The following is a 72,089-nucleotide window of genomic DNA, read 5'->3' as shown; positions in this document are numbered from 1 at the left end:
TTTGGTGAGTGCTGTGAAGTATGTAAACCTGGTGATTCACAGACCTGTACCCCTGGGGATAAAAATATATGTTTATAAAAAATAAAAAATTATATTAAAAAAAAAAGGGATGGGAAGAAACATCAATGGAGAACAATATAGTATATGGGCAAACTGACAAAAAGCTCAATTTGAAGTCATAGAAACTTCATTAAAACCACCTATTTGACCATCACTGTAGATAAAAGTATTTCTTTTTATTTATAAAGATCTGTCAAATTTCCCCAACAAAACAATACTTATAAATAAAATGTTCAAATCCATGAATTTCAAGATGAAGTTTAGACAGACAAGTTGGATTCTTCTTAGGCCTGTAATTTGTCAAGTCATACTTAAAGTGTTTTATACGGACTAAAATTTACCATTGATAATTCTCAAAATATGAAATCTCATATTCGAGTTAAATTCTCTTTCCTTAATATAGATAGGAATTAAATATTGTTTTATTGAATATGCCAATTAACTGAATTTCATGTTATCTATTATCATTTAAAAAAATGCAGTCTGTCTTAATCCTGACACTACCTATAATATAATTTATTCTTTATGAAGTTTCTGTTTCTTTTCTTGACACAAGGGTATTATCACTATTAACTACTATAATATGATTCTATACACCAAAGATGTGTAGAAAATTGGTATGAATCTATAACACAAAAATCCTATCCCATCTGGAAAATATTGCTTTTTAGGAAAACAAACCACTGCCATCATCAATTTCTCTTTGAATTTCGTAAACAGCTAAGCTGGTGTTGGGGATGAAAAAGCTAGGTATTGGGGATGAACAAAATAGAAGACATAATCTTTGCTTTTAATAAGTGTATTATCTAGTACAGGTGATAGATTGAAGAACTCACAGGGCCATACAATTTCATTCCCTTCTACTCAGTTCACAGGAGTAGTCAGCTTACTTGACAGTGTTGATCTACTCCTCAGTTCCCACTCCCTTCTAACCTATAGTAGAATGGCTTTTACCTCCATCACTCCTTTGAAGCTGTTCTCATCTGTTAGACCACCCTGTTGCTAAATCCAGTAGATTCTTTCCATTTCTCACCCTTGGTATGGCTACTATTAACCACTTGCTCTCCTTGGAATCCTCTGGAATTCTAGGCTTCAATGGTACCATGTTCATCTTTCTTTCTCAATGGTGACTGTGTCCTCATCCTCTGAGCTTCATTCCCTACATTCATTAATTTTTGTGCTACCTATACTAATTTATGTCTTCTTATTCTCTTACACATTCTTTTGTTTGTTTGTTTGTTTGTTTTATTTTTAATTTTTTTATTAACATATAATGTATTATTAACCCCAGGGGTACAAGTGTGTGAATGGCCAATTTACACACTTCACAGCACTCACCATAGCACATACCTTCCCTAGTGTCCATAACCCAACCACCCTCTCCCTACCCCCCCCTCCCCTCAGCAACCCTCAGTTTGCTTTGTGAGATTAGGAGTCTCTTATGGTTTGTCTCCCTCCCAATCCCATCTTGTGATTTACATTTCCACTTCTATACTAATGAATCCCAAATAAATATTTCTAGTCTAAATCTTTCTGAATTACAGACACAGACCTCTACCTGCTTTGTCCCACAGATACCTCAAACTAAACATCTCAGAATAAAGTCTAAACCCTTTAAAATGGCTTATTCTTGCTTCTAACTTTAATTCTCTAATATATCATATTTTCTCTCATCTGTGGGCATTTGCTAATGCCAGTACTCAAACCTTTCCTGACCCATTTTATCTGACCTAATCTGTCCATCAAATTTTAATTCCTCCACAAGCCTTAGCTTGGATTCAAAAGCATGAATTTGGGACCCTCATAGGTACTCCCATCACATGTATCATAATGCTCCGAACCCTTCATTAGACTGTGGCATTGTGAGAGTATGTCCATATTGCTCTGCATTGTCTCCAGCACCTGGCACAGTGGCTGCTACGTGGGAGCTGTCCTGCCATATGGCTACGGGCTAAGCCTCCAAAGCAAATGGCCTGGCTTCAAGTCCTGAATCTGCCATGTATTACCTATGTAACTTTATCTTTTTTTAATTCTACTTATTTATTTGAGAGAGAAAGAGCATGAGCAGAGGTGCAGGGAGGGACAGAGGGAGAGGGAGAAGCTGACTCCACACTAAGCAAGGAGCCCAGTGCAGGGCTTACTACCAGGACCCTGGGATCATGACCTGAGCTGAAGGCAGATGCCTAACTGACTGAGCCTACCCAGGTGCCCCTTACCTATGTAACTTTAGACAAGCTATTAAATGTCTTTGTGCCCAGATCATGGGTATAATACTTTGTTTCATGGAATTATTGTGAGAATTAAATTAGTTTACAAATCTTTATAAAGTGTACAAAATAAGTGCCAAACACATAAGAAGTGCTAAATAAATATTAGCTACTATTTTCAGTTGAAAATTATTTGTATTGTGTTCTTGCTGTCCCTATTTATCAACAAATTCACCATAAACGACTTTAATCTAATGCTGAGCATTGGCCTAGGAAGACCCTGCAGTCTAACCAGAACATATCATTAACTATAGCAGCCACTGTGCAATGAACTCTGGGTGAGAAGGAGTGGATCTTACAGCCTCTTTCATGTCGTCTCTGCCTAGACTCTTCTATTTCCTACAAGGAAAGACCTGACTGGTTAGAGCCCATACCTGACTGGACTACATTTGCTCTAATAGGGCTCACAACCATTGCATAAGACTGGCTGGCGAAATATGATGGGCTCCGGATTTGCAACATCTACTCTTTTAAACTGCCTTCCTCAAACTGAAGAGTTGGAGGGGAAAAAAGAGATCTCACTTAGACTTTGACTATAAGCCATGCAGTCCAACATAGCCTTGGACTAGAATTCTCCTTTTGGGAATCAGGTGCCCGCACAGCAATTATAGTTCTTTGATTCATATTCTGCATCTCTTTTTCATTTATTACACAAAGTGACTTGGGAACCCGACAGGGCAAGATTCTAGCATTCCCATGGCCTTGACTGAGCACCATCATAAAAATTGAAAACTGACAGTTCTAACACATGCCAGTGTCCACCAGAGGCATCAGACAGGGGATGGTTGATTACCTGGAGCTGGGTCCTGTCCAAGAAATAGAGAGTACAAATGTGAGTAACTCAGCCCTCCTTTCAAAGTGTGTGGGCAATCTGTTAAGGAGGGGGTGGATATGTGTTATACACCATAGAAGTGTCTTAATAGGGATATATGCATACACAGGTAGGTGTGAGGGAGTGGTCAGCTGTCTCCTTGAGAAAGTCAGGAACAGTTTCAAAGGAGGAGGAGTTCAGAGTTTTTGACATTTAGAAAAGGAGGCAAATGCTCTCAAAGGAAGCAGGTGCAAAGCCACAGAAAGGTTACGCAGCAGGATAGATTTGAAGAAATAGAAGTAATTCCATCTGTCTTTGGGGTAGAAGCAGTGAGGGGATTGGTTATCAGTGACACTGGAGAAGTAGGCAAGAGCCATGTAGATCACGGAGGATTGCATCTGCTTGGACTTGATGCCATTATGGATGAAGATGCCTGCAGAGAGTTTAAAGTAGCTGTTTTCGGCTTAGTACAGTCCTTTGGAGGCAACGTGGTCTGAGGACAGAAGTGCACTCTTCCCAGCATGAGATCTGTTTCCAGAGTATGAGTTGAACATTGAAAGTATAGGGCTGAAATTTCTTTAGAGGGAAGATAAAGGTATTAATTCATGTTGCCATAGCCAAGAGCAATAACTTAAAGACAGAGTACTCTAAACACAATTCTAATTTGATTGCCCCCTAAAAATGAAACGAACCTAACTAGCAAAACAGAGACAATTTCAAACCGTTAAAATTAGAAATGAGCTCATGTTTAAGTTCAATTTTATAGTCTTTTTTATGTGGGTTTCAGAAAATCTAGTAGATTCAATAAAATAAAATATCCCAGACACCTGGTATAATCAAAGCAAGTGAACCAAGCGGTAAAAATATCTCTGATTTGAGGCTATGTTTGATGTCTAGCCAGAGAGACTACAGATTCTGTGACTCTGGAGTCTGAAATAAATATATTGGCTAGAGTGTGGACAGAACAGAAATACATTAATTATTTCTTATGGGTCAGAAAGTCACTACCCTGTTTTATAAGGACTAAGAAGGCCAGCAGTTTTTTTCACTTGCTCCTTAAATAGTTCAGCCCTATGAATCCTCCTCCATTTATCCAGGGAAATATCCAGAGGAAAACTAGTTCGTTAGAGGAGAGCCCCCAAATGCTCTCCCATTTCCTCTTCATTCTCTAGGATAAACTCATCTACCATATAAATTGTCTTTTGCTTGTTGGCCATGTCTAAAAGAGGTTTCTTGCTGTTTTCCATGCTAGTTCCTTGTAAATGATTCTTAATTGCAAAATCTTCATTCCCTGTCACTTAAAATGTCACCTGTCACTTACATACCACAAGGGTGTTAGATTCTAGTAAGGGGTATGGTTAGTGGATAAAACTTTTTTGAGATAGTATTTTTAAAAGATTAAGTTCATTAAGAACTGATATTTCCTTCCCAGTGCAGGAGGATGGGTGACAAGAACTGCAGAACAGCCGTTACTGTAAGGTGTTTATAACTTACAACTTTTACCCACTGTGATTCTGCCTCAAATACGCAGTTTCCATAGCAACTACCGTATCATCTGATCCTACAGATATTTTAAAGATGCAGATAATTTTTTTAAGAAAATGGATCAGGATCTCAAGGTAAATTTATTCCCTAAATCCACTTTGTTCCCAGTGACATCAGCGAGAGTCTATTTTTGACAGAAAAAGTGCTAAAGCTAGTATGTCTGTGTATATTCTATTTAATGACTTTACAGGTCATTGAGATTAATATTCAAGTGTAAGTAAGAATTTTTACTTTTTCATATTTAATAGCTTAATTGAGATATAGCTAAAATAGGGCAAACTGCAAATAGTTAAAGAACAAAGTCTGTTAAGTCTTATAGATGAAAACATTGTGGAACCATCACATCTAGGTTGTGAACATATCCATCGCCCTTCAAGTTTCCTAGTGTCCTCTGTGATCCTTCACTCCCCTCTGCCCGCTGCCTCACCATCCCAGGGAACCACTGCTCTGCTTTATTGTCAATTAGTTTATGTTTTCTAGAAATTTTAGTAAAGGAGATCATATAATATGGACTATTTATTGTCTTTGATGCTCAGCCTAATTACTTTTAGATTCATCCATGTTTTAGCTTGCATCAATAGTTCATTTGTTCCCTCTTATTGCTGAGTAGTACTCCTTTGCATGTATAGACTATGATTTCTTTATCCATTCACCAGCTGATGGACATTTGCATTGTTTCTAGTTTGGACTATTACTTTTTGGAAAAGTGGTCATGAAGATTCATGGTTAACTTTTGTATGAGCATATACTTCCGTTCCTCTTGAAATAAAATGTCTGAACCATAAAATATGCCATGTTAATTTTTAAGAAACTGTTGATTTTTTTTCTAAAGAATTTGTTCCATTTTACATTCCCACCAGTAGTGATGAGAATTCCAATTGTTATCATTGCTAATGCTTAGTATAAGAAACTGTTTTTCATTCTGCAATCATTCCATTCAAATAGGCTGTGCTGGCATATGATTTTCATATTAATTTGTACTTCCCTAGTGACTAATGATGTTGAATATATTTCCATGTGTTTATTTGCCATAAAAATATCTTCTTTGATAAATCATCTGTTTAAATATTTTGCCCATTTTTAAAAACTGGGTTATTTTCTTATTGAATTTTGAAAATTCTTTACATAGAATAGAAGCAAGTCCTTTGTTATATGTAAGATTTGTAATTATTTTGTTCCAGTCTGTTGCTTGTCCTTTCATTCTGTTAATGGTTTCTTTAAAAAGCAGAAATTTTTATCTTTTATTTTTTTGAAAGCATATATTTTTAATTTTGATGAAATTCAAACAATCGCTTCTTCTTATATAGATAGTCCTTTTGCTGTTGTGTCCAAGAAATCTTTGCCAAACTCTTTGCCAAAATTTTGCCAAAAGTTCAAAAATCCTCTGTATTTCCTACGGTTTTAATAGTGTTAGGACTTATATTTAGATCTGTGATAAAGTTTGAGCTAATTTTTCTGCTTAGTGCTATAAGTTATTCTCCAAATTCTGCATTAATAGAATTTCACAAATTTTTTATGGTGCATTTTCATTCAGTTCAAAACATTTCCAAATTCCCTTTTTGATTTCCTCTTTGTATCTAGAAGCTCTGACATGAAGTAAACATTGAGAATTGCTTTCTGGATGAATTGTCTTTTTTTTTTTTTTTTTTCCGTTATGAGATGATCTTCTTTATCCCTGATAATGTTCTTTACTCTGGAATCTTATCTGATATTAATACAGCCACTACAGGTCTCTTTTGATTAGTGTTAATATGGTATACCTTTCTCAACCCTTACTTCTTTTTTATTATTATGTTATGTTAGTAACCATACAGTGATGAATGGTATTCATTGTTTGCATATAACACCCAGTGTTCATTGCAATACATGCCCTCCTTAATACCCATCACCAGGCTACCACCCATCTTCCCACCCTGTGGAACCCTCAGTTTGTTTCCTGGAGTCCATAGTCTCTCATGGTTCTTCTCTTCCTGATTTCCACCCCTCTTCATTTTCCCTTCCTTCTTCTAATGTCCTCCTTGCTATGCCTTAGTTCCACAAATAAGTGAAACTGTATGATAATTGTCTTTCTCAGCTTGACTTATCTCACTTAGCATAATCCCCTCCAGTTCCATCCATGTCAATGCAAATAGTGGGTCAACCCTTACTTTGTAATATGGTTTTGTCTTTATATGTAAAGTAAGCTTCTTGGGGCACCTGGATGACTCAGAGGGTTAAGCCTCTGTCTGCGGCTCAGGTCATGGACTCAGGGTCCTGGGACTGAGTCCCACATCGGACTCTCTGCTCAGCAGGCAGCCTGCTACCCACCTCCCTCTGTCTGCCTCTCTGCTTACTTGTGATCTCTTTGTCAATTAAATAAATAAAGTCTTTAAAAAAATAAAAAGAAAATAAAGTAAGATTCTTGTAGAAAAGTGAGTTTCATACAGGTAAGCTCTTGCTTTTACATTCACTCTAACAGTCTTTGTCTTTCAATTGGTATAGGTTTTGTTTTATTATGTTAGCCACTGTACAGTACATCATTAGTTTTTTCTTACTTTTCTGTGGCTGCATCATAATTTATTACCAGAAATTTGGCAGGTTTAAACAACACCCATTTATTATCTCCCAGGTCTGTAGGTCAGAAGTCCAGGTAGACTCAGGTAGGTTCTCTGCTTAGGCTCAAGAGACCAAAACCCAGGGGTTGGCCATGTTGGGTTTTTATCTAGAGGCTTGTTGGGTTTTTATCTAGAGGCTCTATCGAATAATTTGCTTCCAGCTCATGTAAGTTGTCAGAATTCAATTGATTTTGATTGTAGAACTAAGATTCCATTCCCTGCTGGCTATCAGCCAAGGGATCCTTTCAGCTACCAGAAGCTGCCCAAGGTCCTTATCATATGACACCCCCAATCTTCAAGTCTCCAATGGTACACTGAATTTTTCTATTGCTTTGAATCTCTCTCTGAATTCTAGTGCTCCCAACAGAAAAATCTGTCTGCTTTTATTTTGTTGCTGTTTTGTTTTAATTTTTATTTTTTCAGTGTTCCAAGATTCATTCATTGTTTGTGCACCACACCCAGTGCTCCATGCTTTTAAAAAGTTCAGTAATTAGATTGGACCTACCTACATAATTTCCTTTGCCCTATAATTTAATCCAACCACCAGCTTGATATGTCACCATATTCAGTCTCCATTATTAGGGAAGGAAATACTGTGGGGACCTTTTAGGATTTTGCTTACCACAAACATTAATATCATCATTGACATAGTCAGGTTTAAATCTATGATTTTGTAATTTGTTTTCTTCTTGTTCCACTTGTTCTTTTTTTCCTTTTCTTTCTTCTGGATTAAGTTTATTATTATTCCCTTTTATCTCTTTTATTAGATCTTCAGCTATAATTCTTGTCCTATTAGTTTAATTTTTGCTTTAGGGTTCATCACAGAAATTTTTTATTTATCAGAAGCTGCCTTCAAGTGATATTTTACTACTTCATAGAATGGTATAATAATATGATAATAATACACTTTCATTTCTTCTCTCCTAGTCATGTATTATTGTTACCATCCATTGTACCTGTATATTTTATATAAACTTGCACTACAGGTCTACTATTTTGTTTAAATAGTTAATGATCATTTAATAGTTTTTAAATAATAATAAAATAACTTGCATATTGATCCACAGGGTTAACATTTCCAGGAGTTTTCATATTCCATTGCCATTCATATTTTCACGTGGTATTATTTTCCTTCTAAGAGATTACCTTTACCATTTCTTACAGTGTGGCTCTGCTGGGCAATGCATTCTTACCCATTTTATAGATCTGAAAAACTTATCACTTTCATTTTTGACATACATTTTCAGTGTGTGTAGAATTCCAGGATTTTTTTTCTTCCCCTCCTTCCAATACTCTAAAGACACTGCCCCACTCTCTTTTGTTTAGTTTGTTCTCAACAAAAAAAATCAGTTAACACTCTTATCTCTTTCTCCTCTGTATGTAATGTGTCTTTTTTCTCTGGCTACTTTTAAGATTTTATTTCCATCTCTTGTTTCGAGTAACTTGACTCTGATATATTTTTCTGTAGTTTTCTTCATGTTTCCTATGCTTGGGGTTCACTGAACTCCTTAATATTCTGTGTTTAGTAACATTGTGTGTTTACTATACTTCAATTTTTAAAAATGTTAAAACCCTGTGTGTTTATAATTTCCATCAAATTTGGAAATTCTTAGGTATCATTTCTTTGAACATATTTCCCCCTACACATTCCTTCATGGTATCTAATCACATGTGTTTTAGACTGTGTGCGTTTAGCCCAGAGCTCTCATGTCTTTTCCTTCAGTGTGTTTAATTTGGAAAGCTTCAGTTACTATGTCTTCAAGTTTACTAATATTTTCTTCTACAATGCCTAATCTATCATTAATTTCATCCAGTTAATTTTTATCAAACACTGAAGTTTGATTTTATGATTTTTTATGATTCATACAAATACATATATTCATCCATGTGTTTACTTAGCCTGTTAAATCTTACCAATTGTTTCCTGAACATGTAGAATACAGTTATAGTAACTGTTTCAAGGTTCTTATTTGCTAATTCTAACATCTGTGTTAGTTCTGGGTTGATTTCAATTGATTGATTTTTCTCCTCATTATGGGTTGTATTTTCTTGCTTCTTTGCATGCCTGTAATTTTTTATTGGATGCCAGACGTCGTGAATTTTGCCTTGTTGAGAGCTGAGTATTTTTGCATTTCTATAAATACCTTGAGTTTTATTTCTGGTATGCAGTTAAGTTACTTGGAAACATTTTCATCCTTGCTTTGAAGATTTGTTAGGTGGGATCAGAGCAGTGTTTAGTCTAGGGCTCATTATTTCCCATTGCTGAAGCATGACCCTTCTGAGTACTCTATACAGTGTCCTGTAAATTATCCATTTTTCCAGTCTGGCTAGTGGCAACAGTCATCATTCCCGGCCCTGTGTGGGCTTTCCCTATTTTTCTTTCTAACCATTTCATTGGGTTGCTCTGCCAGTCCTGGTTAGTTTCTTCACATGCATGTGCTGATCAGTACTTAGCTGCATACTAAAGGAGAACCCAGTGCAGATTTCAAGAATGCCCTTGCTGTGTAGCTCTCCCCTCATGGTCCTCAGCACTATAGCCACCTTGGTCTCATTAAAGTGTCCGTTTCATCTCCTCAACTAAGGGATTCTATTGGGTTCAGTCTCGGCTCCCTCTTCCTGTGCCAGAGCTGGGAAACACTCTTATGACCATCATAGAGTCACCTGGTTTGTTTCCTGTCTCTCAGGATTCACTATCCTGAATGTTAGAAGCCTAACATCCAATATCTTGAAAAACATTTTTTTCCCAAAAGATTTTTATAGGCAGGAGAGGAAACCCAGTCCCTTACTTAATTTTGTTTCAGAGTAGTTATCTAAACATACATTTTAAGATTCGAATAACATTAATTCTTCAACATATGAAAAGCATATGTGATTCTAGAGATATAGTTCAACTGAAGTAACTAAGGAATACTGATATCATAGGAACCGCCTTAGCTATGATGATAAGAATTTGAGCTTGTTCAACTCAAGTGTAACAACATTTATACATTGTCTAATCTAGAAAGATGAATATCATTCAGAACTGAGATTGTGCTGAATTTGATATTTACCACAGATGCAAAAAATAGTGAATTACAAAATTTTGCTCTTCACATTTTCAAGGGAAGCTAGATCTTGCCAAATTACCTGAAAATTGAATCCATCCAGATAGAAAAGTTTTTCTGTAGTCACCACAAAGATCCGAGCACATAAGCCCATTATACTCAGTCACTGATATTCATCATAATAGGGATGAAATTCCACAGATCTATCCAATTGATAAGTAAAGAAATTATAAAAATAAAACTTGTCATTTTTCAATACCAGGGAATATAGCACTGTTTGTGCACATTTTATATTGGTTTATGGACATTTGGATTTTTTCCAGAGGTTGGTTATTATTAAAAAATGGTGCAATGAACACTTCTGTCTATGTTCCCTGGTACATATACATGGACACATATCCCTTTAGGGTACATATTTAGGAGTAGAATTCCTGAGTCATGTGGCAAGTATTTCTTAGATTAACTAGATTACGCCAAACATGCTTTACCAATTTATACTTCATCAGCACTGAATAAGGACTACTTTCAGTTCATATCTATACCTACATTTAGTGTTTTTCTATTCTTAGATTTTTTTCCTTCTAAGAAGCCAGAGAACAATAATAAAGATTATGTTCATTCTTTCTTCCATACATTTTCTCATTAGATCTAGTTTTTTCTTACTTTGGGGATTCAACTATGAAGGCAATATTATCCTCACTTTTGCTAAAGGTATTACAGACTAAGGGATATAGAATTAGTGTAAAATATAAAAGATTCAATTTTGTCCTAAAATGGAGGTTCAAACTAAGATCACACTATTTGTAACCATACCCTAGAATGACAAATAATTATCAAAAACGTTCAGTTGGCTGATGAGGAATTTTTAGTTAGCTCAAGGTTTACAGTATGATTAGGTAAAATATATGTATTTGGAGTGTGTGTGTGTGTCTATAGCTATAAGGAGACAGAGAAAGAGAGACATTTTTTAATGACAGATAAGGAAGGCAGTAAGTCCAACTTCTTGAAAGTTTCCTTCAGAGACACAAGTCTAGAATTTATGAGAGGGATCAGAAAACTTTTATGGTAAAAGACCAAACAGTAAATAGTCTAGGCTTTGTGGACCATAAATTTTCTGTTGCAACTACTCAGCTCTGCCCTTGTAATATAAAAGTAGCACAGACAATATGTAAACAAGTGAATGCAACTGTGTTTCAAACAATCTTTATTTTTAAGAACAAGCTATAAACCTGATTTTGTCCAAAAGCCATAGTTTGTGAATTCCTGATCTAAGGGATGAACACTTGGAGTCAAATGATCTATAGAAACACTGTTAGTCTAAGTTAGTATCAGTTATTTTACAGGTTAGTGTAAATGAAGACTAAAAAATAGATTATAATAGAGAGGATAGAGAGGAAGGAGAAAACACAAAAAAGATGCCTGAGGGCACGGGAAAATACTACCTCCATCACAGTTTTACTTGGGCCACGACTAGCACCTAGGATTCAGTGAAATTTTGCATTTCCAAAGGCAATTATTGTGTCATATGACATATGATACATGTGACAGCAATATGCATTTAGTGAATGAAAGCACTCTCTGGAACCAAGAGTAACTTTACCTTTTAAAAGACCAACACATTTCATTTTACTAATGAAAGAAGGTAGAGATAAGTTTAATGAGAACCACAGGTCAAAGTGCTCACTAAAATTTTATTCCCAAAGAAATAAATATGTAGGGTTTTTTCTGTTTTGTTTTGTTTTGTTTTGCATTTACCAGCTAAGAATTTCTTAGCCCTTTCATCTTAGAAAATATAAAATATTGTGCCAGAGCATTATATATGAATGCTGTTTAAAGTTAGTACTTCAGAAAAGAAAATTATCTTTTAGTTTACTGAAACCTACTCAATCAAATATACCATTAGTGTCCCAGTGAAAGAGACTATAGAAACTTTTTTGTCTATAATATTCCTAGTCAATAATTAGCACAATAGAAAATCTATTTCATAATATTTAAAATAATGAGAGCTAAAGCTAATTAAAAACCTATTATGCATCTGTAAAGAATTAGTCATAGCAACCCTACCAGGTAGAAAATATAATTACCACCCTATTTTACAGATTAAAAAAAAAAACTAACAAAACACAGAGAAGTTGAGTAACTTCCCCAGAGGCACACAGCTAGTAAGTATTGAGGCTATAATTAAAACAAAAGCAATCTTCTCTCAGACTCTCTGTTTAAACAGTATGCTGCTCTTCCTCTTACTCAGGATTATACAATTTATACCATTTTTTCTCAAGTAGTATATATTCAGGACCAGACTGTACTTAGTATTTATTTTTTTTGGAACTTTTTTTTAATTAATTTTTTATTTTTTATAGTCAGACTGTACTTAGTATTTAAAAGTAAGCATTGCTTAAATTTACCTTTTTGTTTAGATTTGAAATTTCACGTGAATTTTTTTTTTAGTAGTTGACACACAATGTTACATTAGTTTCAGGTGCCCAACACAGTGATTCAAGAAGTTTATACATTATGCTATGTTCACCACAAGTGTTAGCTATCATCTGTCACCATACAGTGCTATTATAATACCACTGACTATATTCCCTACGCTGTACCTTTTATTCCCATGACTTACTCATTCCATAACTAGACACTTTACCTTTTTTTTTTTTTTTAATTTATTTTTTATTTTCAGCATAACAGTATTCATTATTTTTCACCCCACCCAGTGCTCCATGCAATTCGTGCCCTTTATAATACCCACCACCTAGTACCCCAAACTCCCTTTTAAGAGACCAACGCTTAATAGAGATTTGATGGTTTAAAGTAATAAAAAGGGAAATTCCCTTCTGTGTTTGTTACTAATAGTATGTTACCAAAGAAAAGACACTCTCCTCTTATCTAGAATAACTTTGTTATGGACTAAATGTTTTTGTGCCCCCCAAATTCACACGTTGAAATCCTAACCCTCATTGTAATGGAATTAAGAGGTGGGGCTTTGGGAAGTGATTGGGCCATGGAAATGGAGCCTTCAAGAATAGGATTCCTGCCCTTATAAAGAGAGCACTTTTTTTTTTCTTTTCAATGTTCCAGAATTCATTATTTATGCACCACACTCAGTGCTCCATGCAATGCATGCCCTCCGTAATACCCCAACCCCCACCTCTCTCTCCTCCAAAATCCTCAGTTTACCTCACCTGCCGTGTGAGGACACAAGAAGACAACTGTCTATTAACCAGGAAGTGGGTTCTCCCCAGACACTGAATCTGCAGGTACTATGATTTTAGACTTCTTAGCCTTCAGAACCATGAGAAATAAATGTTTAACCATGAGAAATAAATGTTTAAGTCACACAGTCTACAGTTTTTGTCACAGGAGCAGACAGACTAAGACAAACTTACTTGTAGATTTTTCCAAACTCTGTTCCAAACTTTGTCCTCATCCTCCAGGCAAATTGGTCATGCTTTCTAAGTACCTTGTTCCTACTGCTAATATGGTACCGATCATGTTTGGTGGCAATAATTTGCTTTTATATTTGTCTTTTTCACTGGGCTGTGGACTCCTCGGGAACAGAAAGTATGTCCCGCTTCTCTTCGCGTCTCCAGAATCTTCACGGGGTCTGCTATGGAAGGCACTGAAATGTTTGATGAATGGTTGAACGAACACATGAATCAATGCATTCCAAGTGACGCTTCCATGATTATAACTCCCCCAAAGAAGAGATGAGCCAATATCCAGCAATTCTAAAAACAAAACAAAATCTTTTGAAAAGACTCTTTCTTAATTGAACACATCTGTTTCACTTATTGCAGGAGTGTACACGTAAGCACGATTGGAGAAGTTTGCTGTCCAATAAAGATGAGGCTCTGCAACTTAGAAGTCATGCTAATAAATGCTAGCTGTCCCTGTGTGCGTACACTATTGTTTTCTCTTTTCAGAGAATCTTCCATGGGGACACAGCTATAGTCCATTTACCTCCTCTCAAGTTTTAGTAATATTGTTAAAGAATCTGTTATAAGAAATTGCAGAGAACACTTAGGGGAATTGCTAATAATTCTGCAGTATTTCTGCTTAAACATCTTAAGGGCTAGGCTACAGAGGACCACTGCTTTTTCATTTGTTTGGGTTTTTTGTTTTAGTTTTTGTTTTTGCTTTTTTGCTGTTGTTTTGCACGAAACAATATGAATATCACCACGGTTGTTCTTCCAAAAGCAGTGTCGAAAGAAATTGGATTTTCAAAGCTTTCATCTTGCCGGATTAAATTGTAATAAGTTTAAAATGTAAAAAGTGGTATTTCAACTTAACACGGGATAGGCTTTTTAAAACCCTACAGTAGAGGGGGAAATTGCAAAGTAATTATTTATTCTTCTGCTTTGTCTTTCATGACATGAAATCCTTTGCTGAATTATGCTACTTAGAAGGTTCAGGGTTGCTTTTTATGTGATGGCATGTATACTTTTTTTGTTTGTTTTTGTTACAATGCAGGATTATTGCTTTTCAAAGGGTGGTGTCACAAGAGGATGCTGTAAAAATCCAACGATGCTGCCAGTAATTAGGCAGCTGGGTGGCCTAGACATCCTCTCCATTCCACCGCTGTTTCCCTGCCAGTTTTCCCTGTTCTCTCTTCTGGAGAAAAGGAGGGAAAAAACCAACAAAACAAAACAAAAAACAACTTTTTTTTTCTTTACATAGTTCTTATAGGCAGAATGAATAAGCCTTTTCTTCACTTGCCAGACTCTTCTACACAACATCAGCTTCCATATTTATGATTTGTGATCCTTGTTTTGATTTACAACCAGTGGTCAAAAACATGTTTAATGAATGATCAGGACTATAATGCTTAATGTGTTAAGGGAATTCTCACAAATACATGGGCTTCCCACCTGTACATATGTTGTCCACATGGATTAGTACTGTGTCCATTTTTTAAACCAAAACAGTTTTCAAGTATGTATCACTGATAACCAAGAGAATACATACCTACCTAGCACTGGTAATAAATGAGTGTCAGCCCAAGGGACACAGAACTCTGTCTGTCTTAATCTCTGGGGTCTCAGTCTATCTCAGTCTCTAATGTCTCTCCTTTTATTCCAATATGTGGTCATAAGAAATGAACATAAATGTGTGTGTGTGCGTATGTTTTGATTTGTCTTACTAGGGTCTGTGAGGAAATCTGTATGCTATGTGTGATGGTGCTTAATAGGCATTCCATAACAGTTTCCTGAACTGAATTATGAGCATTTGGATTTCCTTTTCAAAACTTTTTGAGGCTGCCTAGAGTGGGCTGAATAGTGGCCCTCAAAAAGATGTATCAACATCCTAATCCTTAGAACCTGTGAATATGGCCCTTATGGTAAGAATGAATATTACCGTATATGGTAAAAGATGTGATCGAGTGAAAGATCTTGGTGGAAGAGTTTATCTTGGATTACACCATAGTCCCTAATGCAGTCACCATGACCTTATAGAAGGGAGGTCCAAGGCATACACACAAAGGAGAAAGGAGAAAAATTGAACACAGAGGCAGAGTTTGGAGTGATGTAGCCACAAACTAAGGAATGCCAAGGAATGCCAGATAACCCTCAGAAACTAAAAGAAACAAAAAACCAGTTCTCCCCCAGAGTCTCTGATATGGGGGGTGAGGGGATGCAACCCAGCCAACACCCTGACTTCAGACTTCTAATCTCCAGAATTGTGATACATTTCTGTTGTGTTAAACTGCCCAAATTGTGTTAATTTCTTCACAGCAGGACTAGAAAACTAATATACTAGCTAACATTGTGAATCAGAAGGCAGGGGCTGGGGATGCAGGAAAAAAAAGACTTGACCTGTGAGGAAGGGCAGGAAAGCTCCAAAAGTGAGGTAGAAACTGTAGGAAAACACTTTGACCCAGACATTGCTCCACACATAGGAACACAGCAAACCAAGTGGGTTCTAGGCAAGCGCTGATATTTGAGGTGACCCAAAATAGTGCTGTGGGACCTACAGCAGTAATTCAGATAGAAGAAAAACAAAGGAAGTCAAGTGGGCATCAGTATGAGCTGTGATTGATTATAACTTTTAATAGGAAGAAACAATCACTGACAACTCGGTTTCCCAGGTTGTGAAATACCACCCCCCCTATCAGGTAGGTTTCTTTTTTTTTTTTTTTTTTTTTTTTTCATTTTCCACATGAGAAAATAAAATTCAACAGAGATAAAATAACTAAATTGTCTAAGATCATAGAGATAATAAGTGGCAAAAACAGGATTCAAACTGAAGTTTGTGGGACTCCTAGGAATAGGCTTTCCACTCTTGTGCTCTAAGTTCCCACTCTGCTTTACTACCCTGGTCAGGAGTATTATAACAGCAACAGGATCCAGGCCCAGTTACCAGCATGTTGGCAGGCACTGGACAGTGCCAAGACCCTGTTCCATTCTGGACAAACCTCCAGACCAATGAAAGAGGGAGGGTAATGAAGCAGAAGAGAAATGAGTTTGGGGTTCAATGTAATTTACATTCAGGTTCAGGTTTGACCATGGTTGGCTATCTGATCTCTATCCAACTTCTTTATAATATAACAGTACCTATTTCACAGAACCAATCCATAATAGGATATATGTAAACAAAATGCCAAATTCAATACCTATGGAGAAAAATGGCTTCCTATTACATGACAGGATTTGAAGGAAATTGAACAAAATGACAGGCATAGTTACTGGCGACTATAAATTATAACACAGTCCTATGCTTCATTTTTTGAAGTAAACACTGAGTTAAATTAAAAGCATAGAAAATGAGAGGTGGTTTGTATATTAGTTCACACGGGCTGCTATGGCAAAAATACCATAAGCTGGGTGGCTTACAAATAACAGAAATTTATTTCTCACAATTCCGGAGACTGAGAAGTCCAAGATCATGTTCTGGCTAATTCTGTCTGGTAAGAGCTTCCTGGTTCACAACCAGTTTTCCTGGGTCCTCACATAGCAGATGGGGAAGAGAGTTTGCTTGAGTCCCTTTTATAAGAGTACTAATCTCATTCTTCATCCTCAGGACCTAATCCCTCCCAAATTTCTTACCTTCTAGTACCATGACCTTTAGGGTTACACTTCAACATACGAACTTTGTGGGAACACAAACTTTAAAACCATAGCAGCTCGGTTTGATGAAATGGTCATGTGATTAAAAATCCAATTCCCTAAAATCCCAGGGTTTCCTGTCTACACAATTAACTAAATGGTTTTGAGAATTACTTGGGTTTCATCCAAACAAAAGCATGTTATTCATTGCAAATATAGATAACTATAAAAAGGCTGACCTGTATTTTGACATTCAACATATACTGGGCTACATGTGATGTAACTCTGATTGGCCTTCCTCATCAAAACTTTTGGGATGCAAATTTAGACTCATCCTCTTGGGGTGTATCAGTCTTCCAGGTAGAATTTCTTACTCACGAACACACAGTATTCACATTTCAAAGGAATTATTTAATAATTTTTTTAAAAAATATATTAAGTATAAAGCATTTTGTGTTTCTCAAATTTTTTTCAATTGAATATTGAAAACAGTTGATTTGAAATAGTTTATTTGAGATTGGGGAAGGGATAGCTATGTGGTCTTTTTTAATTTTCTAAAGTAAGAAAGTAAATGGAAGCGAATGGAATACTGTTATCATAAAAATGAATAGATCCTTCGAATAGAACTTTTTGATGGATCACTCAAAAACTTAAACAAAAACTTTATAAAATCCTCCATGTGGCTTTAAATGATCATTTAATGTAAAGAAAAAAAAAAAAAGACACCCTGAAAGTTTATGAGCTGTTCATGCTTCAGAAGTAAAGATAATACCATTGACCCACCACCAGTAAGACATGTTCTTTGGGTGATTTTTGTTTTAATATTGACATTGTTTTCTGACAAATGTGAATTCCCTCTCCTGTTTCCTTTACAACCAGCAGCACACATTTACAAATGGCTGACTTTGGTTATTGAGGCCATCAGAAGCAGAGAGCTAGAAAAAAGCATACTTGCACTCACTCATGTGAGATCAAATCAATGACCTTCACCTCATTAGCACATTTTCCAACCAATGGATAAAGCTACAGTGAACTTCCTCTGGGAGGAGTTGTCAAAGCTGACTCTTACATGAAGGCCTCAAAAATCCTTTCTAAAGAACAAAATGAGAACAAATAATAATCCAGTCCTTAAAATCTGACTTTTAGATCTACAGTCACTGGTTGATCCAAGTTAGTGAAGGATGGTGATAACCTCATCTTTTATATTTGAATGTCTCATGGATATCAGATTTTTAGGGGCATGAAAGGCTCAGCTTTGTAGTGATTTCTTGGGAAGAGGCAAAATACTGTGTGGCCAGAGAGAAAGTGTAATGATAGGGATAAGAATTACTTATTTATATACCAGAAGATACATCTGTAATTATTGTAAGTGATTATAGGATCTATCTTATAGTCTATACATGGTGAAAGTCATAGTTAGCCCATGCAAAGAGTTTTGGAAATAACTCATAAATAAAACTGCACCTTGGCATCGAGTAGGTTCCACCCAAAGGTACAGCATAAGCTTGATTAAATTAATATGACTCAGTAGGACCAGCCGTGAGAGCCTGAAAATATCCCATTTGTTCTAAAAACACAAGACTGAAATGTAACAACAGCTTTTCCAAATTTATTGTCTATCTCTTTGTCTTTGTACCAGAAGCAAATAATTTTTTTAAGTTCTAATTGGCGGTTCTGCAAAGATTCCACAGTGCACCCACACTAATTGCATCACCTGCAGAACTCTCAGTTGGACTCCATTTCCAACCTGTACAGTCAAGAAGTCTGACAGGAAAATGTATACTCAAAGTTCTCAACAAAGGGGAAATTACTTTACAGTCTGCTATAAACATGTGGAGATAGCTAAAAGTTATTTCATTTCATTCATTAGGGATGGTCTAACTTGGCTAATCTACGCTGTGTTTAAATTATATAGCTGCTTTTTCTAATTTTTGGATAAGTGCTATATTTATGGCCCACATGCTGAATATTTGAAATAGTTTGAACCGATATATATGGCACGATGGTTTGTTTATAGTTGAGTTGATTAAATTGCCCACTCCACATTTTACATGATTCTTTCTCATAAATTATTTCGATCAATGTAAAAGTTGCTTAGCTGAAGGAATTATGTGTTTGACAGCTGGTTGTTGGTTGTTGACTCCAAGCAGTCGATCAAAAGGAATTTCAAATTGGGGTGGGGGTAGCCCTCTGCAAGATTGAGAAGCTGATGTGCTACAAAACCCATGGAGCACAGGGGAAAGAAAAGTATAAAGCCATTATACATTTCTTTTATGTGGTTCTAACAACTATGACCTACAAGAAGTTATTTTCTTTCATGCCTCAGATTTCTCATCTGTCAAATGGAGCTAACATTTGCATCAACCATGTGAAAATAGCCAGTTTTGTAGATCAAACATTGTCAAAATCCAGCAATTTCATATGGCTTATTCTAATAACATCCATACCCATGGGATTATTAGATAGATTCAATAAATTAATGTAGACAGGGCACACAGCACAATGACAGAAATGTATTAAGTATGTGCACAATAAATATTAATAATTTCTAAAATTTTATTATTACCATATTTAAGTCTGGGTTAATGTAAGGAGTACATTACTAGCAATTTGTTTCAAATGCTGCTTCTATACCATCTCACTTTTTACTGTGGGACCATGTGAGGTAATACTAAGCAGTCATCCAGGTTGATTCAGGGCCACCTGTTTCATAAGGCTGGAGTGGATGCCTGAGTCAAGAGAGGAAAGTCCACAAGCAAAGCTAAGTGTAAGCAAGCAACAAGTGTAAGTGCTGAGGATTGAGTCTGGGAGCAATATTTCATTCTAGAATCTGGTCACTGAAGCCAAGTTTGGAAAAGTCAAATAATATAACCACATGTGGCTAAAGAGTCAAGTTGTAGTCATGGGTCATGAATTGGAGAGTCAGAAGACTCCAAATCCTCAGGTATAGGATGGAATGGGATAGCTTCCAACTGGCAATGTCACTGATAAAGTTCCAGTCTAGGACTAGTGGGTTTTGAGTCACTACACAGCACTCCAAGTCATAAGGTGTTCACTAGTTGGAGAATTTCTTTTTTCCTTTGGATGACCCAGCTCCTGAGATCTTCCTGGATGATTATTAGCCTTAATATTGTAATTATGTTTATTCTGTGGAAATGAGAGTGCTCTCTCTGTTACAGTTCCTATAAGATGTTATCTTCCCAGAGAAAGACAGATGAGGTCAGGGTATGAGTTTGATAAATGTTCTTGCTGTTCAATCAAAAGACCACAGCACCTTCTAAGAAATTGCTATGAGCCACACAATATCCTCAGTGTTCTAGTTCCTCTGCAAATCATTGACCCAGCATGTTTCAAATCAAATAAGAATATTTAATCTTCATATATACTATCCACCTTCATCATGAGGTCATGTCAAGATTTAAGAAATAACCCCCAAAATGTTAAATATCTTTTGTTTTAATTTTAATTTAACTCAAATGTAATAAACTATATTAATAATAATACCTATAAATATTAATACCTATCAGTAGCATTAACACTTTTTCATACTATACTAGATATACTGAATATTTTAGTTACATATGTGTGTATAGATATCTTATAGATACATATATATAGATATATATTCAAATAATTGGGGCAAAATATTCTGTTTAATGCTATAAAGTAGCTTATATCTAAGCTAGCCAAAAATACATCATATCATATTTTAGAACAGCATCTTATAATATAAGGCTATCAACCCTTTACTATTGATTTGTCAGTGATCTGGTAAATTTTTTCATGGGTATGTTACCATCAGTGAGAGGGCTGTTCCATGGGCCTGTTCTTCATAAGCCCACTTTAGTTTAATGCAACTTTGTATCAGCTGTTTGAATGGCTATTTTCTAGAATGGTACAATGGAGATACATTGAAATAGGCCCAACCTGACTCTGCCAATTGCTGTATCAACCACTAGCAAAGTAATTGCATCTCCAGGTCTTGGTTTCTTCCTTCATCAATAAAGGGTCAAAATTACCTCAGAGTTCTGTTGTGGAAAATCCTAGGAACTAAAGCTACTCCTCAATTCTATTGACAAGGATATACTTGGTAAAGCTTAATCTCTTCTTGTTCCTAGGATCACAAATCCCATCAAGGGGTAAGCAGTGCCAATGCAATTAGAATTAAATTCCCACAAAATAATAAAAATATACCAGTTGCATAACTCATTATAATTTGCTTAGTGATAGTATTTAATCCTCATAAAAATACTACCATCATCTTATTATTGAAAAAGTACTGGGCCGCTTGGGTGGCTCATTCGGTTAAGTGTCTGCCTTTGGTTCAGGTCATGATCCCAGGACCTTGGGATCAAGCCCCATGTCGAGATCCCTAGTCAGTGGGGAGTCTGCTGCTTCCTCTACCTCTGCCCCTCCTTCTGTTTGTGCTTTGCCTCTGGCTCACTCTCTCTCAAATAAATAAACTCTTAAAAAAGGAGAAAAAAAGAAAAAGTACTGAGATGCAGAAAGCCATAGATCACAAAGTTAATAACACAATTTGGAACTGAACCCAAGTCTTCTGATTTGAAGTATAGTAATCCTGCAATCTAGTCTCGTAATTGGGGGTTGTGAATGCTTTAAGATTTCTTATACAGAGAAATGGGTTGTCTCCTGAATGATCACCTTACTAGGCAGAAATGATGTGGTATTTATCATAAGATACTAATACATTATAATAATATGGAAAGAAAGAAATAGCTTAGTTGAGCTGATTGTACTTCTCAGCACCGATGTTGCTAGGTTCCATTCCTTTAGGGACAAGTCATGTTCACCTACCAGTAAATTTAGGACATTTTCATTCAGCTAATTAACCTTCTAGCCACACATAGAGCACTGGGAGAATCCAGTCAATTTGCCAACTATTAACTTCCCTCTTCTTATGTGCAAAAAGGAGAACAGAACATGTTTTGTAGCATAAATAATCAAAGGGCCAATTCCATTGGAAATTTTAGATCCAAGATGTTGATGTTTAGTTGGTAACCACTATGTTCTAAAGATGCAGATAAAAACACATTATTATACAACCTTAAAATCACTGAGTCTTTTTTGTTTGTTCACTTTGTTTTGTTTCACTTGATACATTGGTTTGGTATTTGCTGGTCCATGACTCTACATTTTTCAATGTGACAATAGTTCATGTATCAAATGGAGCAGTGTGATATTACTAGAAAAAGGTGAGACAACAAAGGAGCTTCTCTCCTCTTTCTGATACCAAGATTATCTGAGAAGTAACATACCAAATAAAGAGGAGAGGGATACAATACAATTTGTAAATGTTAGGACTTGCTAAGTTTCTTGCTACTTCTTAGTTGAGGATGAATGGATATTACACCTCTGTCTTCTAGCTGTTACCATAGGAAAAAATACTTAAACATTACTTACATATTGTGCCTTGAGATGCAAAGCATACACATAAATTGTGAGATACCTATCCCTGCTTAATTTTAAAAGGTCAATTTCCTTTTATGTTTCAAAGCATCATTATTCATCAGTGCTTGCTTATGTGTAGAAGATACAGTCTTTGCCAAAGTTATTACATCTTTGGTACCTGGACAGCTTTTTCCAAGGATGCCTCCATCTTCTCCTTCACATGTCAAACTACACCAACTGCTACACCTACTGGCAATGGTGAAATTGCAGGGGTGCCTCCTGTCTTTCTTGTCAATCGTACATCAGTGCTTTGAGGAAATAAACTGGGCTAAAAAAAGGTCTGGCAATGCTCTTGCTGGTTTGAACAGAAAAGTAATCTACATATCACTGTCATCCGGTACCTCGGAAGATGTCAGGAGGCAGGTCATTTCTCTCTGCTGAAGTGCTTTTTCTTTTATTACCAGCCCTATAACAAGATTATTGAAATGATTCAACAATAGTCATGCCACAGCTATAGATACTTGTTGAAAGTAAATAATAAAAGCATTTTATCTGAATGGCTGTCATTTTCCTGTTGCGGGATACATCTGGTAAATAAAGTACATTTGTATGCATGTCTGCCTTATGTGAACTGCTCTAATTTGGTTATCCTGATAGGTGCCATTGTAGCTTCATTCTAACAATATTAGCAGGGAGAAAGAGGTCAGTGGTTTTCAAACTGTAATTTGCAGTCACTCCAGTCAAAGGGATTGAAACAAGATTGAAACCCAGTAAGAAAGGATTTTAAGGAGACTCCTGGAAAGGATTCAAGCACCAACCATAATTTGACATAATTTAAGTTCACCTTAAAAAAAAAAAAAAAAAAAAAAAAAAACTCCATTAGAAAAAGGAAACCAGCTCACTGCACTGGGATGAAAAAGTAGCAAGGAAGTATAAGCTACACTTAAAGTTAAAGGGTTAAGTGATTTTATATGTAATTCGCCTTCCAAATTTGAGAGCTGGGTCACTTTCATTTTTATTTTTTTTTCCTTTTTATTTCACTTTATTTTATTTCTTTTTATGGTTCCAAAACTCATTGTTTATGCTCCACACCCAGTGCTCCATGCAATACGTGACCTCCATTATACCCACCACCAGGCTCACCCAATCCCCTACCCTCCTCCCATCTAAAACCCTCAGTTTGTTTCTCAGAGTTCACAGTCTTTCATGGTTTGTCTCCCCCTCTGATTTCCCCCAAGTCACTTCTCCTCTCCATCCCTCAATGTCCTCTGTGTTATTCCTTATGCTCCACAAATAAGCGAAACCATATGATAATTGACTCTCTCTGCTTGAATTATTTCACTCAGCATAATCTCTTCTAGTCCTGTCCATGTGGATATAATAATTGGGTATTCATCATTCCTGATGGAGGCATAATACTCCATTGTATATATGGACCATATCCTCTTTATCCATTCATCTGTTGGAGGGCATCTTTCCAAAGTTTGGCAACTGTGGACATTACTCCTATGAACATTGGGGTACAGGTAGCCCTTCTTTTCATTATATCTGTATCTTTGGGGTAAATACTCAGTAGTGCAATTGCAGGGTCATAGGGTAGCTCTATTTTTAATTTCTTAAGGAATCTCCACACTGTTTTCCAAAGTGGCTGCACAAACTTGCATTCCCACCAACAGTGGGAAGGGGAGGGTTCCTCTTTCTCCACATCCTCTCCAACACTTGTTGTTTACTTTCTTGTTAATTTTGGCCATTCCAACTGGCATAAGGTGGTATCTCAATTTGGTTTTTATTTGAATCTCTCTGATGGCTAATGATGATGAACATTTTTTCATGTGCCTGTTAGCCATTTGTATGTCCTTTTTGGAGAAGTGTCTGTTCATGTCTTCTGCCTGTTTTTTGACATAGTTATCTGCTTTGTGTGTGTTGAGCTTGAGGAGTTCTTTATAGATCTTGGATATCAACCCTTTGTCTGTAGTGTCATTTGCGAGTATCTTCTCCCATTCTGTGGTTGCCTCTTTGTTTTATTGACAGTTTTCATTGCTGTGCAGAAGCTTTTGATCTTGATGAAGTCCCAAAAGTTCATTTTCCCTTTTGTTTCCTTTGCTTTTGGAGACATATCTTGAAAGAAATTGCTGTGGCTGATGTCAAAGAGGTCACTGCCTATATTATCCTCTAGAATTTTGATAGATTCCTGTCTCAAGTTGAGGTCTTTTATCCATTTTGAGTTTATCTTTGTGTACGGGGTAAGAGAATGGTTGAGTTTCATTCTTCTACATATAGCTCTCCAATTTTCCCAGCACCATTTATTGAAGAGACTGTCTTTTTTCCACTGTATATTTTTTTCTGCTATGTTGAAGATTATTTGACCATAGAGTTGAGGGTCCATATCTGGGGTCTCTACTCTGTTCCACTGGTCTATGTGTCTGTTTTTGTGCCAGTGCCATGTTATCTTGGTGATCACTAGTTTGTAGTAAAGCTTGAAATCAGGCAATGTGATGCCCCCAGTTTTGTTTTCCTTTTTCAACATTTCCTCAGCAATTTGGGGTTTCTTCTGTTTCCATACAAATTTTAGGATTGTTTGTTTCAACTCTTTGAAAAATGCTGGTGCAAAATGCTGGTGGAATTTTGATTGGAATGGCATTGAAAGTATAGATTGCTTTAGGCAGTATAGACATTTTAACAATGTTTATTCTTCTGACCCATGACCATGGACTTGTCTTCCATCTTTTTTGTCTTCTTTAATTTCTTTCATGAGTGTTCTGTAGTTCCTCAAGTACAGATCCTTTACTTCCTTGGTTAGGTTTATTCCCAGGTATCCTATGGTTCTTGGTGCTATAGTAAATGGAATCGATTCTCTAATTTCTCTTTCTATATTTTCATTGTTAGTGTATAAGAAAGCAACTGATTTCTGTACATTAATTTTGTATCCTGCCACATTACTGAATGGCTGTATGAGTTCTAGTAGTTTGGGGGTGGAGTCTTTTGGGTTTTCCATATAAAGTGTCATGTCATCTGCGAAAAGAGAGAGTTTGACTTCTTCTTTGCCAATTTGAATACCTATTTATTTTTGTTGTCTGATTACTGTTGCTAGGACTTCTAGTACTATGTTGAACAAGAGTGGTGAGAGTGGGCATCCTTGTCGTGTTCCTGATCTCAAAGGGAAAGCTGTCAGCTTTATTCACTGTGGGTTTTTCATTGATAGATTTTATAAAGTTGAGGAATGTTTCCTCTATCCTTATACTTTGAAGCGTTTTAATCAGGAACGGATGCTGTATCTTGTCAAATGATTTTTCTGCATCAATTGAGAGGACCATGTGGTTCTTCTCTCTTCTCTTATTGATTTGTTCTATCACACTGATTTATTCGTGAATGTTGAACCACCCTTGCATCCCATGGATAAATCCCATCTGGTCACTGTGGATAAACTTTTTAATGTACTGTTGGATCCTATTAGCTAGGGTCTTGTGGAGAATCTTAGTATCCATATTCATCATGGATATTGGTCTGAAATTCTCCTTTTTGGAGGGGCATCATTTGCCTTGTATGGGCATCAGGGTAATGCTGGCTTCATAAAGAGTCTGGAAGTTTTCCTTCTGTTTCTATTTTTTGAAACATCTTTAAGAGAATAGATATTATTTCTTCTTTGAATGTTTGATAGAATTCTCCACGGAATCCATCAGGTCCTAGACTCTTGTTTTTTGGGAAGTTTTTGATCACTGCTTCAATTTTATTACTAGATATTGACCTATTCACGTTGTCCATTTCTTCCTGATTCAGTTTTGGAAGTTTATAGGTTTCCAAGAATGTATCCATTTCATCTAGGTTGCTTAACTTATTGGCATATAACTGTTGATAATAATTTCCTTTTTTAAAATTTATTTTATTTTATTTTATTATTTTTTAAAAAGATTTTATTTATTTGATAGAGAGAGATCACAAGTAGACAGAGAGGCAGACAGAGAGAGAGAGAGGGAAGCAGACTCCCTGCTGAGCGGAGAGCCCAATGCAGGACTCGATCCCAGGACCCTGAGATCATGACCTGAGCTGAAGGCAGAGACTTAACCCACTGAGCCACACAGGCGCCCTTGATAATAATTTCTGATGATTGTTTCTATTTCCTTGGTATTAGTCATGATCTCTCTTCATTCAAAACTTTATTAGTTTCGGGGTCCTGTCGCTCTCTCTCTCTCTTTTTTTTTTTTTTCCAGTTTGGCCAATGGTTTATCGATCTTATTGATTCTTTCAAAAAACTGGCTTTTAGTTTTGTTGATGTGTTCTACTGTATCTCTAGTTTCTATTTCATTGATCTCTGCTCTAATATTATTTCCCTTCTTGTGTGTGGGGTTGGCTTAATCTGTTGTTGATTCTCCAGTTCTTTAAGGTTTAAAGAGAGCTGGAATATTCTGGATTTTTCAGTTCTTTTGAAGGAGGCTTGGATAGCTATATACTTCCCCCTTAGGACAACTTTTGCTATATCCCATAGGTTTTAGACCAAAGTGTCTTCATTCTCATTGGTTTCCATGAAGTGTTTAAGTTCTTTGATTTCCTGGTTGATGCAAGCATTCTTAAGGAAGGTGGTCTTTAGCTTCCAAGTGTTTGAATTCCTTCCAAACTTTTTCTTGTATTTGAATTCCAGTTTCAAAGCATTGTGTTCTGAGAATATGCAGGGAATAATCTCAATCTTTTGGTATCATTTGAGCTCTGGTTTGTGACACAGTATGTGGTCTATTCTGGAGAAAGTTCCATGTGCACTCAAGAAGAATGAGTATTCTGTTGTTTCAGGGTAGAATGTTCTTTATATAACTATGAGGCCCATCTGATCCAATATATCATTCAATGTTCTTGTTTCTTTATTGATTTTCTGCTTGGAAGATCTATTACTGAGAGTGGCATGTTAAGATCCCCTACTATTAATGTGTTGATATCAATATGACTCTAACTTGATTAACAGTGTCTTATGTAGTTGGCTGCTCCTGTATTAGAGTATAAATATTTACAATTATTAGATATTCTTGGTGGATAGACTCTTTAAGAATGATGTAGTGTCCTTCTTTATCTCTGACTACAGTCTTTAGTTTAAAATCTAATTTATCTGATATGAGAATCACCACCCCAGCTTTCTTTTGAAGCCCATTGGCATGAAAGATGCTTCTCCATCCCTTCACTTTTAGTTTGGATGTATCCTTAGGTTCAAAATGGGTCTCTTGTAGACAACATATTGTCAGATCCTGTTGTTTTATCCAATCTGCAACCTTGTGCCATTTTATGGGGGCATTTAGGCCATTCATGTTGAGAGTGATCATTGAAAGATATGTTTTTATTGACATCATGTTGGCTGTGAAGTCCTTGTTTCTATAGATTGTCTCTGTACATTTCTGTTCTATGACACTTCTGGGTTCTTTCTTCTTTTGTAGAACCCCCCTTAATATTTCTTGTAGTGCTGGCTTGGTGGTCACATACTCTTTTAAACCTCGCCAGTCTTGGAAGCTCTATTGCTCCATCCATTTTGAATGTCAGCCTTGCTGGATTCTTGGCTGCATGTTCTTCTCATTTAGTGCTCTGAATATGTATTTCCAGCCCTTTCTGGCTTTCCAGGTTTCTGTGGACAGGTGTGCCATTATTCTGGTGGACCTTCCTCTGTACATAAGGAATCTCTTCCCCCTAGCTGCCCTCAAGAGCTTCTGTCTTAAATTATGATTCAACAGTTTCACAATCAGGTATCTCAATGTCTTTCTAGATTCTATGATCTTGTGGGGTGATCTTTATGTCTTTAGGACATGAACACTGGTTCCATTCCCCAGATTGGGAAAATTTTCATAGAGAATTTGTTCAACCATATCTTCTAGCCTTTTTTCTTTCTCCTCCCTTTCAGGGACCCCAAAACTATGGTATTGGAATGCTTCATTGTGTCATTTATTTCCCTAATTCTGTTTTCATGGTTTCTAAAAGCTATTTGTTCCAGGCCTCCTCCTGATCCTTTTTCTTTATCATTTTATCCTCTAGATCACTAATTCTATCTTCTGCCTCTGTTACTCTAGCTGTTAGAGAGTTTAGATTAGATTGGATCTCATTGATAACATTTTTAACTTCTTCCCAGGTGGCTTTCACTTCTGGCCTAATTGATTCCATGTTGTAATTAATGGTTTTCTCCAACCTAGCCATTGCCTGGATAATTGTTACCCTGAATTCCCTTTCTGGCATACTCTTTATGCCCATATCCAATAGCTGTCATGGAGAGGACACAGTGTGTGGATTTTTCCTCTGTTGGGCATTCCTCCTCCTATTCATTTTGGTGAGAGGTGGTTGAGGGGATGTGTAGCTGAATATATCAACTGTGATCCAGGCAAGGTGCTCCCTGGAATGCTTCGAGCAATTGGAAGTCACCACCAAAAAAAAGAAAAGAAAAAAGAGAAAAGAAGGGAGAGAGAAAGAGGGAGACAGAAAAAAAAGAGAAGACCCAGCCAGAATGAGTCCCAAAGGTAAGATTTACAAGGTATACAAACAAAAACGGACAAACAAAAAGACTGACAAAAGTAAATGACAAGATCCAGTAGCTGTTTGTCCCTCTTTTGCTCAGCTTCTTTATTCTCTGTCATTTGGTCTGGGTTGCTGGGGGGAGGGGGATTGGGAGAAGGGGGGTGGGGTTATGGACATTGGGGAGGGTATGTGCTTTGGTGAGTGCTGTGAAGTGTGTAAACCTGGCGATTCACAGACCTGTACCCCTGGGGATAAAAATATATGTTTATAAAAAATAAAAAATTAATAAAAAAAAGAAAAGAAAAAAAAATAAAATAAAAAATTAAAGAAAAAAAGTAAATGACAAGAGCTAGGTCACTTTTAAATAATTAAAGTAATATTACTCTAACAGCTGTTACTCTAACAGCTAGAGTAACAGAGGCAGAAGATAGAATTAGTGATCTAGAGGATAAAATGATAGAGAAAAAGGATCAGGAGGAGGCCTGGAACAAATAGCTTTTAGAAACCATGAAAACAGAATTAGGGAAATAAATGACACAATGAAGCATTCCAATACCATAGTTTTGGGGTCCCTGAAAGGGAGGAGAAAGAAAAAAGGCTAGAAGATATGGTTGAACAAATTCTCTATGAAAATTTTCCCAATCTGGGGAATGGAACCAGTGTTCATGTCCTAAAGACATAAAGATCACCCCACAAGATCATAAAGTAATATTACTTTAATTATTTAAAAGTGACCTAGCTCTTGTCACCAAACATTGGGCTTGACTCCTGTCTGGGTTTACAAAATACAAAAAATACACTCTTTATTTTCAAAGAGCTCATTATCTTGAAAATACTTAGAATCTTTACCTGTACTCAGTGCAATATCAGTGATTAAGATAGAGAAATGCAGAGGAAGGACTCCCAGGGATGGTGATTCTTGAATGGTGGAAACAAAACCTAAAGATAATTAGAAACTGACAGGAGAAGACTAGGGAAGGAGTGTCAAGTGTTTGCCACATATGGAAGAGGTCAGAGATATGAAATCCCTGTATGTATCTGGAGAAGTGCAAGCAGTTGGAGAAGGAAGAAGGCAGATAGAGCTTCTGAAGGGTAATTTTGTTGTTAGAGAAAACAGATTGATTTTGTCCTGACAGTCCAGGGAAGCCATTGCAATTATATGACCGTTCTGTATTTTCTCAGTTGGAATATCTCTAACATGGTTGTGAAACTTCAGCCAGTCTACAAGAGGGAGACTCGTTCAAAGGCTATTTCATGTGTTGGTTGTAAAGGTGGAAAGTTAGGGACAAGTTTGAGAGAGATGATTTAACAACCTAGTTTGGTGACTGAATAAATATGGCAGAGGGTGAGACAGGAAGAAAGCTGTCTGAGGCGACTTTTATGCATGCAATGAGTATTGCTTTCTATAATCAGCAGTGCTTCCAAGGGGCCAATGCTAGAAGTATTGTTGTTAAACTGACTCTTTAGCTTCTCAAATCTAATACATCACAAAGTTTACTGATTTTTCACTTCAAGATATTTCTTAGATAGGCCCCTCTTTGTTTTTCCAACTGCCACCCTCTCATGGCAAATTTACTATAATTTTCTTGACCTTCCTGTATATACCTTGATATGATCTGTTAGTTTCTTTAACTGTCTTCCTTTTGATGGAAATGATACTTTGTTCTAAATATGTAACTAATTTACCCTAGAGAAATTTGAAGAAGGAAAAAAATAATATTTTCTTGGTGATTGTTTTTCTAAAATCTTTTTAGTTAGGAAAAGGAAAAATATGCTCCTTGACTTTGTTATTTAAGTGCCAACGGCTATTTAATACTCATGGATCTACCTCAGGATCAGGAGCATTGCCAAGAAATCAGATGATTTTGATGTTCCTTAACTTTCAAATATATAGCTCCTGATGCTATGTCCAACTTGTCTATGGAAAACCATTATAAAAATACTGTAAGACATATTTTGAGTGCCAAAACTTATCAAGCATATTCAGAGATGTATTTAAGATATTCCTTGATAAAAGGAAAATACTTCACTAAGAAATGAAATCAATTTTTTTCTTGTACTTTTAATTGCAGTAAAATTTTATTCTTGGAAGCCATGTTTCAAACTTGATTATTAGTACTGAGATAAAAAGAAACTACAAGCACATTGCCATCATTCCAAGATACATTAATTGTCAGGAAAGTGACTTTAAATATTTTTTTTTTTCAACCACTCTAAGTAACACACAATCAGGGGCCAGAAAAAATTTTAAGGTATACAAGTGAATGAATTGTGTTGAATTATGAACTTATTTCTTCAATATCCGATCCCACCTTAAAAGTGTACTTTCTAGGGCACCTGGGTGGCTCAGTTAATGAAACAACTGTCTTAGCCTCAGGTCATGATCATGGAGTCTCAGGATGGAATCCCCACATTGGGCTCCCTGCTCTGCAGAAGTCTGCTTCTTCATCTGACCCTCTCTCCCTCTCATGCTCTCTCTCTCTCTCTCCTCTCTCTCTCTGAAATAAATAAATAAAATCTAAGAAAACAAAATGTATTTTCTAAACTTGGGTTTATAAGTCTACGAAATGCATCCAGTCTTATAAATACTTCACACAAGATAAACTTGAGTAAAGTGTAATATACAAATAGATTGAAAGATTAGAGAGATTAAAATGCTATTGTAAATGTACACAGAGCATCAAAACTTACAACTAAAAAATGAGATATTTCACAATTCATATGCAAAACAATGTAGCCTAGAAATACCATCATATTTTGTTTTCATTCAAGGATTGTAAAAACACATAGAAATAGAAGTATTTTGCTATCTTTTGCTATACTATACATAAACATCCATCAGCTGCCTGCTTTCATTGAAGAGAGAAGCTGAGTTGACAATACTTAATGGAAAGCATGAAGGGCAAATCTTAATGGAAAGAGAATTTCATCTGACCAGGAGTCTTTTATCCATTTCATCCCAGTGGTGCTGTTGTTACCCTGACATTGACATTCACATGAGTTTTAAACTGAAAAAGAATTTCCGTAAAAACAGCTCACCAGCTTTGTTAAGTAAAACAAGTCCCTTTACCTTCATTGTCTAATACAGAAATAAAGAACAGTGAAGGAGAAGAAGGAATCTACTTTTCAAACTGTATCCTCTTAAATGTTTATATCTCATGTAATTAGAAGGTTATTCTTGTCATTTTATAAATAAACTCAATGGTGCTATATATAGCATTTAATTTGCTTTACATTTGAAAATTTTTGTTTGTTGGTTAAACATTTCATAAACCACATACAGAAACAAGTGACTTGACTCAGCCACTCTGGTTTGTGTCTTTCCTACTAGGCAAAACTGTGCTAATGCTCTCTGGGAAATCCTAAATCTGAGTTTGAAGAACAAGGGGCAGTAAAGCAACAAACACTTATTGAACACCTAGGCTTGGATGTATTTTACTAGGTACTCAGAGAGTGCCTGTAAAAGCAGTGGAAAAGGTAACCCTTGCTCTTAAGGAAGCTTGCAAGACTTTTTACGAAGAGAAATGTATCACAGAAATGCACAAATCACTTTGTTCATCAAGAAATTAAATCCGAATACCTAGGTATTAGAAATTAGAGGAGGTTTTTTATTTGTGTTCTTCCATTAATCTACTTTATATCAAGATAATCGTCAAACCGTCTGCATTCATCTGTCAAAGCACATGGACATTCATGTTTATCATACATACATTCCCTTATACCCTGAAATACAGTATTACTAAGAGAAAAAAGAGCACTAGCATGAGAGATGGCTTGTTCGTCCCATTTGGAGATAAAATTTACAGGAAAGAATTACATTTTTGCTGAAGGTTACTTTATTACGGGGTAGCTATTGTCCTCATTCACAAAATCCACAATCTTTTTATATCCTCATCCTTCCATGGGATAGGTATTCTCCCCATCTTTTTAATGAAAAAGGTTTTAAGGTTCAGAGAGATTAATTCAATTGGCATTCTCACGTATCATCTGGGTTGACTTGACTCTTTAGGTTTTTTCCTGTTATATGTGCTGAAAGTAATCTCCATCTATGTAAGAGGAGAAAAATCATTTGTAATTTATGATGTCACTTAGGAAAAGAATTTGTCAGAATAATGTTAGTTTTAGAATTAACGATAAAGGTGGAAAGTGCATTAATGCTATGGTGAGATGCATTCTTTATTCCCCCAAAACGATCAACTGGTAAATTCAGATGAAGAGTAAATGTTAAAACTTTGCTAAAATCTCTACTCTAAAGTTGAGTGAACTTCTACTCAACCTTCAAAGACCAGCTCAAAGGTGACCTCCTCAGGCAGAGTTAATCACTGCTACTGCTGGACAATTAGGTGTTTTTCAGTAGAGAGCGCACTGCATTGTAACTATTTGTGCACCTGTTTCTCTTTCAGTATGTTAAGCTTCACAGAATGTGTCATTTCCTTTTGTCCGAAGATCTGGGATTTTAATAAAGGTGTGTCTGCTGTACAAATGGATAGATTACTGTATTACTGTATACTAATAATCTGGAGCATTAACATTTCTCAGTCATCAATAGTTTTTTTAGCCCCCTCAGTCTCAATAGTTTTTTTAGCCCCCTTTCTATTTGGTTGGTGATTCATTTCTTCCTAATACACTTTAGGATTTTTTAAAATTTTGAATATACTTCCAGTCTTTACTTACTATTATGATATCTCAATAGTTGACATTCTATTCAACTATACAATACATTGTTGAAATAATTTCACCAAAATTTGTATAATTTTGCTTTTATATCATCGTGTCTATGGATAACATTGATAGACTTTTTCCTTTGAAATCCTAAGATAAAATTGATGGTCAGAATTTAAAAAGAGACAATGTACTGAGATCCGTGTAGTTCTCCCCCTCCCTTTCCATAAAATAAAGGAGAAAACTAGGTCTGTTACAAATTCTCTATATTATCTGCTTTTTAAAAATTATCCAAGTGGTTCAAATATGGGGAAATTGCTTTAAAGAACAAACATATACGGGGGAAAAAAGCAAATGTGTGGAAAAATAAAAGCTTCAGTCTATGGTACTATTCTTCAACAAGCCCTGTTTTCTTTATTTCCATATTAAACAAAAGAGCTAGTCATATGTAAGTTAATAAAGTGAACACAAGGGAGATGTACCTCCAAATTAGAGCCAGACGGTGAATAACAGAGCAGGAATGTACTTAAAGCCTGGTACCAGCTCGTGACAAGGTCTGTTCTCTGTCTTAGCCCTTGATTTTTGGAAAAGCTTCAGGAGCTATGAGAAAAACTTTCAACCTGACAAGCACTCCAGGGCTGGGAAAGGCTCCTGTTTTAATTCAGCCCAGATGTGATCTCTAATGAAAGCATTATGGTTCTGCAGCTGCAGTGAATGGTATAAGCATTTTTAAAAGAATAAATTATTTTAAAAGATTTTCTTTTCTCCCTTTTACAATTGTGCTTGACCTGTGCTGGAGTGAAATCTTAGGATACACTATAAAATGATTTATCGTGTCATGCCTCGTACAGCCCGAGTATTGTACTAAACTTCATGCAAAGGAGAGAGAGGTGAAAAGTCAGGATGTATGTGCTGCATAAATCTGTTTATCATCCTGAGATACATTGCCTCATCCAGTAACTCTCCAAAAGCTAAGTTTCAAGCACATGTGGCATGAAAATATTAAGCCAACCAGAAAACTGATTCTCATGATATAAGATAAATTCTTTACATGGACATTGCTTGCTTATTCATATTTGCATTTTATCACAATCCCCAGTGAGCACACACGCCCAGATATAAACAGCAGGGTTTTTTATTTAAATTTTTAGAGTAAATATAAAATGAATACCATTTTTTAAAAAGGCAGTGATAAAAATAAGATCTGAGATGGAGAAAATGCACTCGAATAATCTGAGTTACTCCTTCAATATCTCAGAAACGTAATATGCCAGAGCACCTAAATGCCAACCTGCCTTCATCTCTACGTGAGAGGGAATCCTCCACTCAATATGGTGTCTGTTTTCACCCATAAAATAGAAAAATAGATGAACAATGTTTGGGGGGAAATGTGAAATTATGATTATTTTGAAGCATTCTTTGTTTGCCTTGTTTATTGTTTTGGAAATGCTCTAGTTGAGAGGCATCCAGTGGGGACTCAGGGAAGAGCATTTTACATATTTATAGAAACATTTGCTAACCATATAACATTCCAGCTAAAGAAAAACCTCCATTAAGCCCATAAAATAGTTTCTAAGCTGTTATAGGAAGTTATTTTCTAAGAGTAACAAGAAAAAAGAAAAAAGAGGGAAGAACCAAATGATTGAAAGGTATTAAATGATTCTGTTTGAGAGCCAGGAAATGCAGGTTATTATTTGCTGACGGATTATTCAGAATGAATTTCATCATTCTTGTTACAAATGTGTTTTTTGACACTTTAATTATGAAGGAACTATTCTGAAACACAATATGAGCAGAAGATGCTATAAGTTTAAGTAAAATGCTATTACATCCTCATTTTACAAAATTCACAATCACACTGAAATTAAACAGCATTTTTCTTTTGTAGAAAGAAATGCTTATTGCAAAAATGGAATGCATGTGGATCCAGTGACATTTTAGTCATTTTATTTTAGACAGTATTTAGAAATAGTGAAAATGGAATGGGGTAAGCTTTGCAATTTAATGCATATATACAGCACTACGTATATGGCACACTCTTACAGGCCATAAAAATGGAACCTTTTCTATTGCTATTTAGTGGAAAATGATACTCAACTGAAGACTGGTGAGCAGGTAACTGATGTCGGTACCTGAGTACATCTATGCTCTGCTAAGCTCTGTGCACCCAGCTGGTTTTACTTTTCTAGCCTCATGCCCCCAATTCACTAATGAACATCTCGGTTTGTAATTTATTTGGGCACATTTACTCTAGAAGAGCCAGTGACCATAATTTAAACAAATAATCTACAAATCATTTTTACAAGCTATACCTATTAAGCTGTGATGTGTTGATAAATTTAACAGAAAATACAATGTCATGTGAGGGGTTCAAATAAACACACATTCCAAATAAAACAAAATCAAGTGTTCATCAGTAACATAGATTCTCAGAGAATTCTCAACCTGAGCTAATGTAAGAAACAGAATCTCTAGAGTGAAAAATCCCATTCTTACTTTCAGCCAGTGGGGATAGACTACAAAAAACATTTGACCCATGAAGATTGATTTCTCTTATTTTTAGACGTTTCCACCTAAATGACAGAGTGACCATGTCAAATATTCTCTTCTGTGGGGTTGCGTGGACACACGTTCAACATCCGGCAAGATCTCTGCAGTCATTGTTTTAAACCGAAGTCGGAGATTACACGTATGACTTTAGGATAAGAGCACCTGCAGTGTTCAATACGTTTCTAGGCAGCTCAGGAAATAGGCAAGTTGCAAGAGCATTGCCACTGTTATCACAAGCTGTCCTTTTCTGCATATAAACATGTCTGCTGCAATGCATGGTAGTTCTCAAGACAAGCGCAGAGCACCACCAAGGTCTGCATGTCCAAAAAAACGCCAGATGAGCGAGTTAATTTTACTTCTACACAAGCTGGGAAAATGTTTGGCCAGGACTTTAATTTGCACAAGAGTTATAAGTACATTTTTTTTTTTTTTTTGCTTCTCTTCTAGGAAAGGGCTCCAGCTTAGAGAAAAAGGAAAAGCAAAAAACTTGAAAAGACTATTCCATTGAGTGAGTTTGGGAACGTGACCTTCTGCAATGTTTATTTTAATTAGACCTCCTTCTCTAAGTATTACACCCCCAAAATGGTAATGCTTTAAAATTCCAACTCCTTGAGGGAGAGGAATATTGAGGTAATCAACTTCCTGCCACCCTCCCAGAAGCAGTTCTATAATGGTAATAATAATAAATTATATAATAGTACATTATTAAATATTGTGAAACACATATAGAAGTAATTACCCATTTTACTCAGCCTGCATCTATAGAGACTTTATGTTGAAGCAACACGTATTACCATGATTTATAACATCAATCAGTAAGTGCTCAGCACAAGTACTGAGTCAATCTCATTTTACAGGTGATCCATTCATGAATTCTCAGTTTTTACCAGCTTTCAAAAGCTGGCTTTTAATATTTAACACATATATGAGCAAACGTATACCCTCATAAAAATCAGTCATATGATCAAGCAACTATTGAGATAGGAAAAAATATATTTATATCACATTTTTTTTAATTTTAAGAAGAAAAGTTTTTATCTTTGGAGATTAAAAAAAAACCTAGTATTCTTCTTTTGTTGTTTGTTTTTTAACAAAAGAAAGTATAATTTCAAGCTGCTATGCCTCTTTAATCCCTTTTGTATGACTGGAAATTAGTGACGCATATGGTTCTGAAATTCAAATATAATGCAAAAGACTTTCTACATTTCAATCATTTGAATTCATATTTAATGTATTGAAAAATTAACATAAATGGAATATTTCCAGAAATGTACATATCATACGTGAAAATAGCATGAAAAATTCAATCTTCTTGGCTTTGTCTTACATTACTAAAGCTGGTTCCAGAGAGTTTGACTGTGGCAAGACAACAGTATTTTTATCCACTTCAAAGAGGCACGAAGGCCATCCTGCTTATTCCCACATCTTTCCTCTGCCATTTCCATAGAAGATGCCCTCATTTAGCAGCTACACCTCCACTGTGCAATACGCAGAGAAACATAATTAAATTTAATAGAAGCTGCCCCTGTTTTGAAGACACACTTGATTTAGAGCCACTCACAATTTAAAGCTGCAGGGAGACGTAATTAAATTTTATAGAAGCCACGGCTTTTAAATGAAGACACATGATCTATGTGCATGTGTGAACATACACACACATGCAGTAAAAATGAGACATTTAAAAATTATTCTTCTGTAATTATTTATATTATGATTCAAAATACGAGACATTATTGCTTAAATTATATGAAGGTTATTTTTATTCATATCATAGGTATAACTGTAAGAATATACCAAGATAACCATTATTGTAGTATGACAATGGTACTTTATTGACTAAATTGATAAATAGTAAACAATATACAGTTTACTCTTAATGTTATCTCTTTTTCATCTGGCTCTATATATTTATGGCAATGACACCAATGGAGAAAATGCTCTAATCATGTATGTGCTGTTTTTTGCTGCCTGGGCACCAAAAGACTTACTAAAATGATGTAATGCTATTTAAAGTAATCTAAGAATGAAATTTACACATTTGCATGTGTACAGGATACATAAGTCATTTCAAGTGGGAAAGTATTAATCATGCTCTTACTGTATTTGCATATGTAGTATTTATTAATGCATCTAAGAATTCTAATATGTAGGAGGAATCAAGATATAAATCTTTCCTAAAGCATCTTCTACCCTCCAACTTTTGATTTAGTCTTTAGGGTTATCTATCCACTGTTAATTTATGTGCTCAAATTTGATCATTTTTAAACTTTTACTTAAAGGATAAAAGATATAAATTAAGACTCCTAGAGTCATTAAGTAACTGTCTTATGTGAAGAAAAAAAAAAAACTCCTTTGTAGATTAAATCTTTGAAGAAGACCCTGTGAAAACTCTTCAGACTGGCTTTGTTCCTTTAATGTCTGTTTAATGCCTTGGAGAAGATATCTTCTGCTTTGACCCTCTTGAACCTTAGAGACTAGCTCAATAAACCACGGAAAGACCAAAAGTTTCAGAAAGAATGGTCTTTAAAACAAAAAAACCCTCCTCAGGGCTATAACCTCAGTGTGAGAATAAGCCCAAGAAGGGAGGGAAGATCTCCTATCTTTGCCACCATTAATTATCCACTTAGTTATCTACTTCTGCCATAAATGTTCTACTTTCCTAATAGGACCCTTCTTTCCCATGCCTCAAGCCATGGATCATCAACCCAACTCCAACTCCCACCCGCCCTAAAAAATCCCTCCTTTGTTGTTCAAGATTATTAAGCTAGGTAAACTGTGTAACCAGTTTTTAAAGCAAACAATTAGATCTTTGTTTTTACTCTGAAGCTCCTTTGGGGCCCATATAATGAACTGTGTGAAGTAAGAAGTGTGGGAATTTCTGTATTGGCTTAAATGTGTAGCATACTCTTTTTTAATTTACTGTTATTCTGCAGTTAAGAAACAATACCAATTCTTTATATTTACAAGCCTTAAATTTCTTTCCTTTGCTCCCTATACTTTGTAGAATCATTGCAAGTTATATTCCATAATACTACTGATTATATTTCAAGCCACAGAAAATATTCAGAACACAAATTTGATTAAAAACAAGTCATACAAATTAAACTTCAAATATTTTTTTTTCCTTTGTGGAAAGTAGTCAGTGTAGTTATCAAACTGTCCAGCTGCATTACTTATGTCCTCACACAGCATACACCACTGTGTGTGCTGTTTCATGAATGAAGATACCATAAAAATGTCAACAGTTGTTATGTATGGGTAATGGGATAATGAGTGACACTGTTGTTCCCGTATTCTCTATTTTGCAATTTTTCTTAATAAGTATTTATCATATTTTATTAGCATAAAATAATATTTGTTTTATATATTTATTATATAAATTATATTTATACTTTTGAAGTATATTTAAAGATATATGGCATTTGATTAATTCTTTGAACTGAAATAAATAGAATTATTTTATATAGAGTAGTTTCATAAGAAGCCCCCGTCTGTTTTTTAGAGGGGAAGAGGGGATGGGGAATGAAAGCTTTCACAGTGTCTGGTTCATTATGTGTGGTGACTGTTTGGATGACTTATTTCCTGCTATCATTTTTTTCCATGTATCATTTAAAAGAAATCACTATCAACCTAAATACTGGATAGTCTTCTACAACAAGTTTTTTTTTTTTTTTTAAGTAAGTTCCTTTTCTATTTAAACATAAAGTTCTAGACCTAATTTTTGATTTAAAACTCTTATCTAGCCTTTATTAATTCCCTGATTGGTTATTGAGTATCAAATCTTACAACTCATATTTGGAACTTTCATGACTGAGTCAAGATTTATTAACTTTTATGTGCTAAAATGTCTAATTAAAATTCTACTTAAAAGAAAAAAAAAAGCAGAAAATTGACCTTGCTAACAGAAACAGAATTCATGACTGGTTTAATTCCAGTCTTTTGATCCTTGAATCTTAACCAGAATTGATTTGTTTTTATTTGTCTTGTTATTTTTGTTTGTTTCCTCTTGATGAGCTGTTTAGAATAGTGGTTAAGTCAAAGGTTTGTATTTGCACTGCCCTGGCTTTAAGTCCCAGTTTCTTCTCCCATTCAGTAAATTTTGATTGAGTGTCTAATTTGTGCTAAGCATTGTATGACCTTAGAACTCAACTCAGTTGCATTTCCTCATTTGTAAAATACAGATAAAATATAACTCATGAACTTATTGTAAAGATTAAGTCAAATGATCTAAAAAAGGGTTTAGCACAGCATGTGCCACACAATAAACATAGAAATTATTATTGAATAGCATCTGTTTATATGGATATATTTATAAACTGCTGCACATAGATTTATGTATATATTTTGTTATTGTTAAGCATACAACAGGACTGTTGATGAGATTTTTACAGGCAGCATGTGAAAGCCAATTGAACTAAATCCCTCTTGTTCAAAGACAAATTCAAGCTCTTTTCTAAATTCTAGGACTAGCCTCTGTGATTATCAAGAGTCACAACATAAGAATCTTTATAAATTTATTGAGACTAGGAAGCCTATTTTATTCTGCTATTTTCTTCGCCAACATAATGCCTGTCACCAAATTGGTGCTAAATAAGTTTTATTGAATTAAAAGCTAAAGAAGCAGAAAACACCAATATTAATTTGAGTCTCTCTTGTTCTGATGACAGACAGAATGATATATCAAAGACACTAATTTTCCTGAAAATAAATAATCCATGGAGTTACACATGTGCTGAGTATTATAAGTAAAAAAGATTTTAAATAAGATTTAAAATAATAAGGTTAACAGATGTAAAGGTGATTACTCTGAAAAGGTAAATATCAAATAGAGCTTGCTGAAAAATAAATTTTAAGAATGAAGACTTCCATAAGCATCTAGGAAGAAAAAAATAGCTCACATATAACAGAAGAAAACTAATGTAGATTTCCAAATTCTCCACAATATTTAATGTCAGAAGATAATAGTACAACTTTTTTAGAGTACCTAAGTGCAAAAGGATGGAGCAGAAAAATTTTATACCCAGCCAAGTTGTCATGGGAGACAATCTCAAATTATTATTCACAAAATATGCCACTAAAAAAATTTTCATGAAAAATAAATCTCTCACATATGTTATTCGCTTAACCAAGAGACACTGAAGTAGAGAATTCAAAAATGAGCATTATTTAGCTTTAGAAGAAAAATTAGAAGCTTTTAAATATACTATTATAGCTAAATAATTTATGATAAATGTGGTTATAAACATAGTCAAAGCCTTTAACAAAAACTGTTGCTAGAAACTATTTATAATTAAATTCATCATGGTAAGATCAAATTCCACATGACATTAAAAGAGTTGTACATAAGAATTTCTCTTGAGAGCACCATCAGTGTTATATTTTTCTCTTTTTCCTGTTGTTTATCTTCATTAAATTCTCTGCAAGTGAAATATCTTACCTACTTAAATAAAATGCATATAATGTAATAATAAATGAACATATTTATCACCTTATCCCATACACGTTTGTATGAAATGTTAGTATCTATTATTAGAAGGATTAGTATAATGTGTTATTTAAATAAATATAATGCAAACCACAACAAAGGATATATTCCTAATTCATCCTTGAAAACAGTATTGGTTCTGAGCTATATCCTAGAATCATCTGAGAAAAACAAGATACTTTCAAGTTATAATGTTCTTTTCCTCGCCTGTATTTTCTCACTGGTTCTTCACTTTTTAGTGGAATATTTCCTAGGCTCTCATCCTATCCAGACACTAGGCTGACTAGCTTCTGCCATACAACAGTCTCCTACTTCCACTGAAGGACATAATTCTTCCCTCATTTACATATGACGAATTGACAGCTCAGTTCTGACTGCTTATAATTACCTAGTCTTGGAATTTTTCAGTCTCAACTCTGGCTATCAATGGGTGGGACCTGTCCCTCTTCCACTTTGTCTGCCTTCTCTGCCGATTATGATACTTCCCAAAGCTTGGCAAAGTTTTAGTGCACTTTACATGGTATTCCCTTGCTGTTGTCAAATTCATAGCCCTGATCATTATTCCCATTGACCTTGGTTGTGGCTCATAAGCTTTGTACATAAGTCCCTTATGGTAACTATTTAATATAAGATTTTTTCATCATTTACAAACCCCTACTTTCTCCATAATTACAGTAAGTTGTTTTTTTTAAACAACATTTAAAATCATTATTTTTTATCATTTTATCTGGTGAAGAATTGAGAAAATGTAAAGGAAATTTTTAAAAAGATTTATCTTTATGAATGTTGATTTTTGAGTGAAAAATGGAGGCAAGAGGACAAATATTTAAAAATGAAGTCATTGAAAAAGCAAAGAATGTGACAAAATTCCAGTTTAGAATAGCACCTGCTTAATAGCTTCTGATCTAGTCTCCCTATAATACCTTTAAAATATTATGAAGGTGCAAGGATTTTTTGATAATTAGCACTATCGCCCCAAATTAAGACATGTGGACAACCTTTGGCCCGAATCACGAAAATATTTCATAAAAAATAAATATGGGGCAGGAGGAATATGGAAAATTTCATAATAGGTACCTCATGTTTTAGCTCATTATAAAAAAAAAAAAAGGTGGAAAACAATGGAAGGCTGCCTTGGGATTCTCCGATTTTGAGAGTGTAGGAAGCAAATGTCATGCCTTCTAATTCTGTGTCTTTCATTCAAAGTTCAGAGCATTAACAGTCCCAGATCTGGTCACTGATCCTTTTCTTCACTAGTGCTATTTTTTTATAAGTTGTACATTGCATTATTCCCTTTTTACTTGTTTTTATCCCTTCAGACATGGCATCTTCCAGAATAAAACAGGACAGTAATTGGAATAGAGTGGTAGGAACACCTTACAATCATGGAAAACCTGAAGATGGGGTAGAGAGCCTGTTTCCATCAGAAGGATCAAAAGTTCTGAGATGGAAATATGCATGGCATTTTTTTAAAAAGGCTTATCTAGCTGGAGCATGGGGGACAGCAGAGGAATGGAGGGAGGTGAGGTCAAAGATATAGACTGTGTAGGAAGTTTTACTCCAATTACCAAACACTGCAATAAGAGGGTGTAACCATGGGAATGATAGAAATTCATTTATGCTTTTCAAAGGTCAATCTCACTATATGATGGAAGATAGTAGGAAAAAAAAAAGAAGGGGGACACCTAAAGTAAAGGCAAGGAGGCCAGATAGAAGGCATAATCAAAATCACAATAAATATGTTGAGAGAATGATGATTTTCTGTGTGTGTGATATGACATCCCTAGAGAGATAAGAAGGAGAGGAGAGCTAAGGCTGTCAGAACCAAGAGTGGAACTGGAGAAGTAGGCAACAGAGTTTAGAGTGTGCTTAAATGGGTTGGTTGCAGGGGCTGGGAGCACAGCTAGGATCTTGATACAGCAACTCACTAGTCCACAATCTGAGCTGGGTAAGGGAGGTATGAGAAAGAGCTGAGATGAAGATCAATAACAAAAATAATTTCGTCTGGTAAGGCCTCTTATGATGAACTGTTTTCATTTACTTGTTTAGTTGACTTCTGATGTATAACAGATTACTCGAAAACTCAATAGATCAAAATACCAATCATTTATTCTCATTCGTGTACCTGCTATTAGGCTGGGGCTAACTGATGTGAGCTGGTCTCAGCTGGGCTTAACTTTACACTACGAATTAAATCTCCCACAGCCATCAGTTAGTTGAGACATATAGCCATGCCAGGACAAGCAGAGACATCTAATGTCTATTTATGGCCTGGACAAACTGGGAACATGTCAGTTCTGTCCATGTTCCATTATCCAAAGCAAATCACATGATCAAACCTAGTATCTCAGTCCATTTGGGCTGCTACTATAAAAATACCATAAATTGGGTGCTCATAAACAAAAAACATTTCTTTCTCACAGTTCTAGAGACTAGGAAGTCCAGGATTCAGTGTCTAATGAAAGCCTACTTCCTCATCGATGGTCATCTTCCCATTATAACCTCATATGGCACAAGGAACAAGGGATCTTTCTTGGGTTTCTTTTATAAGGGCACAATTCTCATTCAATAGGACTTCAAGCTCAAGACCTATTCACCTTCCAAAGGCTCCACCTCCTAATACCATTACCTTGGGGGCTAGGATTTCAACATATGATTTTGGGGAGATAGATAACAGCACCCAATATCAGTAGGATGGGGAGTTGAGAAAGAACTACAAAGTCATATGGCAAAGGCTATGACAGGGGTATGCTATTGTACCTCACAAAAGTCTCCATGCTTAGGAGGATCCCATGATTAGTTTAATGCTTTGCTATTGCTATCTTGAAATTCTTAATTTTGACCAAGCAGCTACACATTTTCAATTTGCACTAAGTCTTGCAGATAATGTAGCTGGTCCTGGGGGTGGATGCATTAATAAATGGAGAATATGAACCAATAATAAAATCTACCCCAGGAAGACACACATATTCTAAAACATGTCTTTTAAGGCACCAGCTTGTTTCTGATTATAGCTAAAAAGCAGCAAAAGTAAAAGAATAATGAAAGTGTAATACTGACTAATGAAAGGAAGGACAGACTATCAGAGGAAGTGAAAGACACATGAAATAAACAAAACTGCAAGAAAACAAAAGTGAAAGTCTCTTGGAAAGAAGTGTTAAAAGCCAGCAGTGTGGACTGACAGACGAGAGAGGGAAAATAAGAAAATTCTAGGTAAACTAGGTTGACTATAGTTAACTATGACATTCATTATCAAATTAACTGAAGAAAAAAATACATTTGTTTTTGTTTTTGCTCTCCTGAATTGTATTGGTCTAAAAAGCATAAGTATTTTTATATTTTTTTAAGATTTAATTTATTTATTTGACAAAGATCACAAGTAAGCAGAGAGGCAGGCAGAGAGAGAGAGAGGAGGAACAGGCTCCCTACTGAGCAGAAAGCCCAATGTGGGACTTAATTCCAGGACCCTGGGATCATGACCTGAGCCGAAGGCAGAGGCTTTAACCCACTGAGCCACCCAGGCACCCCAAGATAGTATCTTTAGATAAATGATTAAGTCTGTCAATAACTCTTTAAAGCCAGTTATGATAAGATGGTTATGAAACAAAGTTAGCTTTTAATTGGGATAAAAATTACTTCTTATTGATAATTTTGGCTGGCAAGATTTCAAATACTATATTAGGTGATGATCATATGTTTTGTGACAGGATTATAGCCTGCATCATAAACCATTTTGAAATGTATTACAATATTGAAATTATCAGCTACTTAAAACATCATATTTCAAAATGTATTCAAAGTTCACATCTGCCTACAAGCTAGCACATCAAGTCTAAATACTATTAAATCACATACTAAATCCCTATTCACTTTCAGGGTCATTATGTTCATTCTAAGGAAGTTTTTTATGCCCCTGCTATGTGTGCAGAAACTTTGGTTCATTGTTTCAATGAGGGTTGTTACCTTAAGTAAAGTATCTTTGAAAACCCCTCAATAAATAGCTTATGGATATGAGTAGTTACTGTTACTATGATTTCTTTTCAAGATAGCACATAAACTCCACTAGATGAAGGGTATCAAGAAAAGTTCCTCAAGTCTTAATTCAGAAAGAGGTATAAGAAAGTTGAGGTCTACTTGTCATCTGTACAGATGAGGTAGTCTTTTTCCACAATATTCTGAAGTAACTGGGACTATCAGTACAAATCTTTCCAGGTGAAAAAATAAGGTTGTTGAAGAGGGAAATGTAGTTATTAGAAGACATTGGGAGACATATATAAAGGAAAAGATTGGGGGACATATATAAAAGGACACGTTTTCATAAAAAGTATGTTGATAGCCAATGAGGAGTATAAAATAGGAGTATTCAACAAATAGAGGAGACTGAACTGATAAGAACAGTGAACTAAATGTACTTTTCAGTCATCTTTGTTGTATGCTGAATACCTACTTTGGGCCCATTTTGTGGGGCTTTCTTGGTAGCAAAAATGTAAGCCATTCAGCAATTTATTCCTTTGCCAAACTCACAAAATATTGTTCGCTGTTCTAACATACCCCAATGAATATTCAATAAACATAAGATTGGGCTAAGAGGAAGCTATATATACAGAAAACCCCCTATTTATGCTATCACAATTTTGCATTTTCTCATTTCCTGAGCCATAAAGTTGTCTATGTTGCTAATGTACAGATTTCTTGCCATTTGCTATCATTTCTCAGAAACTGTTAAAACATAATCCCATGTTTGCTGTGAAATTAGCCTTGAAAAGAAAGCTGCCGAAGAGTACATAGCACCTTCTTGAGGAGTACACACCTCTCCAATTCCTACCGCCTTCCCACTTGGATAGGAAAATATTACATTCTCTTAGTCAGTGAACACACAGGCATTGTTAAACTCTGTGCTAGGCATTATGCTAGCTACCAAGGTATGGGACGCATGAGAGACAGTCAACCACACTGCCTCTAGAAAGTTACTAAAGATTTGGGAGCAAAGGGGGATTGCTCTGACTGAGGTTGTAAAAGGCTCACTCCAACTGCCATTTAGAGAATAAACTGAGAGGCACGGGGTAGGAAGACCAGTAGAAGGGGCCAGAGTGAGGACAGAGAATCCTTTCAGGGCTACTGTGACAGTCCAGAGTTAGAAGAGTAGCTTCGATTAGGGCATTACTAGTGAAAATTACATGAAGTAGTCAGATTCAAGATCAATATTAGGAAGGCATCAAGGATGGTGGTAATACGGTGTTTTGGTTGGTTTGAGAATGAATGACATCATTTGCTGAGATGGGGAATATTCAAATGGGGGGAATGTTTTGGGAGGATTAGTAGATTGGGAAGTTTGAGATGTCTATGAGAGGTCCAAATGGAGATGCTAGGCAGGTGGGGAAGAGGTTGGAGCTGGACTTTAGCTTTAAGTATCACCAGCACATAGATAGTATTTAAACCCATGAGGCAGGATGAGATCACCAAGCAAGTAATTTACATAGGGAAGAGCTATAGTGGCAAGATATCTCACTTCCCCATGATAACTTGGTTTCCACCTCGTGGGTGGAGCCCAGTGATACTGACCGCGGGTTACTTCCTGGAACTCACAAAGGATTCCACCAGCCGGCTTCAGGCTAGTCTGAGTGTCGGCTATGTTCCTCCCTTCACTGGCCTTCTCTGAGCATAAATACAACTTCTTCCTTTACTGAGCCAATGGCACCAGTAACACAGTACAGCTGTGTATTAAGAGGATCAACAAACCTGGAACCTATCATAAGGAAATTTTGTTACAGAGAAGACAGACATAAAATATCAGCATCTCCCGTCACTGCTTCCAAGGTACATGAACTCAGCTGAGTCTCCTGGAGCCTTCCTCCCTCCTGAGCTCAGGTAACACGCATTGCTGTCTGCTGGATTCTACCAAACCCCAGTCCCCTCTCCTTCCATTCCCAGCCGCAGTACCCGTGCCTTCCTCATCCCCAAAAAGGCTTTTGTTTTTTTTAATCACAATTTCATCCTGCTTTTTCTCAACTTCCTTGATCTTATACCAGTATACTCAAAAACTTTAGTAAAATGTTTTCCCAAACAAAAGAGCAGGTTTTTCCTATTAAAAAATTCTGCTACTCCATAAAATGTGAAAAACACTTTGTTTTTTAAAGTGACATCTTCCATTTTTCTTTTTTCTAATTGTATTCATATTACGTATGATTTATATATCACACTCCCAAGATTCCTAAACTTCTATTTGTGTTTAGGTCTGGTGCTTAAAAAGTTCTGCCAATTGCCCAACAGAAGTCAAGTTTAGCAAAAATGTTGTATTTAAATTTGTAATAAGCCAAATATTGTACATGGCAAAATCACATATAAAATATTCTAACATATTTGTTCAAATTTATAGCTTTTCCTATTACTAAAAGGAAATACTATTACTAATATGTCGCTACAAAAGTGAAATAGAAATGACTGACTGAAATGTAGAAACAGGAAATTACTGGAAAGCCAGTAATAGAATTTTGGAAACAACCCAGCTTAGGAGCTAGGTAACACCATGTCTGATCCTACCTCTTCTGACTTCTAGCTGTGTAGCCCTGAAATGCTCATCCAACTGACCCTCAGCTTCTCATCTGCAAAAGACAGGTTCATTCTGAAGATAGAGAAAATATTTATAAATATCTGCTATATAATAGGCACTAAATCCCAATTATTACCTGAGATGGTCAGTGTCTACGGAGGATGGTCTAGACACTGGACTAGTTGGGTAGAGACACAGACCTTTTACATAAACTCTGACCCTGGAAAATGCAAGAGAACATTCCCTGGGTTGCCCATCTCACTTGTCAGCTATTAAACTTGACTCCCATCTGCCATGTCAAAGTCACAGAGCCCCTGCTCTTGGCAGTGAGCCCTGTGCTGTCAGCAATTGCTGACAGGTGAGACCCACTGGCCCAAGATCAGAAAGCTTGCTTGCATTGCAAAAGGACCCACCTCACCTGTCAGCTGTCACAGTCACTCTTTTTACACTACTCTACTCCAGGAAAGGTGATCTCTTGTTCAGGAGACTAACAGTCTGGAGTTACGAAGTACAAATGAAGGGATGGCTGTGTGTTTATTAGACTGTATGTGGTGTTTCTTAGAACTGGTTTGCTTTTGATGAGTACCATCAGAAATGGCTTCTTCCTTGGCACTTTGGAGTCACACCTGAAGGCTGCAAGGCCAACTGCCTGGCTGAAAAAATGGAATTTGTTTCTGAAAAGAGCCCAAGTTCATCAGTGGATCCCACCTGTCAGGTGACAGGCCAGGCTTAGGGTATGGCTGCCATGGCAACATTGTGGGCCCCACCTGTCTGCTGGGCTCCCAGCCAGTGTTTCTGAGTTTAGAGACTCAGGTCTAAACATGAAATACTGAGCTGCATAATATCCATGGTCTGCCTTGAGTAGTCAACTGAATGAAAGCTTCTTTAAAACATAGTAAATAATGTTAAAGAACCACAACCCACCCCTACCCCGTAAGCATAATAAGCACCATCTTAATTCTACTGAGACTACAGATTGTAAGAAACATGACATAGCATCTTTTTTTTTTTTTTTAGGGATTTTATCTATCTGACAGAGAGAGACACAGCAAGAAAGGGAACACAAGTAGAGGGAGTGGGAGAGGGAAAAGCAAACTCCATTGAGCAGAAAGCCCAACTCAGGGCTCGACCCTGGGATCAGGATCTGAGCCAAAGGCAGACACTTAACCAACTGAGCCACCCAGGCAACCTGACAATTGCATGTTTTCTGCCACTAGGCTTACATACAATGCACATACTTTTTATTTGGGTAAAAAAAAAAAAAAAAATGTTGCTTCACAGAAAAGATCTTTTAAATACCAACTACTTAAAATCAGAAATAAAATAACAATCACAAAATTTTGGAGTGACAAAAACAACAAAAAGAGGAACAATAGTATCAAGTTAAAAATATACAATTTTATTGTCACAGTACTTCATGGTCCTAAAATATAAAAAATTAGAGTAGGATAAAGGGAAACACTTAAGCTTACTCTTTCCCCCGATTATTACCAAGCTCCCCATGACACAGCTTTCTAACACTCACATTTTTACTCATTGCTGTCTTTCCCTGCTGGGTTTTCACCTCAGCCAGAGTTCGCTGTTTGTCTAGCTCAGTATAATATCACCACTGTTGAATTCAGTGCCTAGCACAGGTAGGCATTAAATACATTTGTCGAATAACTGGATATTTATACTCTTTCCTTGAAAGTCAGCCCTCTTTTGGCACTGGATTGAGAACCTGAAATGTAGAACTCTTTTTAATCAAGAACACTAAGTGCCTGTACTTAGTCTCATTAGTAAACTCCATCTTGTATTGGCTGCCATCCAGTTTCCATCAAAAAGACAGTTAAGAAAAATCGTATTTGAAAAAGTGTCTAAGGCAGTGTTTCCTAACTTGAATTATGCTATCAACTGCAAACTCAAAATTTTTTACAACAGACAAACAATTTAGGAAATAAAGAGGGAAGCAACCAAGTTATTAAGGATCAGGTTTAAAGGAGAAATGACCATTAATGGACAAGACTTTTGAGGTTAAGAGGAGAAATGACCATTAAGGGACAAGACTTTTCTTGCTAGACCTGGGTCTGTGGTTGGGAAATAAGTTCGCGTCATCTGTTCTTAACCCCACACAGGCAGAGATTCTAGATAAGTGTGAGATGTATCACTGGCAATTCATGACTAGTAAGAAATAAGTGGGTAATGTAAACGTATTCCTTTTAATATAAACTAAAGGTAACTGAAGGCCAATATTGTCACTCACACATATTTTTTAATTCTTTCTTGTATGGCAAAGAAAGGCAAGGCATTTTAGCAATATACCTACATATGCATTTCTGCCACACTAAAAATGCGTCACACTTATGGAAGGCATCCTTCATGTGCATGATAGCAAAAAGTGAAGGATTATTGGTCTAAAAGGTATTTAACAATTTTATCTTTATCAGCCTAAGACATCAGAGGAAAACAATATGAATGACATTAGTTCCCCTTGGTGAAAATATTTGTACAGGGTATGTAAATCCTTTTCCTTTCATATGGATTAACAAAATTGGTGCTTGTCTTCTAATACACATTAATTTTAGATTGGGTGTTGTTTTAGGATTCCATCCCATTCCTTTGTTGGTTTATTGGCTATAACTCTTTGTTTTGTTATCAGCAGCTCCTTTCAGGGTTATAGTATATATCTTTATCTTATCCCTCCACTTCCACATGATACTATAATGTTTCACCAATGTCATGAGGTCCTGACAGTAGTATGCTTCCATTTCTTCCTTCCTGGCCTTTGTATTATTGTTGTTATATATTTCAGTTCCATGTGTATTATAATCCTCTACTACTTTTTGTTTTTGCTTAGGCAACTTTCTTTGAAAGAAATTCAAATAATAAGAAAATAACCTTGTACATTAACCCAAAGTAGTCATCATTTCCAATGCTCTTCATTCCTTTGTGCGGGTACATATTTACTTCTGGTACTTTTTTCTTCTGCCTGAATGGCTTCCTCACAATATGTGTTTGCTGGTGATGAACTCTTGGCATTTGTATGTCTGAAAGTCTTCATTTATTTTCATTTTTAAGATATCTTCCTGGATAAAGAATTTTAGGTTAACAGTATTTTTCTCTCTTTTAGTATCTTAAAGAGGGTGCTACCCTCTCTCCTCATTTGTGCTGTTTCCCGTAAGAAATCTGCTGTCCGGAATTGTGATGCCACCAACGTTGGCTTTCTTTTTCAATATCCCTTTGGCTATTCGAGGTCTTTTCTGGTTCCATATAAATTTTAGCATAGCCGGACTTCAAGCTCTATTACAAAGCTGTCATCATCAAGACAGCATGGTACTGGCACAAAAACAGACACATAGATCAATGGAACAGAATAGAGAGCCCAGAAATAGACCCTAAAATCTATGGTCAACTCATCTTCGACAAAGCAGGAAAGAATGTCCAATGGAAAAAAGACAGCCTCTTCAATAAATGGTGCTGGGAAAACTGGACAGCCACATGTAGAAAAATGAAATTGGACCATTTCCTTACACCACACACAAAAATAGACTCAAAATGGATGAAGGACCTCAATGTGCGAAAGGAATCCATCAAAATCCTTGAGGAGAACACAGGCAGCAACCTCTTCGACCTCTGTCGCAGCAACATCTTCCTAGGAACAACGCAAAAGGCAAGGGAAGCAAGGGAAAAAATAAACTATTGGGATTCCATCAAGATCAAAAGCTTTTGCACAGCAAAGGAAACAGTTAACAAAATCAAAAGACAACTGACAGAATGGGAGAAGATATTTGCAAACGACATATCAGATAAAGGACTAGTGTCCAGAATCTATAAAGAACTTAGCAAACTCAACACCCAGAGAACAAATAATCCAATCAAGAAATGGGCAGAGGACATGAACAGACATTTCTGCAAAGAAGACATCCAGATGGCCAACAGACACATGAAAAAGTGCTCCATATCACTCGGCATCAGGGAAATAAAAATCAAAACCACAATGAGATATCACCTCACACCAGTCAGAATGGCTAAAATCAACAAGTCAGGAAATGACAGATGCTGGCGAGGATGTGGAGAAAGGGGAACCCTCCTACATTGTTGGTGGGAATGCAAGCTGGTGCAGCCACTCTGGAAAACAGCATGGAGGTTCCTCAGAATGTTGAAAATAGAACTGCCCTATGACCCAGCAATTGCACTATTGGGTATTTACCCTAAAGATACAAATGTAGTGATCCAAAGGGGGACATGCACCCGAATGTTTATAGCAGCAATGTCCACAATAGCCAAACTATGGAAAGAACCTAGATGTCCATCAACAGATGAATGGATCAAGAAGATGTGGTATATACACACAATGGAATACTATGCAGCCATCAAAAGAAATGAAATCTTGCCATTTGCGACAACATGGATGGAACTAGAGCGAATCATGCTTAGCGAAATAAGTCAAGCAGAGAAAGACAACTATCATATGATCTCCCTAATATGAGGAAGTGGTGATGCAACATGGAGGCTTAAGTGGGTAGGAGAAGAATAAATGAAACAAGATGGGATTGGGAGGGAGACAAACCATAAGTGACTCTTAATCTCACAAAACAAACTGAGGGTTGCTGGGGGGAGGGGGTTTGGGAGAAGAGGGTGGGATTATGGACATTGGGGAGGGTATGTGCTTTGGTGAGTGCTGTGAAGTGTGTAAACCTGATGATCCACAGACCTGTACCCCTGGGGATAAAAATATATGTTTATAAAAAATAAAAATTAAAAAAAGAAGCCCCCCCCCAAAAAAAAAGAAATCTGCTGTCACCCTTACCTTTTTTTCTTTTCTTGATTCCTCCCAAGATTTTTCTTTTCATCGCTGGTTTTAAGCAATTTGATTATGATAGGTTTGGTACAGTTTTCCTCATTTCTAATACTTATAGTTTATTGAACTTCTTAGATATGTGGGTTTATAATTTTCACCAAATTTGGACATTTGAGGCCATTATTTCTTGAACTCATTTTTCTGCCCTTCCCCATAGACACTTCATAATAAATAATGATGTGTTTATTCTTAAGGCACTTTGGAGTTTTCCCAATGCTCTCTGATATTATCTTCATTTATTTTGTCTTTTTCTCTCTATGTGTTTTATCTGAAGAACTTTCTATTGCTGTCTTCAAGTTCACTAATCTTTCCCTTATCAACATCTAATTGATATTATTTCTATCCAGTGTATTTTTTTATCCCATAAATTATCATTTTAATCTGTAGAACAAGGATTTGGGTCCTTTTTATATCTTCTGTGTCTCACTTAACATGCTTTATCTCTAGTTGTTTGAAAATATGAAACACCCTTATACGTTTTAATGTGTTTGTGAATTCTAACATCTGTGTCAGTTCTGGATCAATATTTGATTGATTTTTCTTCTCATTATGGACTTTCTTTTCCTACTTCTTTGAATGCTTATGATTTTTATTGGATGCTTTGATGGGTAACTATGTATTGCTGTAAATATTCTTGAGCTTTTTTTCTAGGACAAGTGAAGTTACTCAGAAACAGTACAATAATTCCAGGTCTTGTTTGTAAGATTTGTTAGATCAGACCAAAACAGTTTTTGTTAATTATTCCTTAGGGTTGATGCCAGACTTTCAGTCCTCTCCTCAATGATCTATAGACTGTGAGTTTTTCTAGCCTGACCACTGAAAAAAAAGCATTATTCCCTAGCCTGTGTGAGCTCCCTGTTGTAATACTTTTGAGTGGGTTTTTTCCTCATCTATAGGTAGTTTCCTCACATGGGTGCCCTTCAGCACTCAGTTGAATACTTAAAGGGGAGTCTCTGAACTCTGGTGTTCTCTATCTGTGTAGTTCTCTCCTCTTTCCTGAAAACCTAGCTGCTTCAATCTCTCTGGAATCTCAATTTTTCTCCTCAACTCAGGGAGTATGCAAGGCTGTGGTTGGGTTTCTTTCTCTGTGATGTGTCTTGGAAACATTCTCAAGGTAATAACCTGGGATGATTTTAGGGTTCACTTGACTTGTTTCTTATTAGGGAATACTATCCTTTGTTGCCTGATATCCAATGTTTTAAAACTATTGTTTCCTGTATTTTGTCTGGTTTTCTGGTTTTATGAATCAGTATGGTAAATTTGGTCTCTGTTATCCCATCACTGTCAGAAGCATAAGTCTTCCTTATTTAAATACATTAGTTATCTAAATAATAATAATAATAATAGTTATTCTTATTATTTAATTAAAACTTACTCTTCTCTAAGAAAGGAATTAAGTCATCTAAAAACATTAGTTTTAAGTATCTATTGTTGGATTTGTGTCTCGGGATATTTAGCTTTTCTTCCTGGGAGGAAATGCTTTTTTCTAGCTTTCTGAAAAATTGAAGTGATTGCTGGTTCTATATGAAATGACAGTAATTCCTTCCGGAAAGCTACTTGAGGAAGAGTTTGTGGAATCTGTTTGTAAGTTTTTGTAGCTAAGATGTAAAGATTTCAGAAGTTGTCTAAGTCACTGGATCTCTTATATTGAAAATAACTGGTTTCTCCCTAAAAAGTTTTTTTGTGTCACAGGAAATTCCCCTAAAAAATAAGTGTATAGTGGGCCTCAATATATGTGACAACTTGGAAATTAATGAAGTATTATGGAAAACTCTTTCTACAATTATTGATTGTAGTGAATTTTACAGCTTTGTTCCTACTTTTGATAGTTCTTTTGGAAAGCTCTTACTCAATTCTTCAAAACTCCAATTAAATGAAGTTTCTTCTTACAGCTCTTCCAGACACATGTCAATCCTACCTTCTGTTGCTCTCATCGCATTCTGTAAAATCGCATCACTAGCAGAGCTGTATGGTCATTATTTATTGTGAAGTCTCTTTCCACCAATAAGATGTGTTCTTTCATGACAAGGCCCTATTATTCATATTGATAGTGGTACTTCTCATTCACCCTTACTACTGAAAGGTGATAAATATTTGAGAAACCAAATAACACACATAAGACATTTATGAATGGGGATAAGAAAATAATGTGATAGGAGCCATGAATAGAGAGTAGTGAGAAGGAAAGTTGGGTTAATTGTGGGTCATATTAGGAAGGATGGAAAAGTTAGTATGAGCAGCAGGAGATGGAATCACTGAGTTACTGAATACGATTTAATAAAGAAGACCAAACAAACTGTATAGAACAATGTCACAAGCTCTTCCTTCAAAAAAATAAATAAATAAATAAATAATAAACTTAATCATCTTAAAAGTTTCTCACAATTTCAATATTTCAAAAATACTTGAAACAAAGCACAAAATAAACAAATACGTTAGAATACTCCCCTTCTCGATTCTCCCTCTTCCTCCTTGTCTTCCTCTCCCTGTCTTATATCTTAAGGATATTTTCTAAAACTATTTTTAGAACCACCCATGTAAATTTTCAGTTTTGGCACTGAATACTGTAATTCTTTCAGAAAAACTTAATACCTTACCCCCATGATACAGACATTTCAGCTTCAGGTATCTGGTAAAAAAAAAATCTGAAATATTTTAAAATAGTATCAGATCACCAAAAGAGTGGAAGAATTTGAAACAGAGATTGAATGCTTTATAACACTCAAAATGTCCAAATCAGGATACTGAGATAAGGTCAGTAAATACATCAGGCAGCCTGAGTTCAAAGAAATTTATTTCAAAAATACTTCTCATTTATTGCAATATGGTAATGAAGTTGTGTTACATTCAAAATAATGACCTTGTGTGATGGACTATTATGAAATGAAATTTAAAGCTAACACAAAAACAAAATCCAGGGCAGTACAAAAACAAAAGGAAGTTTCTAATTTGGGAGCACCCTGTGGAAGTGATGTAGTTTGATTCCTAAGTCACTACTTGGAGCCTCTTGCTTCAGCTCTAGACACTGAATTCCTACTGCTTCATAGAATGTCTCATTGCAATCATACTGCCACTTGATATTAAATATGCTTATCACATAACGTCTATCACTCCTCCCCTCCTTCATTCTTTCTTTCCTTTCATTCTTCCCTCCAACTTATGTGGAGGGAAGGATATCCTTATGTGTGGTAAGGATATAGAGGTTAAAAGACACTTCTTTCTTTGTTCAGAGAGAGAAAAGATGGCCATATAAACAAAGTAAATCTGGTGAGATAAGTTAATAAAAATGTCAGCATGAAAGTTATTCCCCATTTGTCAACCCTTTCATACAGCCATTCTTCTCGTTTCCCCTTTCATATGACCACAGAAGGCAGACCCCAAATTATTCTTCTCTGACTCCTTTGCCAAAATAGTGCAAAACTAAATATAAACACCTTAAAATAATGTGTACTATGATGTGTAATATTTTCTTTGCACACCCAGTACATCATTTTGCACCAGTGCTCTAAATCATACCCTATCTATAGGTCAGTTGGGGCAATTTATTCATCTCTCTACATTTCCAATGCCTCAGTTAAAATATAATATACAACTCTGTTGTAGTTTGGGGGCCCAACAATGTATTCCTCATCTTCTTCAAGGCCTAATGATAAGGAATAAAACAGGGAACTAACTACAGTTCAAAGTCTCAGCCTATATGGATGTCTTATTACTCCCAGAGTATAAGGATTCATGGAAAGATGGATGGGGGATGTAACTACTAACAGGTCTGCATGGCTGTCTCCTACCCTACTCACCTCTCCCGAGTCTAGACTTTATCAGCCCTCCATGGGGAAGAGCAGCTTCAGAGAGCATGTTCCATATCTGCTGCTTGCAGAATCCATCTGCTTCAGAATGATGAGCAGTGATGCTCACCAACTGCTCCTCAAGTAGGAAGGCACCAAGGAGCCCAAGACTGAACACAGTAGGTCCTGGAATCTGCCCTGGGTTTGTTACTTCAAGGGCAGAGGGAGCTGAGGAAGAGCCCCATCTTTCTCACTCATTTAAACAAGCAGCTCAAGAGAACCAAGAAAGAGTCTCTCCCACTACTGAGGGGTGATGGGGTGGTGTATGGGCTGTGACCCACTGATTGCCCAACAGTGTTTTTACCTATTGGGAGGAGCAAGCATGCAGTAGAGAAAATAAAGCCAGAAATGTTCCCTTCAAAATTCCCCAAATTGGCAGAAAATCTGAAAAGACCTCTCTATGGAAATACAAAGATAATGAATAAAGATTCATCTCTAAAAAACCTATTTGACAGGACTGGTAAAAATAATTACTTGAAATACATATGGAAAGCAACTAAATATGACCATACGCATAGTAGGTATTCCATTAAATTAGTTTGAAAAGCAAAAATAGTCCTATATTGTCTGAACTCCAATGGGAAGAAGTTGCCAGTAATTACTAATAATGCCCAATTCTCAACAAGCACTTTAGTCACTCTTTATATATTATTGCTATTATTAAGTACCTAACAAGGTTTGTTGGCATAGAACAATGCATTGCCTCAAATTGAAAATAGGCAGTAGTTCAATAGAAAAATTTATAGGCAGTGTAGAACCCCCTTAAATTGAATTAGATTCTTAAATATAGTACTTATAGTACCGTTGATGTAAGCTTTTTTAAAGCATTAGGGGAATCAAACAAACAAAGTCTATATTTTTGCATAGGGTGTTTTATGTTCAATGCTGCAATATTTATGTTTGGCACTATTCACTCCATGAGAAAATATAGGCTGTGTGTCTTTCATTTGCTTGATAGTTCTGACTCGCTGATACCCAAGGGCTTACTACACCCACAGATTTTGTCACAATACTTACATTCTGAAAAAGGATTTTCACCATTCAAAAGCAAGCCAAGTCTAATTTTGTAATTATTATATACTGTAAGATGTTATTATTTAGTATGTGTGAAGTACCTAAAAGATCTATCATCAGTGAATATGACATAACATGATCTATTTTACACAGTAAAATGGCTTGCCAGGATCTGTTTCATTTCCAACTGATGGCCTATTTAGAGTCTTGTTTCTTTCTTTTTTTCTTTTCTCTGTTTTCTTAGTCTGTTATTAAATTTACTATTAAAGCAATCAAGAGAAAATCATCCAGGTCTCCTACACCTATTTAGAACAAATAGACTTCATCACTTTGATGAATGTTTTGTTTATGAGCTATTTGAATATTCTTTTCTTTGAGGAATTCTGTTAGCACAGGTCCTGAAAATAACAATACTGAAGATCAACTCAGCAATATTATTTCCCAGGGCTATGTCATATGCCAATTTTTCTTTCAAAAATAGCAAAAGATGAGAACTTTATCTTGTTTTTGGTTGGAAGAGCTTCTAATGTTTATCAGTTGGGAAGTCAGAGATGATAAAGAAAGACTGTTGCATGAAGGAGACTATAGCAAAGATACACTGCCCAAAAATCAGAGCCTGAGGAAAAACTAGATGGTTCAAGGTTTTTGGAAAGGAAGAACCTGTTTTGAGTTTTTTTCCACCAGACTGTATTAGCATTTGCTTACCTGGGAATGATGACACTTAAAAGTAGTAGAACAGCAATGGCCACAGTCACCAAACTGTGGAAAGAACCAAGATGCCCTTCAACAGACGAATGGATAAAGAAATTATGGTCCACATATACAATGGAGCATCATGCCTCCATCAGAAAGGATGAATACTCAACTTTTGTATTAACAAGGATGTGACTGGAAGAGATTATGCTGAGTTAAATAAGTCAAGCAGAGAGAGTCAATTATCATATGGTTTCGCTTATTTGTGGAGCATAAGGAATAACACAGAGGACATTGAGAGATGGAGAGGAGAAGTGACTTGGGGGAAATCAGAGGGGGAGACAAACCACGAGAGACTCTGGACTCTGAGAAACAAACTGAGGGTTTTAGATAAGAGGAGGGTAGGGGGTTGGGTGAGCCTGGTGGTGGGTATAATGGAGGGCACATATTGCATGGAGCCATGGGTGTGGAACACTGAAAATAAAATAAAATAAAATGGAAAAAAAAAGAAAACAATAAAAACAACCACCACCACAACAACAAAACAAAAAAACCTTCTCAGGCTTTGTCTCAGACCAGCTTAATGAGGAGTCTAATATTAGGATCTTATAGTTTTGAGGGGATTCTAACCTCATATCAGAGTTGAGAACAAGATTTCCTCAAACTTGAAATGAAGTTGGATGTGATAGGCAGAAATCTAAGATGGCCCTCAAGATTTCTTCTCCTTGATGTACACGATCTGCATAATACCCTTCTATTGAGTGTGGGTGACACTAATACAAGTTCAAAAAAATGGGATTTTTTTTAAATGTGTGTAAACCTAATTTTAAATGCGTACATGTTTTATAACATGTATTTGAGATGAAAGCTGTTTTACTAAGCTTGATAAATTTTGTCAATAAATATTATTTCTTGGAGCAAAAAAAGTAGTAGAAAGTAAATTAACATAAAGATAAAACCAACAACAACAATAATAAAACCCATTATTTACTGAGCACCTATTATGTGCCACATGCTTTACAGATCCACCCAAATGCTACTACATATGAAGAAACTGAAGCTCAGGAAGGTTAAGAACATGGGTTAAGATCACGTAGCTCATAAAATATGCAAAAGGGACTCAAGCCAATTCAAAAGCTATACTTGTTCCACTAAAAAAAAACAGGAAAAAAAAAGAATAAGCAAAAAAGTGAGTGTGTTTGTATGTTTTAAAGATAATCATCAAACTGATCATTTGTATTTCATTTATATAGAAAATTGAAACTACTTAGAATCTAGGCCAGTGTCATTTACCAACACTATTTCTGTAGGGAAGAGCTCATTAATTTCAGTTCAATCAGGCCGACTCAAAGGCATGCATGGGTTTATGATTATAAATGCCTCTGTGATTCAAAAAGGCAACTGGTGTTCCATTTTTCCAAGCTATCAAGTTGACTGTTTGCTTCAGAATAAAATATTGCTACATGGGCTGTTGCAAATTGATATTAGCTTTTTTATAGGGGGACAGAATTAACATTAATTGAGCCAGGTCTTGTGCAAGAATTTGTTTTCTTGATCCTAAGCTAACTTTGTGAAAGTTTAGGTCCATTTTATAGATGAGGAATTAAAAGCTCACAGAGAACAAGTCAGTGTCCAAAGACACGCTAGTAGTCTAGCACTCTTGGACAGAGTGGTGGTAATACAGATGCAGAAGGAATGAAAAAGACCTAGGAACCAAGTCCTGGAGGTGCTGCTCACCATAAGCTTTCCAGACTCCAGACTAGGCATAGGGATACCATGAAAGAGTAAGTTTCTTGCACTTAACTTGCCCATGGTAGCAGTTTCTTTGATGACTCAATTCTGTAGTGTGCCGTTAGAGAGGCATTCTTGAGAGACATTTCTTCAGCTCTCAGGATCATTTTGTAACCCATCTCATTCCCTGTAGAAAGTTCCTCCCTGCTTAAAGATGTTAGAGGGAACTGATTTTCTTTTTTTTTTTTTTTTTTTTTTTTTTTTTTAAGATTTTATTTATTTATTTGACAGAGAGAAATCACAAGTAGACGGAGAGGCAGGCAGAGAGAGAGAGAGAGGGAAAGAGGGAAGCAGGCTCCCCGCCAAGCAGAGAGCCCGACGCGGGACTCGATCCCAGGACCCCGAGATCATGACCTGAGCCGAAGGCAGCGGCTTAACCCACTGAGCCACCCAGGCGCCCCGGGAACTGATTTTCTTTTATTGAATTCTTATTGATACCCATGTGAATAAATGGGTTAATGAAATTGGTGGATCAACCCATATCATTTATGCCTTAGTGTTCCTTAATGTTTTAGACTTTAGGTCTCACGACTCAGAACAATGTGTGCCCTTATTTGTTCAATGGAGTGTCAGAGGATTTGACTTTTCTTTAAGCTCTGGAAAGAGACAGGTATAAAGAAAAAATAAATGCACCTGATGTCATGGCACAGGATAGAACAGCACTTTCTATTGTCTGCAGCACTCTTTCTTCTTATTTTACTTCATCTCTTTATCAAGCATGTAGTAAAAAGAGAAGACCAAGAAAGAGAATGGAAAAACCATGGCCAACATTTTCTTCTAATAGAATAAAAATTAAAAAAAGAAAAAAAGAAAAAAAAGAATAAGCAGTACCAGAAGCAGATCACACAGAAAGATTAAATATTGTTTAAAAATTATCTCTTGATGTTATTTCAAGACCTACAAATGGAGTATGAAATGAAGTTGGAAACACACATAGTTCTAATTTCTCCACTCTCTTTGGTTGGCAACAAAATTTAAACAGAATTAGGATATGTTTCTCTCCCCCAACTCCTGCTTTTTTGTTCTTCTACTTTTTTTTGTTTTTTCCAGAGGAAGTCTTAAGTATCTCCATCTAGTTGGAGACTTATCACTAAATTCCACCCTGTCCCTAATCACCCAAGCCATTTGAACTTGTTGACTTTGTTTTACCCCCAAGATGTCAAGAGACCACATTATTAAACTAAATCATGTCCAAACTCAACAAAGTAGCAATTCTTTTTAAAACATCCCTAAAGAATGGCCATTTAACCTTTGCCTGCCTGAATAGTTATGTTAATGTGTTTGTTGCCTAATTAATTAAGAGAAGGAATTCAGGTCAGATGTGAGGAATAGTCAGGTATTCTTCCCTGAAAGTAATTAGCCACTCAGTTTTATCATTTATGTTCCTTGAAAACATTGTTTATTTAGACTGTGCTTCCCCCTTTTCCTCCCCAATTCAGGTGTAACACTAATAAAGTGTTAGCCTTTTCTGGTGCATCTGTGAATACAATATTAGCTTCTAACAGCTGAGGATGGCCGGACCTTCACCTTTACCTTATTTCCTCAAAATAACAGTTGTCAGATGCATAAATACAAACATGGCTATATAAATAAAACCTCAGAAATTAACATATGCAGAGAATCATGTGTTCATACTAAAATATCTTAACACAACTCAATCAATTATTATTTTAGACTTTTCAAGTGATAGTCAAGGATTTATTCTAATGCAAGTTGATGTGGTAACCGTACGCAACTACAACACAGCTGGGAACCCCTGAATGTTGTGTATGCTAGAAAGAAATGAAATCATTTTTCTATATTTGGGAGCAGGAGTCATAAACCCAAAAGCCCACAAGGACCAGGCAGATGACAGAAATGAGGAAGTGGTGAAGAACTGGGGTCTACTGGGAGGCCTGTGCCCTACTAAAAGGAAATTCCCGCTCCTCAAGGTTTTCCCACTAGCCAAGGTTTTCTGGCAGAAGATGTAGCTCAGTTTTCTAGATTTTTCTATTTTTTAAGAGAAGCCAGACAACCTTTTTTTGTATTTAAGGAAATCTTTTTATCTTTAAATGTTGGACACTACCTCAATTATAAATAAATAAATAAATAAACAACAAAAACAAACTATAACAAATATTATATATTATACAAAACAAAAATATATCTGTACCAAACAAAATATATCTGTAGGCCCACTTTTCTCTAGTTTGGAAAACTTCTTTTGGGCAGATGGGTCACTTTCAGCTTCTTTCCTAAAGTTCAATATTTATATTCACTTATTTATACATTTAGGCAAAATAAGTTATTTCTCTGATGTTTTTAATGTACTTGGGCTAAATTAGATAGGAAATGCCTTTGAGATGGATTATCTTAAAGCAATGGCTGGTAGGTGAGGTGGAGATACTTCTGCTAGGTTGTAACAGGGTCGGGGTGGGGCAGGAAACCAGAATGAAAAGAAATATTTCCTTGTAAAAATTGTTGTTCAAGACAGTCTTAGGGTCATCATCCAACAGAAGTTTCTATAATGATGAAATGTTCTGTATCTGCTCTGTCCAATATAGCTGCCAGCCACATGTATGGTTGACTATTAAGCATTTGAAATGTGACTAGTACAAGTGCAAAACAAAATTTTCAATGTTATTTAATTTAAATTAACCAAATTTAAATTAGTCAAATTTAACCATATGGGTTTAGTGACTATTGTATTTGACAGTTCAGCTCTAGATATACATGTCAGAAGAGAACATCTGGTTTAAAGATAACACTCCTTTGTGCAAACTTTATTAGATATTGTCAAATCATTTCCAAATTTAATTAATTTATATATATAAAATTATATAAAAATAAATAACTATATATTATATAATATATATAATAAAAATATTTATTATATATAAAAATTATTTGGTTTCTGTAGTTTATCTTCCTCACCACTTGTATTGTCAAAATTTTAAATTTTGGGTAGTCACTTGAGCAATAATGTCAGCTCTTGATTAGTTTACTCTCAATTTTCCTGATTATTAGTGAAGTTTATCATCTTATAATATCAAAAATTTTGGTTTATACTTTGAATTGTCTGTTCATGTACTTTGACCATTTTTCTAGGGAGTTCTTTTCTTTCTTTGCTTTATATCTCTTTCTTTTCTCTTTCCTTCCTTCTTTACTAATTTGTAGACATAATTTATAAATTCTCAATTTTAATATTTTGCTGGTTATATGAATCATAAATATCTTCTCCCTGTCTGTGTATTGTATTTCACTTTGTTCATAGTGTCTTTTTGATGAGAAGTTTTAAAATTTTAATGTAGTATGATATGTCTATGATTTACTTTATGGCTTATGTAGCTTGTGTCTTTTTTTTTTTTTAATTTTTAATTTTTTATAAACATATATTTTTATCCCCAGGGGTACAGGTCTGTGGATCACCAGGTTTACACACTTCACAGCACTCACCCAAGCACATACCCTCCCCAATGTCCATAATCCCAACCCCTTCTCCCAAACCCCCTCCCCCCAGCAACCCTCAGTTTGTTTTGTGAGATTAAGAGTCACTTATGGTTTGTATTCCTCCCAATCCCATCTTGTTTCATTGATTCTTCTCCTACCCACTTAAGCCCCCATGTTGCATCACCACTTCCTCATATCAGGGAGATCATATGATAGTTGTCTTTCTCTGCTTGACTTATTTCGCTAAGCATGATATGCTCTAGTTCCATCCATGTTGTCGCAAATGGCAAGATTTCATTTCTTTTGATGGCTGCATAGTATTCCATTGTGTATATACACCACATCTTCTTGATCCATTCATCTGTTGATGGACATCTAGGTTCTTTCCATAGTTTGGCTATTGTGGACATTGCTGCTATAAACATTTGGGTGCACGTGCCCCTTTGGATCACTACGTTTGTATCTTTAGGGTAAATACCCAATAGTGCAATTGCTGGGTCATAGGGCAGTTCTATTTTCAACATTTTGAGGAACCTCCATGCTGTTTTCCAGAGTGGCTGCACCAGCTTGCATTCCCACCAACAGTGTAGGAGGGTTCCCCTTTCTCCGCATCCTCGCCAGCATCTGTCATTTCCTGACTTGTTGATTTTAGCCATTCTGACTGGTGTGAGGTGATATCTCATTGTGGTTTTGATTTGTATTTCCCTGATGCCGAGTGATATGGAGCACTTTTTCATGTGTCTGTTGGCCATCTGGATGTCTTCTTTGCAGAAATGTCTGCTCATGTCCCCTGCCCATTTCTTGATTGGATTATTTGTTCTCTGGGTGTTGAGTTTGCTAAGTTCTTTATAGATTCTGGACACTAGTCCTTTATCTGATATGTCGTTTGCAAATATCTTCTCCCATTCTGTCAGTTGTCTTTTGATTTTGTTAACTGTTTCCTTTGCTGTGCAAAAGCTTTTGATCTTGATGAAGTCCCAATAATTCATTTTTTCCCTTGCTTCCCTTGCCTTTTGCGTTGTTCCAAGGAAGATGTTGCTGCGGCAGAGGTCGAAGAGGTTGCTGCCTGTGTTCTCCTCAAGGATTTTGATGGATTCCTTTCGCACATTGAGGTCCTTCATCCATTTTGAGTCTATTTTTGTGTGTGGTGTAAGGAAATGGTCCAATTTCATTTTTCTGCATGTGGCTGTCCAATTTTCCCAGCACCATTTATTGAAGAGGCTGTCTTTCTTCCATTGGACATTCTTTCCTGCTTTGTCGAAGATTAGTTGACTGTAGAGTTGAGGGTCTGTAGCTTGTGTCTTATTAAAGAAATTCCTTCTGAATCTACATTTACTTTATCTGATATTAATATAGCTAAACCAACATTGTTTTCATTGAGTTTTGCCAGATTTAGTAAATAATTTTATGGTACATGGCTAAATTTGACTTTGTGATAAACAGTGAATTCTTTTCAGTATGTTTGCTCAAGAAATATTTGGGACATACTTATTATAATAAAAGATATTCCTTGTCTATCTGAAATTAAAATTTAACTGGTCATCCTGTATTTCATCTGGCAACAACTATGTTGTTTTGAAAATAACTACTATGTATTTTTCTCTCCTTTTTCTTCCAAATTTTCAAGATCCTTATGCATTTGGCATGTCTTTCACAACCAGCATTTAAAAGAGATTTAGTTCTTTACCCAACATAAGGATCTGCCTTTCAAAAGGCAAAGTCCATTTACATTTATTGTGACTATTTTCCCTGAATATTTGCCATGGTTTTTATTAAGCTTATTTTTCTCTTTCTTTGCCCTTTCCTAAATTGATTGGGTTTTCTTTATTCTTGGCTTTGTACTCTACTGACTTGGATGATATGAGTCTGCTAATTTTAGTTATTGACCTTAATATCTTAAGCAACCTTTTCTTGTTGAAGCTCTATCTGTTTTAGAAACATGCAAGTTCTTTTGCTGTATTTGAATGAAATTTTTTCAATACTTAAATTCCTTCTTTTTATGCGTATTTAATGCTTTAAAAGTCATCTTTCCTTATCATCTCTGTTAGGTTGCCCATTATCTCAAGTTTTGAGGAAATCTAATACTTATCTTTCATGCATTTTTATTTCATGTTTCCATGTATACTCTGTTTCAGACCATTTAATTACCTCTGACTTTTCAGAGCTAATATCTTTTTAATATCTCTTAACATTTCTTTTTTGCAATGGTATATTTATCAATGTTACAAATATGTGTTAAAAGTCTACTCTGCTTAAGTAAGAGTTGTGGCTGTTACAAGATGAGTAAGGCAGAATCCCTGTACTCAGTATATTTATAGATGTTATTGTCTCATAAAATAATAAACATAATATACATCTTTTTATGTAAGTGCATATATATGAGTATGCGTGTGAATATAGCTGGCTCCCTAATATCTATTTGTACCTACTGCTTATAAACACACATAAATACTTATTCTACTGATCATTGCTATGACAGTGCATTGGTGTGAAAACTGACCATATGCCAGGTACCAGTAGGGGAGCCACATGGAGTCCACTGATGCATAGTTTTCATAATAAAGTAGTTTAAAGTGCTTATAAACACTTCTCACATAACATGATTAGTAGTGTTTTCAAAATACTTTCATGTTCCTTCTCTCACTTACATTTTTCAACATTCTTATGGGAGTAGGAGAGACATTCTAAGCCTCTATTTGTAAAGTAGCTATTGAGACGCTAAAATGTTTTAAAAAGATTAGTTCAAAAAGTGTTTTTCTGAATCCTGGAAAATGAATTTCTAGGATTCTGCAAACCTCAACTTCAATTTCAGGAAATATTTGATTTGTTACTACAGAGTATGGCCTTTTTATTTTACTTTATTCACATTTTAAACATAGCTTAATGAAATAAACATATTTTAACCCCGAGTTCTATCCTTTTTTTCTTCACAAAGCCTTCTCTGAAAGATTAGAATCATGAAGAAAGCCACATCAAAAATAATCTACTTTCAGAAAGAAACTCAACATGACCACATATACCATGTTTAAATCAAACATCAAAGTATATGTTTATGTTTTTAAAATTATAGTAAAATAGCTAACATTTTCTCAGAAATATCAAAGTATATGTTTATGTTTTTAAAATTATAGTAAAATAGCTAACATTTTCTCAGAAACACCTCATAGTAAATAGTTCAATGATTTATGTTGCTATTTTAATTAAAACCAATCTTATAGGAAAAAATGACTTAATCATGTGTCTCATACAAGATTTTTCCTGGTGAAATTTCATAACAGAATCCTAACCTCTTAAGCTATGCAGCTAAAACCTTTAAAAGCCATCTAATTGCAGACATGAGGTAGAAGGAAAGAACAAACTTCTGTGATTCCATTTATACAGGACCAATAAAGACAGAAACTTTTCTTAAACAGGAAAATGACGCAGATGACCTTTAAAAGGATATGGATAAAAAGAAGGAACCCTGTTGAAGATAGGCACAGCCATAGAAGCTACTTTGATTAGTCAAATCATGTAATTTATAAGCAAATAAAAGCCATTTGCATTTATCTAATTATAGAAGTGTCTTATCAGGGATTAGTTTGAAAACTTCTCCTTCACCTATATAAGACAGACTGAAATCCAGTTGTTGGACATGCTTCTATGAACATTTCACACATTTGACACTGTTAGTCTACTGTTGAAATAAGTTACCTGTGTAAGGAAAGGAGGGGTGGTCTGGCAATTTCCTACTTACTCAACATTATATCGCAAGAGCAGAAACTGGAGAAATACATGGTAGAGCTGCCGTCTAGGCATCTGTGGACAGTAAAAGCCTCTGTCCCATCCATTCACTGCACTGTGCTCACTGCCCTAAATACAGCTTAACACATATAAAGCACACAATGGGTATTTATTGAGGAAATGAATGAATGAAGATTAAGCACCAAAAACTAAATTTTCCTTATCACTCTTTCTCCCAATTTCAGACCAATCCTGGTGGATATGAAATAGACTTTATAACTTGTACCAGTTGCTACCTAAAGGGCTTGGTATCAAGTTGGCTCCTAGGCATGTCACAGTGTAGAAATCACACGTCTGTCTGATCATCTAAGTATTCTTCTTTACCACCCATTAGGTCCCTATGTCCAGATGACCATATCCAACTTCCCATGCCCTGGGAATCTCAACTATTCTGTCTGTCCCACTTAAAAGAATTTAAGTGGGCTGTGTATCTTCTTCTTAATAGAATAAAAACCCTGTAATTCAGAAACTTAGCTCTCCCTCTCACAGAATCAGCACTCTCTTTCCCTGAGGAGCTTCTTCTCACCCAACTGTAATCCCAGGGTTTAGTGGAAGTTGCCAGTCATCTTACTCTTTCATCCCCTCCCCCAGACAGTTGATTTCCAAATGGACTGAGAGGCTAAAATAATGAGAATCTGTCTGTAGAACTTTTTGAAATAATGTGCAAAAAGAAACATAAGCCCTTTCTGGGTAAATCTGTGAAATCTGGAGAAAGAATTTATTGATGATCAAATTGTTTTATATTTGTGAATGGAAGTGGTCTCAAAAAACTAAGATGGTGGGAAAAGCAGCTGAGAGAAAGAGGAGAGAGGAGGAGAAGGAGAATAAAGAAAAAGACAAGAGAAGAGAAAGATGGGGCAAATGAAGTTCAAGGTTCCAATTTTCCCTGAAGATTTAACTATATGTATCCCTAATCATCCTTTGGTTTTGTGAGGGAAGGAATGTTCTTTTTTGCCCGTGTTAATATGATTTTTTTTTTTTTTTTGGCCACTTTAAATCAAATGGTGGGGAATGATGATAAAGAGCAGTTGGAGGATTAACACCACATTTTTGCAACACACCTGAAGGCTGAGTGCTCTACGCAGTTTTCCAAAGGTCCCTGGCAGGGCCATGTCTCAGCTGCCCACAATGATAATCTGTCTGTGAACAGCCTGTGTGGGCGGCGTCCTCCTCTTTTTTTTTTTTTTTTTTTTGGCCCCCAATATTTTTTACTTATTTATTTTTGTGAGAGACTGTGAGAGAAAAAGAACGGGAGAGAGAGCACACAAGTGTGGGGAGGGGCAGAAGGAAAAGCAGACTTCCTGCTGAGCAGGAGCCCTATGCGGGACTCAGTCCCAGGACCCTGGGATTGTGACCTAAGTGGAAGGGAGACATTTAACCAACTGAGCCACCCAGGTGCCCCATCATCCTCCTTCTTGTCTCTATTCTCCATCAGGGCTCCCAGTGGTTACCTCCCAAGTAAAATCATCATAAACTCAATCCTTATTCCAGAGTTCACTGCTGGGAAGGCCAACTTAGGAAAAATAAGAATATTTTTATGTTGCTACTGTTTTCTGATAATAAAAATAATAGTTGCCCACTGAGGGCAATTTGAAAAGTAAAGAGGTATAAAGAAGAAAACAAAAACTATTAAAACATAACATAATAGATATAGTTATAAAATTAAAATTTTTATGTATTTTAATCCATATAAATAAAAATAAAGCATCTGAATAGTGTTCACTATTCAAGTTTGAATTCCTATACCACTACCAAGAAGTATAATTTATCAACAGCTATTTTATTTCTGTTTGTCTTCATTTTTAATTAGTAAAATATGTATTCAGAGACACACACAGACACATAGACACACAGACAGACACAGAGGCAGACAGACAAACACATACACAGAATTGTTGCAAAAAATTAAATGTAATAAAATATGTGAAAGTGTGTGGTGCAACACAGGTGCCTAATATCCACCATTTTTATTCTTCGTTTCAGGGATTTTCAACGAAATGGAAGATCTATCCATGCCTCAACCAGCGTACTTGGTCATCTTTACTCAGACCCACATTTTCTAATACTTAGAAATAAAGAGATCAGTGTGTTTCTCAAATTGTGCTTGAGAAATCATGAACATCAGAATCTTAAAGGGGTGTTATTAAAAAGGGAAATTCCACATTCTACTCAACCAGTCTTTGAGAAGGGGTTCTAGAATACACATTTCAATAAAACACCTCATGTGACTCTTGTTCTTGCTAAAGCTCAAGAAACCAGTCATTTAGGCGAAGTTAGGAAGTGTGGCCTGGGAGGCCTGACAACCAGGCCATTTTCTCCATTTGTAGGAGTCAGGCATGCCGTGAAGAGACCCACACTGATACTTTGCCTATTTTGAAATGTCTCAGCTGTGAAGAGACTGGGCTTTGAAGCCATAGAGACTTAAACTCAAACCTTTAGCCTTGCCATGTATTTGTTGTTGGGTCTTGAGCAAGTCACTCAGTCACCACGAGCCTCAGTTTCCTCCTCTGTGAAATACATGTGACCTCGGTAACTACCTCTAAGGGCTTGGGAAGACCAGAGGTTAATGATGCAGGCAGATGCTAATGCCCTGAGCACAAAGTGACGACGGCCTGGGAAAGTTGGCATCTTCCTTACCACTGTCCTCTGCTCTCTGGGGACTGAAAGTGTACATCCAGTAACGATTTTCTTGAAAACACCAACAGTGAGGCTGTGGCAGGGTTGGTTCCTCAGTGAAACAATGCAACTAGAAGATAAGTCGTTGACTTAAAATTGAGGTGCCAGAAAATTTACTATACAGCTAGCTCATTTTTGCTCAGGACAAATGCTAAAAAATGATGGACTACCTAGACAATACCTGGAAACTGGTATCCACCCACATGAATCAGGGAAATGTGCCACCGCCCTGCTTACAGTCCAACCTTCACACTGCAAAGAGCCTGTCTTTGGGATAGAAAAATCCCAGTATTGCACAGTTGGTCATGTGCTGCTGGTATCTAAAACACGTGATCCCTCTGTTGTCCAAATTGTAGGACAAATCAGGGGTAACATTATGCCTCCAAATTATGCATTAAATAATTTCATTGTTTAGCAAGCTGTATTTACCAGGAGTTACTTTTTAAATTTATCTCCTATACATAACAGATAGCATAAGGGATAGGATTACTTTCATTAGCAGGTCACAATTTAATTTCTGTGACTGGAAGGTTAGGGATGATGCAGTGGTGAAGCATAAGTAAATATTTAGGATAGTCATATTATCTGCACGCTCATTCTGGTGCCATCACCGGCTGGCTGTGTGATCACAGGGAAATTACTAAACTCCGCTGTGTCGCAGTTCCGTCAGCTGCAAAATGAGAAAAATGCCACCTGCCCTAAGTCCCTCAGAGATTGGTAATAAGATCAAATGAGATGTCAGTGTAAGTGCTTTGAAAAAGGATGACAAAAGAACGCTTATTTTTAGTAAAGGATGGAGCCTCACTTCTTCAACAGAAAGCACCCATATGTCCTTTCAAGCCACCAGATAGAATTGAAGAGGCAATGTATAATTAGAATAAAGCTCCAAAGATCTGGTCTCATGGGCCTCATCTTCCTTGCCCTCCCATTGTTGTGGCAGATGATTAATCATCAGGTTCTTGACTTCCCTCTTTGCTGATTGGCCACCCTAGGTCGTAGCCACTTTTCAGATCCATCTTTGGGCTTTGCAGCTATGCAGGGCAAAAAGCCTTCCCTAGTGTTAGGGCATGCCAAAGCTGCACCCGGAACCCCCATTAGCCTAATTGACAGCATGACTTTCCCCTGGAGAGAAGAGTGATAATCTAGCTATTTATCTTGTCTGTAGGTTTATCACCACTGTGCTCAGGCAGAGATGTTTAAATATAAAAATGAGGTAAGGCACATTCTTGCCAGACTATGTGCCATTAAAGCTAGGTTGGGGGTCAGAAGCATGAAAGGGGAGCATCTGGGATTGTGGTCTTCTCTGTTGCCGCTTAATATCTCAAGCGGCCTTGGAGTACGGGGCTGCCCACGAGGGCATGAAAGGACATCTCTTTGTAACTGGGAGCAGGCTGGAGCTGTGTGGCCATTGCTACCCATGGAGCGGCTGCCTGCAAGCTGGCGAGACTGCTGCTTTTCCGCAAGGCAGGAGAGGCCCATTAGAAACACGAAGGGGCGGTTTAATTCTGCAACAAGATGTGT

At 36.1% G+C, this 72,089-nt stretch overlaps 1 long non-coding RNA gene across 1 annotated transcript; it reads left to right on the top strand.

The window, feature by feature from the left end:
- Positions 1–28,223: 28,223 nt before the first annotated feature.
- LOC309858926 lies at positions 28,224–69,971 on the top strand. The gene is made up of 4 exons (XR_014308442.1): positions 28,224–28,490; positions 29,117–29,252; positions 36,910–36,970; positions 69,876–69,971. It is a non-coding gene; the product is annotated as an uncharacterized lncRNA (long non-coding RNA).
- Positions 69,972–72,089: the final 2,118 nt, after the last annotated feature.

Source organism: Mustela nivalis, assembly GCF_964662115.1.
Source record: "Mustela nivalis genome assembly, chromosome: 2".
Lineage (NCBI taxonomy): Eukaryota > Metazoa > Chordata > Mammalia > Carnivora > Mustelidae > Mustela > Mustela nivalis.
This window is presented reverse-complemented; position numbering and strand designations above follow the sequence as displayed.